Source organism: Centroberyx gerrardi, chromosome 19 (assembly GCF_048128805.1).
Source record: "Centroberyx gerrardi isolate f3 chromosome 19, fCenGer3.hap1.cur.20231027, whole genome shotgun sequence".
NCBI lineage: Eukaryota > Metazoa > Chordata > Actinopteri > Beryciformes > Berycidae > Centroberyx > Centroberyx gerrardi.
Genome location: NC_136015.1, coordinates 2773332 through 2843722, shown reverse-complemented (window position 1 = coordinate 2843722; position 70391 = coordinate 2773332). Strand labels below are relative to the sequence as shown.

At 40.6% G+C, this 70391-nt stretch overlaps 3 protein-coding genes across 3 annotated transcripts; 1 reads left to right on the top strand and 2 right to left on the bottom strand.

Annotated features, from left to right (window-relative positions):
• Positions 1 to 22184: 22184 nt before the first annotated feature.
• Positions 22185 to 23681, bottom strand: sostdc1b (sclerostin domain containing 1b). The gene is made up of 2 exons (XM_071919176.2): positions 23481 to 23681; positions 22185 to 22838 (listed from the first exon to the last, which is right to left on the bottom strand). Exons 1-2 carry the CDS (start codon positions 23671 to 23673, stop codon positions 22402 to 22404), a joined length of 630 nt encoding a protein of 209 aa, XP_071775277.1. The 5' UTR covers positions 23674 to 23681; the 3' UTR covers positions 22185 to 22401.
• A 14795-nt stretch (positions 23682 to 38476) lies between these two features.
• LOC139927154 (ankyrin repeat and MYND domain-containing protein 2) lies at positions 38477 to 50083 on the bottom strand. The gene is made up of 10 exons (XM_071919183.1): positions 50017 to 50083; positions 49255 to 49319; positions 47728 to 47866; positions 47183 to 47281; positions 46928 to 47088; positions 41130 to 41344; positions 40867 to 41002; positions 40179 to 40307; positions 39950 to 40073; positions 38477 to 39234 (listed from the first exon to the last, which is right to left on the bottom strand). Exons 1-10 carry the CDS (start codon positions 50081 to 50083, stop codon positions 39080 to 39082), a joined length of 1290 nt encoding a protein of 429 aa, XP_071775284.1. The 3' UTR covers positions 38477 to 39079.
• A 406-nt stretch (positions 50084 to 50489) lies between these two features.
• On the top strand, positions 50490 to 69721 carry bzw2 (basic leucine zipper and W2 domains 2). Its single transcript, XM_071919161.2, has 12 exons — positions 50490 to 50548; positions 57197 to 57267; positions 59865 to 60041; positions 62477 to 62580; positions 62675 to 62740; positions 63380 to 63515; positions 63949 to 64058; positions 65387 to 65557; positions 67176 to 67322; positions 68026 to 68164; positions 68363 to 68485; positions 69362 to 69721. Exons 2-12 carry the CDS (start codon positions 57204 to 57206, stop codon positions 69388 to 69390), a joined length of 1266 nt encoding a protein of 421 aa, XP_071775262.1. The 5' UTR covers positions 50490 to 50548; positions 57197 to 57203; the 3' UTR covers positions 69391 to 69721.
• Positions 69722 to 70391: the final 670 nt, after the last annotated feature.

Below are 70391 nucleotides of genomic sequence, written 5' to 3'. Positions count from 1 at the left end.
GCATGAAGTAGACTGAAGCCGATATTTCGTGCCGACATTGACTATCTTAAAAATTTGCCGTTTTCATGACAAAAGATTCTAAGGATTCCGTGTTTTCCCCCAGAATTGTATTCTTGTCAGGGTGGAAAAGCCTCTGAAACAGCATTTAGACCATCATGGGACACTAAAACTCTCGGATAATAATTAAACATTGATGAATACTTGTGTGGAATCTGATCTAAATGTCTCATTAGAATCAATTCAGGCAAAGGGCTTCCCATACTGGAGTATTGAGTGATTCTACAGTAGATATGTAATCAATCAAACTCAATATCAGAGGTGGACGACACTGACTGGAGATCAGATCAGATTTTTATTATGAGGCCAAATTTCAGCCCCATATATCGGCACGCTGATATATCGGTCTAATCAAACACATTGGGAAATTAAAAGGTATCACAGGATCACCTCTATACTTTTAATAATAAAAATATATTTTTGCTCTCCACAATCTTCACCACAAAAAACTCCCTTTATGATTTCAAAAGCTGAACATGAGTCACAGCAGTTTCAAAGTCCACAATTTCAAGTCATAATTTCAGCCCAGCATAGCATGGTGGGCCAGTTTTCATATTTCCCTTTAGCTATTGCCTTTATAAAGTATAAGCAGAGTGTTAAAAACTAATAACGGAAACTAACAATAGCATGCAATAGAACGAGAAAAAAAATAATTTCACTGCGACGAGGGTTATTTTGGGTAAAGTGATTCATTTGGCTCGTGTGTTTTAGGGTGAAATGTTTGAATTTGGAGGAGAAGCCTTTAGTATCGAGAGCGAAGAATATTCCAACCTCAGTGCCATTCGAGGGCAGTGACTTAGTTGTGGTGGAAATATGAGGAATATGGGTAAATTAAGAGCGACGAACAATTGGATCAAATGCTTGTTTCCATGTAAAAAATAAATATAAAAAGTCATTCCAGCGGCCTGTCAGTCTCGGTTTGTGTCCCTACTTTTAAAGCTCCTTTGGTTAGCGGCGTTTAAAGAAGTGGGGTTCGTTTAATCAAGACACTTACTGACAGTTCAGATTCAGATAATGAAGCTGAATGAGGATGTTACTCGTCTCTCAGCATCTACCTTTTGATTTGTTTCCCCCTCCGTCTCACATGTCAAAGAACTTCAGGAGCCTTTTATTCCGCGAAGATGTCGAGACTTTTAAGTGCTTTTAAACCTGTAGGCGACACAGCGGCGAATAAACCGCACATATGAAGCCGGGGCAAAGGAGGGAGGAAATTAGATTCATTTTGATGGAAATTGCTTTAACAGACCACCAGAAAAGCAAGCGGAGGGGGGATGTGTTAGGGGGGCTCCGCCGGTCCCGTACAGGCGCAGCACCACATCCGGTGGTCCCGGGTTTTAAAGGTCCCGCAGCAAAAACACTGTGTTTACCTAACAAATTAGGATAATTAGTAGCTCTGTAAAGTAATCCTTCAGCGAGGGGGGCCCCCACGGCGCGTATTAATGCTCATATGGTTTCGTTTTTGGAGCAGGGCCGGGCCCGTGGCGCGGCCGGGGGGGGGGGCCGGGAGGGGGGGGGGGGGTTTGGGGGTGAGGGGGTTGGGGGGGGGGGGGGGGGGGGGGGGGCTTTCGGGTGAGGGGGGGTGGGTTGGGGGGGGGGGGATGCGTTCTTCCTCCTCCTCGCTCCGTGTCAGCACAGCCCCCCCCCTCAAGGCTCCAATAATATCCCCGCCACTAATTTGACGGCTCTCGCGGGGGGGAAGACGTTTTCCACAGGTGAGTTACTTCACACTACAGTCATTAGGAGGCGGGTGTTGGTGTGTGCTGCTGTGTATTTATGGGATTTAAAAAAAGAAATTGTCAGGTTTACAGCGTAGTACGGCCTTGACCAATATAGGTGTTTGAAGGCCGGTACGGATATTTAGTGAAGCCGCTTACTTTTATTTTTATTGGTTTTCCATTTTGATGCCAAAAAAATCCCAAAACATACACGGATTCAGTGTTTCCCCCAGAATTGTGTTCTTGTCAGGGTGGAAAAGCCTCTGAAACAGCATTTAGACCATCATGGGACACTAAAACTCTCCACTGAAATAGGGTTAGCAGTTCTTTAAGGCAGGGAAACTGCCTTTATAATTAATAATTAATAATTCATTTACAAAAAAACATTATTAAATGTTTTAATTAATAAATAAAATGTGAAAAAGAAATTTAAATATCATGTCAGGTTTTGAGGACTGTTTTTCTGTAGCTGTATCAGGGAAGAACCTCCATCATATCAGATGTGGATGATATCTGATATTTAATAAAAGGCCAATATTGGCCTCATATATCAGTCTAACCCTACTTTGTATGCTGAGCTGAGCTGAGCATATCCTATCCGTTAATAATGCCCTAAATACAATTATTAATATAAGCAACATTGTCAAAATTAAATAAGGAATATTTTTGCCAAGTAATTTTGGAAAAATACATAAATGTTATATTTGATATTCTAATAAAGTTGTAGAGTACAATTAAAGAACATATGAATATCAATAAAAATGTATGAAGTGATTTCTTTATGCCTGTTAGATATTACATTTTTAACTTTCTGCTATTGAAGTTTTTGTAGTTTTTCATTGGAATAAGATTTCAGCAGCGCCTGTACGCTTTATGAAGTTTATTGTGGGCTTGTTGGTTTTTGTTTTATACATGGTTTGGTTATAAAGTGTGCTCTTTTATGGCTCTGCGCTCCTTTTTAATGACTTTTCAAATGTCATCTTTCCAAATGAAGAATAGTAATGAAAAGCTAACTCTGGTTCGTCTTTCCCCTTTGTTGTGGCGCTTTTTTACTGCGGAGCCTCGAACACGGTTTCCACTGATTATTTCGCACTTAATTTGAAATGAAGCCTGTTGCTCTGTGATAGAAGAAAAGCGGAGGACAGTCTGAGTGAACCGGGGCTCAACGCTATCAGATGGATCCAACAGCACCGAGTCGTCCTGTTCCACCGATCAGCTGCTGCTTTACTCTGATTAGTTAGGAGCAAATTAAGCCTTACAGACACTACACTTTACTAAAGAACTAAAGAATCATACTTACTACATAGCTACATACCATAATATAGTGGTATGTAGCTGTGTTATATACAGTGATGCAGTGTTAAATTAAAATGTGGGTAAACTCTGACCTCCAGTCTTATCATCATAAGGTTTTTTTTACTTGTTTACTTTCAGAAAAGCATTGATTTTGTCTGATTTTGTCTTTTTTCCCCAATCTCAATTACTTTCATACAAATTACTATGATATATACTATACATTTTCCTCATAAAAATTAATGTCAGCCTAAAAAAAGGTGTGTAAACTCTAATACATCCTTGCATGTTTGAATCACTGAGAGAAATGGTATTTATATATTTTCCTATGAGTTTTATTTTTTGATCTATATATCTTTAGATGGAAAAGGTTGTTGCTATATTAAAAAGTCTATCAATTTCAACCATATTATTAGCTCTAGGTGTAAATATTTGATGCATGTAATACAAGTTTGATACATGTTAATATAAATATTTAGTAGCTCCTGTTATGGATCTGAATTAATGCAAATAATAACTGAAGGATGCAATTTTGTCATAAACAGGTGCCGTCGAATGAGATAAGATTTATAGGAGAACAATTGATCGCAGATTGAGATTTAATAACTAGTCTGCACAGTCTCCTCTCTGCTATCAGGGCTGAAGTTTTCCAGCCGATACCTCCGCATGTCAGTCCCTTTTAAAGGTGAATTTCTTCCAAAAAAAAAAAAATCCAGCGGCCCGTGTCTGAAGTCGAGCTCGCAAATGCAAAGGAAAGAAAAAAAATCTCTTTGTCTCTATAAACTCACTTCACCTCCAGCACGCCATGTTGTTCTAATATTAGTAATATTTCAGAAAAGTGAAGTTGACATCTTAAGGTTTAATGGCTTCCTTCTCCTCTTAAGTTCCTCCGGCTCTGGCCAAAATAGTATTTCACTCTACCAATGCCTTTCTACTGGGCAAGTGTTACTACCCACATGGATCTAAGACTCATGACCGCTTCTGAAAACAACGTTGAACGTATTTACTGCTAATTTTGCTAGATAAATTCCTTTGTATTTCTTAAAATATCATTCATTTATACTGTGTTTACATTGTTGTTTCCCAAAATTTCAGCTTCACTCTAATGGACCACGATGCAGGATTTGTCCAAACATGAACCTGCTACTGTGGACTTACAATACGGATCTACACATCAATCCATAAGCAAAAAATCAAAAATCAAATGTGCTCTTCCACAACCCAATCCCTGTCAAACAATTCCCCTAAGGGAAGACTAGGGCAGGAGCGGCACTCCAACAGTGGGAAAAAAATCTCAATTGTCATTGACCTCAATTGTTCATTTTGCTGGTTTCTTTTCATTCTTTTTCTGTATTCTGACCATTTGGTTTTGATTTTGTTGACCTTCCTCAGAGCCCTGGCCACCAAAATCAGACTGAAACACGTCAGCATGGCTCCTATGAAAAGAAAAAAAAAGGTCAGAATTAAAAAAAGAACTAAAAAAAAACAGCTAAATTAGTCTTTTTTTCACATTTGTAGAAGACCTTCATTACACTCATCCTGCCGGGATAATTGAGTACTAAATGGACACACTGCCCTCTGCTGCTGTGGTTAATATACAGCACCAATGATAACATTACCACAGTACAGTAACAGTAATACTCCATTCTGTGTGGACTCGAAATTCCCCATAGGAATGAATGGGAGTGTCGGTCTAAAAAGTGTGATTCATCAGATGAACTTCTGCAGCCTGACATATGACTTTGTGAACTTCAAACTGTGTTAACAGTAGGTTGTGTTGGAGCATACGAGTGCAACCTGCGACCAGAGAAAGCTTCTAATTTTCTCATCCATTGTCCACAAAGCTTTCCCTCATGATTACACATGGGCTTTTTCAAATCCCTTCTTCCAAACATTGAAGCTAGGGTTCAACCAGATGGGGTTTTGAAGGCCAGCACCACTCTTTTTGTACTGAAGCATTCAGTATCTTTAAATCTGATGCTGCTTATTTGATGTCTATATATACTGTATGTATGTATGTATGTATGCATATCATTATTTTTGTTATAATTTATTATGTTTTCTTCTCTTTGTTCTTTTTTTTGGGGGGGTGGTATGGGTATGGTATGTGTTCTGTTTCATTATGTAAAATGTTTGTGTTCTAAGGTCTATCTGGAAATGAAATTGTGACAGAAAATGAAATACTAATCGTAAAAAAAAAAAAATCTTGAAATTTTTAAGTATTTCATATTTTATGTATTCAGTTTCTGCCAGAATTGTATTCTTGTCACAGTGCAAAAGCCTCTGAAACAGCATTTAGACCATCATGAAACTACCTAACTAACAGAACTACCTAACTAAAATCCGACATTCTTTTAGGGTTAACAGCTATATTGGTCTAACCCTAATTGAAACCAGTGAAGGCGAAGGGTTTAATTCGGCTCGTAAATCCGGGCCACATGTCGGGTCCGTGTTGTTCTGTAATCAAGACATCACTTTGTATTTTTTTGCGTTCGGAATAGTCATTCTGTAGGAGGATGTACTGTAAACACTAGCAGCAGACTGTGCCGTGCTGCCAGGCCTGCGGTGAGGCTTGTACACACTCACTTACAAAGATCTCACCATCGCATAGCCCAGAATGCGCCATTTTCTTTGCAAATGAGCCATGTCGTGTTTACATGGAACTAGATTGACCTCCTTGGGAAAGCTGATTAATCAAAAACTCGCTAATCAGGGAAAGCTTTAAAAGTAACACTCACTCTCCCGCCCTCAGTTGCAAGCACACACATACACACACGTACGCTAACACACAACTGCATCACCTTTGACACTGACCAGAGCTGGTACTGTCCTCTTGGATCGGTGCAAGAGCAAATACAATCTTTGGATACCTTCAGTTTGAATGTAAATAGAGGCCTTATTTCAGTCAGTATTGCCGTTTTCCAGCTTAACTGAGACAAAGCCAATAGTGCCAACAAAGCCAGTTCTGATCCTGGAAATTGGAAATAAGATCTTTGGACTGACCTATACAAGAGGAGGGGTGTCAGTTCACTAAAGCTAGGGCGAGGTCCCTGCATCTAACATCATTTACCACCAAAACTTCCAAACCCAGTTTCTGGGGACAAAGTGGGGCAATGACTGATGACTGACAAAATATTATCTGGTCACCAAACTATCAGCGTACTGGGAACAATGGTCCTGACTGCTCTGTGATGTGATTTTATTTTTTAGATGTCTTCAAAATAGATTTCTGGTGGTATTTGCTTGATTTCTCAAATACTAAGAAATACTAATAGAGGGCTTTCAGGTCACACACCTGGTCAATATGGCCTCTGGCGGCCATATTGGAGGTCCTCAACTCTTGAGCAACAGTGGCTGTGAACAGCTAATTGTGTTTCCAAATGTACAACTTGGCCGTCTCAACAGAATTGAATAGGTCATGGAAAATTTCTGTGCTGTTTTGGACTGGGAACTGCATCGCTGATACATCTGATTGATTGTGTTTAGATAACGTCAGCTTGTTAGCTAGCTAACTATCTGGTCCTGCTAAACGTCTTGTTGTTAACACATCTGATAAGCACACTAGCTATGTATCTAGTAGTAGCTAGTAGTCGCATGTTAACATTAACATCAGTTACTTTGCTAAATGAGTCTGCTGGCTAGTTAGCTAGCTAACAGTTTGTTCAGGTTAACTGAGCTGACTCTTCTCAAGCTACAACTCAGAGTGTTTTGGAGTAGAGACTAGGGCTAAAGACAAGACAGTTTACTGTGTCACAGTAACCTACATTTGGAAACAAACCCACCTTATCAGACTATTCACTTTTACTCTTAACATTACTGAATGGACCTGCAGCCACACCACAATTATCTTTTTCAGCTAGCTCTATTTTAGCCTGGTTGTTGTAAACATTAGCCAATTCTCCACCTCCATAATGGAGCCGGACCTGGTTGATAGGAGATTTGTGACTCCACTTACTGTATAATGCACAGTTTTAAAGTGCAGACACAATGGCCAGGTCACGTTCTCCTCAGTCTACATACTTCTCTCTCTCTCTCTCTCTCTCTCTCTCTCTCTCTCACCATGCACAGACATGAGTGGCCTCTCAGTTTGCGGTGGGCCGTTAGATGGGACTATAGATGGGAGCTCCACGTGTCCTTTCAGGGGCCTCTTTCATACATCTTTAATTAGAAAGGTTTGGGCCAACTGCTCTCCACTGCTGCTCCATACCCCCCAACCCCCTACACACACACACACACACACACACACACACATAGATCCACAATAATATCAGGGCCCTAAAAGCAGGAAATTACATCATCTGTGGTGAGATGGCATTCGGCTTCACCCGAAACAGCATGCTGACCAAACACTTGTGATGATGTAGACATGAACGAATGCAGGGGAAGTGGATTTACGGCGTGGCTCGCACACGACCAGCAGTCTGCAGCGCTACCGACATACTGGAACGCCACCGGAAAACCCCGGGCCGGTCGGTTTTTGCGGACAGCCAATCGCGAGCGGAGAAAGAGAGGCAATAGCCAATTGGAGACAGGAGTTATCAGCGTCTGAATCAGTCAGTGTCATGCCTATCACAGGGGTATAATAGGAAATTGGTAGTTTGGTTACTGATCTGCAGCAGTGGGGCATCAGGACTCCCGGAGTATGACAGACTTTGATCACTCTCTTGTAAATAATGGCTTTCTAAAGCACAAGAAGGCAAATGCTGTTAACTTTCCAACTGGCGGCTAAAAGTATAATTTATTCAGTAGCAGAATGGCAGACTAACATGACACGTTAGCCTTGTCTCCAATTAGTAACGCATGGGTTTATGGAGATCAGCCAGCCGTGGTTAACCCTCCTCGGTTTCCCATGGAAGCGGCTCCGTCTCTGATGTGAGCTGGACTGGACTTATCACTTTAGTTTAATTGTGTAGTATACTTTGGAAGAGCCAGTGGAGACTGATGTCATTTGACGATGGAGTGTTTCTGCGAGGCATTGGCTTTAGTTATTTTTTATCTATTCTAAGACTGCAGAGGTTTGGTGAATAGTTTAAAGGTAAGATATTCAGTTTGCATGATTTTGTTTTCATATACACTGTGGCTCAGGATAAGAATAATGTTCTTCATGATGTTCTACAAATCTTAAAAGAATGAGTTTATTGAATGAATTTGAAGTCCTCATAGGCAGAACAGTCACAATACTGGACCCTGATTGGCCAACAATACCAGCTCATGGTAAGTTCAAATGATGCAAACTGGCTTGATTGACATGATCTCAGTGAGGGGAGCCAATTGAGACCAAGTCCAGCTTGTGATGTGTTGGCTGAAGTTAGACCAAAAACCACCAGTAAATAAGGGTGGAGTTTTGAAAATGCAAGAACTTTAAATTGAACCGCTCAAACAAAATCAAATTTTAACAATGTCTTCAGAAAACAATTTCAGTCATATATGTATATAAATAGAGAAAAACTTGAACTCTTGTAATAGGTCCCCTTTAAACGTCCCCTTTCCTGACACCAGCAGGAAATGCAGTAAAAAAAAAACAATTTGACAGTAATTCCAAAGTAAAAAAGTAAAAAGAGGTGGGGACTCGAGTCACATGACTTGACTTGAGTCAGACTCCAGTTACAGTTTTAATTGCTTGAAACTTGACTTCTGGTGACTTGGGACTTGACTTTGACTTGTACTTTGATGACTTGAAAAGGTTTCTAAAGTCTCTAAAGTGTGTTTGTGTAAATGAGTTAGATTGAAAGTGATGAGATTTGTTCCACCAGACGACGTGGTGGTGTTTTGTATTCAGATGTTTTCTGAATTAGTATGGAATGATTGAATTTACTGAAGTTGAAACTGATTATAGAAATCAAACTCATGATGCTCTTACCAAGTTTTTATCCTATTAAAACCATATTGCATTGAAAAGTCCTAGATATTTCGTTTCCTTTAAGATATTAAATTGATACTGGACTCTTGATTTGTTCTGACTTGACTTGGTGTTCTACATTTAGACTTGAGACTTGACATTAATGACTTGGACTTGACTTGGTGTTCTACATTTAGACTTGGGACTTGACATTAAAGACATGGACTTGACTTGGACTTGACTTGTTAATCTACATTTAGACTTGGGACTTGACATTAATGACATGGACTTGACTTGGACTTGACTTGTTAATCTACATTTAGACTTGGGACTTGACTTGAGACTTGTGCCTCAAGACTTGAGACTTGGGACTTGAGCAAAGTTGACTTGGTCACACCTCTGGTAAAAACTCAAGACTACATGCAGGCAACTTCATAATGTAGCCTACAACTTGTCAGTATCATGTATGAGATGACATTACAATTCAAATATTAGAGAAATCTTTATCTACTGAGCTAGTTGCAGTGTTTCTAAAGCAGTGTATCAGGCCTAGTATAAGGAGTTTTGAGGAGTAATTCAAACTATGCGTCGTACCACCATGGCACAGCAGTCTGGAGAATGCCACAGTATGGCCTGGCCCAGATTCGCACACTGCAAATCCATTTTGCAGATATTGTGTTGACAAGGTTTTGATGACGTGTACATCTGGGAAACGTAAACCTCCGAATTTTCCATTCCAAGAGGACTATTTCTGTCATGGCAGGGAAAAGAACATTCACTTTCTATTTTCCCACTTAGCCTCAACGTATTTATCTTGACAAAGGCTGCGACCAAATCATCCAGTATATTGTTTCTTACCAGGCAAGGCTTCTTCTTAGAGTGAAATCACCTAAACATGTCATCATACAGGCCTGTGTGGTTTCCATCCTGCCTGATAATACATAATTCAATCAATATGGAATTGGTTATAGTCGGGGATGTAGTGGAGGGTAAACCCACCAAAAATCAGTTTCCCTACATATGTTTTTTTACGGAAGAGTTGACCCACCATTTTAGGCTGACATGAATTAGATAGAATTCATAGTATACATCTTAGTAAGTAGTATCAAACTGATGTAAGTTATATAAAGATATGGTCTTCTGAAAATAGAAGTTTTGTTAATATTGCCTCATGATGAACATTGACTGTTTACCCTCCTTTTTATTTCCCACTACATTACCATTTAGTCTGATCCAGTCAATATTTTGTATCATTCATATCATATCATATCATCATATTTTGTGCATCTATGGGTGATTCTGGGTTCCTCAGATAGTCAGCTATTCCCGTTCAACATACAATTAAGACTGCACACATATGATGAGAGAATCAGTTAATCATCATATTATCATGCATTCCATTACAAATAATGCAGTTGTATATGAACTGCATTTTCTTTGGCAACATGAAGTGCAATACAGACAGGAATATGCAATAGCCCATTTCACTTTACTGTGTATGTTTTCAGTTCGTATATTTTTAAGAGGTAAATAAAGAATCTGTGTTGGGAATGTTTCTTTCAGCACAATCGCATTTTCCTTGTGGTTGTATTTGTGTTTCTAACCAGACAGACCGGCCTGTTCTACACTCTATCTACATTTCTGTGGTTAAACTAGATGCTTTGACTGCTTGTGATATGGACTTGACCTCTGACCCCAGAGGCCTAGGGCCAAAGAGCTTACTTTCAATCACATAACAACACTGAACAGAGAAATTACTGTATGAGTCTCTGGCAAAGTAATGCTTTCACCCAAAAAACAACAGTTGTCAGCGGCGTAATTTGATATTTGTGTGTGTGTATTTTCCCTTTGTCTAATTGAGAGAAATGAGGAATGACTGCCAGTATAGTAGTAGTAGTGGTAGTAGCAGCAGTAGCAGTAGTAATAATAGTAGTAGTAGCAGTAGTGAACCTCAAGGGAATTTTACTCCTTAATCCCAGTCTTATACACATCTGATGTCCTGTTGCTGCAAGCCTGCCATAGAATAAAAGAGAGGAAGCGTCTCACAGTATGTGATGAAACATGACTGTTGCATTTATACCACCAGGTGTCACTGATACTTCATACAATATCATTTCCACTCGGACTGTGTTTGCACTTTCAGATCTATCTGTGCTAAAAATACAAAACTCCATTTCTTTATAATCATTCAACTCTCTGATGAGAGATGAGCAGTCACAGAGATGTAGTGTCAAGAAACCAAACCATCAGAGATTGTTGCTCATCTTGAGTCTCTGTGCCAACTGTGTTTCCACAATTACATACAAACCTGGAAAATGTAATAACTGGCCTCAGTGGGTGGTCATAGGGTTGACTGGAAAATTAATACATACAGTATTTGAGCAAAATAAATAGTGCTTTCAAGAAAATAGTTTGGAGCTTTTTATCATTGGGTTTATAGACTGCAATTTTGTTGGCCAAGGTACTTTACAACCATCACCCATAGAAAGGAAGTGACATTTTCAACATCATTTCATGGTCTGTGAGTGTAGTCACACATTTGTAACACACGTTTGTGTTACTTTTCAACACAAGATAGGTTGTATATCTTGAATTAATTATATGATATTATTAACAAAGGTGTGCTCCTGGTCAAGTTATTTGTTAAGTGATGAGAACATAGGGACCAAAATCATCCATGTGTCCCCAGTAGATCACTGGCTCCGGTGGACACTATGTTGAGTAATAATGTTTCCTGGAGACCCCATACAAAGCCCCAGATCAGCATTCACTCCAAAGTGGATAGAATCTAGTCTATCTGCAGTGTAGCAGTATAAGTTACCAGATATGAGTCAGATGGCTTCTCCTAATGCCTTCCCTGCCTCCTCCCCAGCTGCACCCTCCACTCGCCTGAATGGAGCACACGGTTTGAGATCATGCTAGTTAACAGTAGCTCTCCTCTTACTGAAACTGAACTGTTGGTGTGGTTGCTAGAAGAATGATTAGTGGTTAGTGGTATATATACTATATATATAGTGGTTTTAGTGGTATACTTTTACCCCTAAGGAAATGTTTAAATTCAGAATAGAATAACCGATAAGAACATTCATCTATGGACCTGGCCAAATATATCTGCCTATAAGGAGCTAGTCTCCTCAAAGGGAGAAAAACAGCAAACAGAAATATGCTATATGTGCAGGACTAAGATTTTGTTAGTTTAGCAAAAGCACAAAAACAACTGAGCAATTTCACAGTAATTTTAGGCTCCATACTAATATTAGCATACACATATATACATTAGCGTATAGTAGGCTCCATGCTAACACGTTAGCATACATAATGAGTGATAGTAGGCTCCATGCTAACAATTTAGCATACACTATGTTGAGTGACAGTAGGCTCCATGCTAACACTTTAGCATACACTATGTTGAGTGACAGTAGGCTCCATGCTAACACTTTAGCATACACTATGTTGAGTGACAGTAGGCTCCATGCTAACACTTTAGCATACACTATGTTGAGTGATAGTAGGCTCCATGCTAACACTTTAGCATACACTATGTTGAGTGATAGTAGGCTCCATGCTAACACTTTAGCATGCATTATGTTGAGTGATAGTAGGCAACTAGCATTACTTCAAAAATGAGAGAAATGAGAAGAATGATGTGAGAAAGTCTGGCAGTTTTATAGAGGAAATTGGTAAAATTTACATGAAATTATATAAAAGTAATGCACAACTTTTATTACTAAAAGGTCAGTCTAGGTCACACTAATGCTATCACTCAACATATGCTAAATGCTAATGTGTTAGCATGGAACACTGGAGCCAGTGATTTACCAGGGACACATGGATGAATTTGTTGTCTATGTTCTCATCACCTAACAGATAAGTTGACCAAGAGCACACCTTTGTTAATGACATCCCATATTACAAGATATGTTGTTGTGAACCTATCCGGTGTTGAAAAGTAACGGCTAAGTTGAGCCATGGGACAATCTCCCAAAAACTGAGTGTAGTCCTTTGAGGAGTGACAAAATTCAATATGTATGATATTTCTTGGCTGTAGGTCCTTATTAGAAGAATTACTGACATGAGTAAATGTTTTCCAGCGTTACCACAGAAAGAGGAGGAGACATCCCAGAAGCATATTAGTCTAGCATTTTATTAGAACTTCATAACCAGTCATTTGACAAATGACTCTGAGCATGTGCACACTTTGTCTGTATTTTGAGCGTTTCTAATTGGTATCTTATGCCTTTACCATCGAGGGCTCAGTGCTATTTGGCAGAGTAGCGCGTTCTGTAACTCAAAACAGATTTTAACACTATGGTCATATTTTGGCATGGGGGAAATATTCTCTCCTTGGTGTTCTTGTCCCTATACTCAACATTTAGTTTACAATTTCCCATTACCCTGAATGAAACCACTAATACTCATTTTCTAGTCTACGTAGAGCTTTGTCTGTTATATGACCAAAACATGAGATTCCTCTATGCATGCAGAACATAAATGAATTTTTGAAAACTTTTACAATGATTTTCCAAATAGTCTCACTAAACAAATAGGACTTTTCAGATTTACTGTGTATGTTGACAAGTTGCTAGTTTATGGGTCTCTCAAAAAAGGGACCATGGATTGTACAAAATCTCTTCTCTAACCTCTTCTTCTTCACAACATGATCTCATAGAAAACGGATGTTTCACCAATCCATCTATTGAATAGGACTTCTCTGCGCTATCAGTGCTTTTTACTGTAATTTAAGAGCATGATGGTGCAAATGCACCTTTCCAAAAGCATGAGATCACCAAGAAAGCAACAAGGATATCAGATGGTCTTAGAGCATTCTGTGTTGACATCTAATACCTGATGAGGAACAAACAGCATAGCTTTTATGTTATCCTGTCTTCAGGGAGTGTGCGTCCATCACAATAAGACAGTCTCGTGGATAGGAAACCTTGTATCCTTATTGTGTGCCGTAATGGACCATCGCAGTTTCATCATCACCGATTATCACTGCTGAGCTCATTCGTAAAGATCAGTGTTGTAGTGGTAAATATAAAAGTGGGTAAATTATCACACAAACAACCACCATAATAAGGAAAAATCAAATATATTTTCTGCAAAGCATTGATTTACTATATGCTTTTTGCCTTTAAAAACCCTATCCTCATATAACTTATATCAGTTTGGATATGTGGCTACTTAACTATGGTGTGTACTATGAATTTATGTCGTAAAGATTTATGTCAGCAAACGTGCTAAACCTTATTGTTGGGTAAACTGAATGCAGGTGGGTTTAACCTCCACTTCATCCCTGGTAAAGACCTTACTAACAATGACATTAATGGCTGAATTATCCCCTTTACTTTGTGCAGTATACAGATTACTGTTGCAGCTGAAGGCGACAGATTGAATGTATTTTGTTACACATTTTGTCATATTGTGATACTCACTGTTTGCATGCTGTTCCTCTATAAGTGCATTCTTTGTCCCAGGTGTACAGGGAACCAAACTGTTAGTCCCTGCAATGATTTGTCTTTATGAAACAAAACTTATGACAGAAATGCTTACATACAAACCCTTTGTTCATGTAACAATTCTCGTTCTCTCAGGTGTTTGCTGTACTGTATCTATCAACATGTTTTGTCTGTGGAACATTGTGATTCTCTTAAAGGTGCTACATGTAGCATTCTAACATCAATTAATCATTACCACATTCATTTTGAGACATTAGTGTAAACAAATGAGACCATCACCGAGAAGACTGGCAGCCTCTACCGGCCTCTACACTGCATTTTAGATTGTGAGCCACCAGGTCAGATTTGGCGGGAAATCTGCTGGATTGCTTTACGGCATAAAACAGGAAGAGGGCGCTGTTCTTCCAGAGCAAACAGAGCTAAAGCTTTCAGAGTTTATCACTTCCAACATGTTTATCCTCTTCAGTAAAGCCAAAGATGCCAGGGAGAGGGGGAGGGGGTGAGGAAGCAACAGGGTTTATGGGAAATGTAGTCTTAATTTTGAGAAACACTAGCACCAACAATACCACTGATATGAGATAGAGGCTGACAATTGTCTCCACCATGGTCTCATGTGTTTACAGTAATTATACCAAGGGGTTACAATTAATTTGACATTTGACTCATTACTTGTTACTGATTCCAAAGGTAATATTATTGTTTTACTCATAATTCCTTAGGAACGGTAATTTGTTTATTAGTTTGTCATTCCGACTTCAACTTCAAAGTCAACCTTTCTACCGTTTCTCATCACAGTTGGAATACTTCCAGACAGAGAAAGTCAACTTTTCTTTTATATTGGAGTATTTCAACTTTAATCTGATCAATAATCAATATCAGTGGGCAAAGTAAATGATACTCATTACCACCAGCGATTTAGTGTTAAATAAAATGGCCTGTGAACTCCAGTTGATGATCATCATAAGGTATAAACAATAATCAATTATATTTTCACAAAAGCATTAATTTATACCTATTTTCCCTGAAAACCCAATCCTCATTCAAATTACATGAGTTTGATACTACTTACTATGATGTATACTATGAATTAATGTCATGTCAAGATTCATGTCAGCCTAAAAAGATGGGTAAACTCTATTCCAAATATAGAAAGGTGGGAAAAGTGAGTTTGGGTGGGTTTACCCTGCACTACCACCCAGCTCTGCTCTCTACAGATGTCTGCTTCATCCGGCCCACCCAAGTAGAACTCCAGTGATCTCTAGTGCCGATGAGAGGTGATTTCATCAGACCACTAGCCATCCGGACAGAGGAAGACGCTTATTGGCATCCAACAAAGCAAAGTGACACAGTCTGTCTTCAGCAGCTGATGAGCAAGTTACTCTGACTCTCAAACACACCTGCAATAATACAACCTCTAGCCAGGCTGGAAATAAGACGGAGCATCAAGGACTTGTATAGCTGAATGATTCCTTCACGTTTCCACAGATAAGGTAAAAAGTGACATGCTGGTGATATGACTCAACTGATCAAAGAAAGTGTCTGTTTTATAGTACCTACAAAAGCAGTAGTGTATCAAGTGCCTATTCGGTGGAAAGAGACCTAAAATATACTACAAGAAGTAGCCTACTGTTAGCTTGCTGAAATTGTACTAGAACACAAATACTGGGTTAAATATTTACTTGGAAGCCAAATACTGTTGTAAATTTCTGCTTAAGTATAAGTAGACTTAAGTAAAAAATGTAGAGTAAAACTTATCAAGTTACTTAAGAAAAACAGACTGTTAAATATGATCTTTCCCATGCAATGCAAACAGGACGAGGACAGTTTCATGTGATAGGCTATTCCACGTTATAATTTAGACCATGTTGAGATTATCTCAAAATAATATTCTGAAATGCATGCCATTATTCCATCTGTCATTAAAATTCTGAAATTGTCCATCCTCATTATTCAATAATGTTACTACATTTTCCTATTAGCTATACTAGCTAGCAAGGCTAGCAAACTAGCTAGTGAACTAGCTAGCTAGACAAGCTAGACAACAACCAGCCAAACACAAACCAATAATACTGTAGTTGGATAGATGTTAACTAAGCAACTATTATGGATAAATGTGAGAATTTTTTGTTACCATTGACTAGTTTGATGCTTATGGAGAGCCTAAAATTTGAACTCTGCAATGGATGCAATTTAAAATGTGGTGAAATACAAGTCAATAGGCTATTCAGTGAAAATATGCTTCGGTAAAATTACTAATTGAAAAAAAATACTAACAAAAAGCTACTCAGTTACAGTAATTAGAGTAAATGTAATTTGTTATGTCAAGCAAAAGCCATATTGAAGTAAATGTAAGGTTCATGTGAATAGTAAAACAAGTAGGTACTTGATGAAATGACTGACAGTTAATGTTTCTACTCATATGACTATACCACTGCCTTTTTCAAGCCATCATGTCCAAATGTCAGGTATCTGACATTCATCATGTCAGCTCTGTGTGTGAAATGCAAACTAATGCCTATCTAGCTGTTGTTGATAACTCTGTCTGTGTCCTTAAGGGTTTAGCTGACAGAAATCCTCTGTTCTCTGTCAGGCAAGAGAAAGGATCTGTATGATATGAGCATGACTAGCTCAAATGCACAAGAGCTTCTCAAGCTACATTCACACTGTAGGCTTTTTTTTTTTACTGCTCATATCTGATTTTTTGGATGACTGTTTGTGTCTATTCTAGGATGTAATACATATCTGACACTAATATGAACTGACAGCAATGTCCACAATACACAGGTGTGGAGTAAAGATAACAAAAGATGCCACATCTGTTTTTTTGATTTTGTAGCACATCTGAAAAAACGGCGACTCTATGCAGCTTTTTGCTGTTCAAACTGATCAGAAAACCTCAGAATTAGGACACTTTCTGCTGCAGTGTGAACGGAGCCTCATTCACATGGTTCCATTTTCATTAATCAGTTGTGGACAAAATAACAAAATACCACCATTTGTCAACCATGGAACATTTATTCTCCTCAGAATCGCTGCCAGTTCCTTTGCCGTGTCATTCCTGAACAAGAATGCTCCATTTTTCAGATGAAGTGACAAAACCGACACTTCGCGCTAACGAGGAAAAACTCTGTGCGTGCCAGTTTAAAAAATACGACTTTAAATATATATTTTTAATAGATCCAAATTCGAGTCAAGTGTTGATGAGGCTTGCCAGACATAAGCTGCAAAGAATGATGAAAACAGAAATTCCATGGTAGTGGAGATCATACAGAATAATATATTTTGTTTTGAGTGTGTGTAATCCTTTAGGACCCCATGCAGAGAGAAAAGATGAAGCCAGAGAAAGATCGTGCTTGTCGATGATTTTCAAATAATCAGCATTATGTTCCGCAGATAATGTGCATGCAATTTTAGAGTTTCTAAACATGTGGAAAGAGTCATATCATTAAATGATAGAATTTATTCATTAATTTTAATGTCTTTCTGTAGTATTTTTTTATGGTTTGCTTGTTAAGAGTAATATGAGTGGAGGTTGTGACAAAGCATGAAACAAGTGCCAGAAATCTTAGATAATCACAGTAAAGTATTTAAACTTTTATTTTTGACTTTGATTGACACCTTACCTGACACTAACCCAGATTATTTTTAACATTAAGAATTGGAAAACAGATAGGAGGCTGGAATGCTTCATAGCTTCTAATGTTAAAGATTGTAGGGTTGGCTGCTCTTTGGATTAAAAAAATCTGTTAAAAAGCTTTTATTTGGTTAGTCAGAATTGTAAGTTTAATCAAAAACAAATACGTTTTGGCACATTTTTTTTAACTTACAATTCTTTTTTTCTCAATACTATTTGGCCTAGATCTACTCAGAACATATTCCCTTTATAGATACCAATAGGACATGGAAAAGTCAACTGCTAGCAAATTTAAACACTTGTTTCTCATATTTTCCTCCATTTTCTGACTGTGAAATTGCAGGAACAGCATCACAGTTGGACATAGCAGAGAGGAAAAGCACAGAGCGTCTTTGTCTGGCGAGGCTTCCTGAGCCGCACCACTTTGAGGGCATCCTTCAGTCACATCCCGCTTGAATGAGGAACAGGTGTGTCCTCACCGGAGAGATTAAACCCCCCTCTGTGAGCATAAAGCAGCGCTGCCTATTGACTCCAGAACACACATGTAGACAGACATCCATCCACAGACACCTTTCAGAGCTTCCAAGGCCTCGGGACACTCACGCAAAATGAACCTTTGTATCGTTCTAGCCGTGTTCCTCTGTCTGGTGACATGTTTGCGGAAGACGAATCTGCTGCTTTTTGATGTGGCTGCGATCCTCTCCCTTGATGTATCCAATAATGATTCATATGATTCACAATATAGGGAAGAGGAAGATTAGCACTTAAAAGTGGCGTGGCTTTTGTAAACTCCAGTTTGGCGGCGAGCCCAGTCGTGGCAGAATATTATCTCATGATTAATTGCCCCTTATTATGGTCCGGATCGTTACCGCATGGCTTCCCGGCTGTGTGAATCTCTTCACACCCACCTGCGAAGCTACATCCACGACCTTTAGAGGGTCAGCGGTATCAGTGACTCGGCTCTAATCCTCCTATTCAGGTATGTGTGAAGTCTGCAGGTAGAAACGTGCGTTACTATATGAAAGAATGTCGGCGCTCTATTAATGTGAGATACCAGGGTACGGCAGGATGTGGAGTCTGTTAAAATAAAGTATTACAAGCCTGTGCCTAAGTGGCGCTTCAATAAGCATGTAATTATGAGATTGTGGGGAGATTTCACGGCCCTGAACTAAGCCGAGGTTCAACAGAGAGGCATGGTGAATGTGCCGGTCGGGCAGATATCGCATGTTGGCAGACGCCGAGGTGTTGACTGGGTAAGTAACAAATTGCATGCTGCTGGAGGGACCGGGGCCGAACACAGCCATAGTTTAACAGCAGGGGTTGATCACTGAAATATGTCTAATGTCTTACAGAATTCAGAACTATGTTTCATTGCCTCCAGGAAAAGAAAAAAAAGCACCGTAAAGAGAATTTGGCTGACGTATGCTCTCATTAACGTTTTTTAACCTTTATTTATCCAGGGAAAGTCGACAGACCTCGTTGGTCTTTTCCAGCAACACCCTGCGTCACATTCATACAGTTCACCATGTTCACACTGGGAGCTGCCCAGTACAACCACAGGCTTACATTGCCAGCCACTGAGCAGCTCCACTGGAGCAGCTGGGGGTTCAGTGCCTTGCTCAAAGGCACTGAAAGTAGTCATTGAGGAAGGGCAGAGTGTTACTCATTCATTCTCTCCATCCACAGTTTCTTAGCCAGTCCTGGGTTGGGATTCATTCGGATTCGAACCGGCAACCTTCCAGTTACAAGCCTGCCTCTGACCCTCTGACCAAACATCAGCCAGATTGAGCTTCCTTACGCTACACAGTAAACACAACACAACTTCTATTTTTACGACAGTAGCCCTCTTCCCTCAAAAAGACACTACATTGGTAATGATGATGAAATAAAGCCTAGTGCTTAATGATAATGGGGCAGTAGAATCAGGAACCAAACACTGAATTATGCGTACTGTTTAAGTAAAAGGTAAGTGTAAAGTAAATTTACCTTCCTACATACAATGTGGGATCAACCATTTGTTCTAACTTTTTAGAAAAAGGTTGTTAGAAAGGGTTTCCCTTTGCCAGAATCTCCTGAACTTTGTATAATGAGATGTGTTTCCACCTGGGATATCCAAGCCAGAGTTTGGTTCATCACTGCAGCTTGAATTACCCTTCACCAAAGAGTCAGGTCAAACCAGAATACACGAAGTGGGTGAAATGAAAGACAGATAACCCATCCTTTGAATTAAGGATTGGCAAAATATAGGTGTAGGGGGAATTTTACCAGGTATTGTTTCTTGAACTATATAAAAAGTGGGAATGAAGGGGTTGAGAGGAGGGAGACTGACAGTTGTTGTTCTCATTAAGTGGTGTTGCCCCCTTTGTGTGTGTGTGTTGGGGTGCACCCAAAAGTCTACCTTGAAGTTTGCAGGTTAACCGAAGAGTGATGTGACAGTTCGCAGCCATTTCCCCTGTTATCTTTGGTGTCGAGGAGGGCTTATCTGTTCTAAATCTGCTCTAGCAATGACTTTCCAGCATGTAAGTAACTCAAAAGAAGGGGAGTGTTTCTTGGAGAGGATTTCATTCAGTGGTCCTAGGTGGTCCACAGATCACTGCTACCTTGTCAAAGATAATTACACAGGAGAATTTACAAGAGCTACGCAACGGTGCAGATCCTGTGCAAAGACAGTCAAACAGTTGCAATATGGTTTCCCTCCTTTCTGCTAATCAAAACCACTAGACTTCACCTTGTTATGATGCCCTATTACTGTAACTACAGGATATTATGTACAAAGGGACATCCATCCTTTTTATACTCCGATTTGATTCCTCTGTAGGTAACGCAGGTTAAACATCCTGTTGTCATTTAGCGCAGGTGACTCTATTCACTGTGTATCTTTAGCCCACAGCTTTCACTGTGAAAAAAAATGAAAGGATATATGATACAATAAAGCGTCTTAACATGTTGCCGCAGCTGGAACAAGCCCCGTTAGCCTGGAGGTGAAGGTATCCCTTCACAATAAAACAAAGTGAGGTGTCTGATGAAAGGAGAATTTCATCACCAACTAATGCCTCTGTTGTTAGTGAGTTCCTGTTTGCAGTGGGACTGTCTGCCCTGCCTGCAGCATCAGGCTAGGAACATGTCAGAAACAGAGCTGTGTCGACAATTTTCAATCAGCTATTTATTGATTCCCAAACAATTTCAGACAGTGGTTATGTTGACAAGAAAACATATAAAAAGAACTCCAGCTATTCTTAGTACAAAAATAAATTACATTGCTATAGAATTCACTCTGAAAAGTAACCCACAAAACTTTACCCACTTAATGTGCATTACATTCACACTATAATATATCTAATGGTTTTATATGATAGAAAAATCTTAACATTCAAAAACCTTTACAAACAACATGTGGTAGCATTTTCAATTTACATTTTCATGGTTCCAAAGTCTGACCTTTGAATGATATGGTAGTGGATTATTGTTTTCCATTATTTTGTATAGGAAGTTGCTCTATGGTAAAAGGACCTGCTCTCTGAGACACATGAAACCAAAACATAAACCTAACTAGGCATTTCATTCTGTGACACAAAGATGTCTTGTATCTTACATCAAATGTCAGTTTCTGACAAACCAGCTGCACTGAGAAATTATTGCATATTTCTACACAAGCATCAAAACGAGTCGGAGGGTACTTTGTATGAGTCCTTGTGTGCAGAGGGGATGCAACAGAGAGCTTTCAGGTGATGTAACACACCTTTTGGCGGCCATATTGGAGGTCCACAGCTCTTGGGCAACAATAGCTGAGAACAGTCGATTATGTTTCTAAATGTGCAACTTGTAGAATCCATAGAATTGAATAGACATGGTTATTTTCTGTGCTGTTTTTGAGCATGTTAGCTAGCTAACCATGTAGTGTCTGGTCAGCTATCCATCACTGTCTTATCTGATTTGTACACTAGCTAATATATAGAAGCTAGCATTAGTAGTGGCTAATAGTTGCATGTGAGCATTAACATCAGTTGGTTTCCTAAATGAGCCTGCTGGCTAGTTAGCTAGCTAACAGTTTGTTCAGGTTAACCGAGCTGACTCTTCTCAAGCTACAACTCAGAGTGTTTTGGAGTAGAGACTAGGGCTAAAGACAAGACAGTTTACTGTGTCACAGTAACCTACATTTGGAAACAAATCACACTATTACTGAACATTACTGAATTGACCTGCAGCCACGCCACAACAAGCTTTTTCAGGTAGGTCTCTGTTTCTATCCTGGTTGTTATAGCAGATATTTAGTCATTGTTTGCACACAGCTAATTCTCCAATGGACCTCTATGATGGAGCCAGCTGTTGCTGCTAGGAGATTTCTGACACAAATGAAAAGCCTCTATAGTCTTTTTGGGGAGTACACTGGGGACTACGTGGGGTTTAGTTGTCGGACTGCATCCCAGCTCGGTCCTCAGTCTTCCTCTGATTTTTCCTCCGTTTGGCACCGTGGGCAGTCTGATCTTTGCCCTGCGCCTCTGACTTGTGTCCCGAGTCGTTCTGCTGCCTGGAGTAGCGCTTGCACTTGCAGGATGTCACCACCGTTATCTTGTAGGTCCTGGAGCTGCCATCCTGGCACTGCAGCCGGATCCGCTGGGTTCGGGTCCGGTCGATGACGCAGCGCCACTCCTGGGCCTCTCGCCGGCTCCAGTACCTCCCCGTGTGGCCCCCGCCGCCGATCCAGTTGGGTAGCAGGTGGGCCGGCAGGCATTCCCCGGCACACACCAGCTCCTTGATGGGGTTGATGCTGGTACACTGGCCGTCAGAGATGTACTTGGTGGACCTCAGCTCCCTGCAGCCCACCTGGCTCTGCTCTGGGACTGAGACATCAACACTGAATTACACACTGCACTTCATTTGGCACTCCATGCATGCATTGTTAATTTGCAAATCTACATCGTGCACTACTGTTTTAATATTAATTTCCATCATGTGTCAAAACATTGCATGTCAATATTTTGCTATTGCTTATTTCTGACCCCTATTTAGGGACCTCAATTCACAAAACCTAAGCTATGGCAAAGTTCATGCATCTAATATCATTGATCCCACCAAAACTTTTAAATCTGCTTATATCCACTAAATTTCTGTGGACAAAGTGGAGCAATGATTGATGACTGACAAGATATTATTATTTGATCAATGTGATAAATTATTAGTTGTAGGTCACCAAACTATCAGCTTAGAGGGAACATTGGTCCTGAATGATGAGATTTTTTAATTTAGATATGGCTTCTAAATAGATTTCTGGTGACTTTTGCTTGATCTTTGCTCTCCATTATAATGATAAAAACTACAAAATGAAATGTGGATTCACTTATTCACTTATGGAGAGCGCCACACCTTGCCATACTCCATTGACGCCCATTCACAACATACATCATTGTTCAGCAATCAGCAGCTCATAGATTCAGATTGGTGAAACTCTGCTAAATTCACATTGGTAACCCGTTTGGACTCACCGTTGCGCGCAGCTTCACCCAAACGTCTCCCCCCGTTTCTCGCCTGGTTCACGGCTTCATTACGCGGCTCGTCCGGAGTCGTATCGATCGGCTGAGTATTGATGGTCTCCGTGGCGTCGTTTTGAACCGCTCTGCCGCTCATTATCAATAGCAGGAGCAACAGGAGCTGGTATCCGCAGGCAGGACGGGTCATGACTGTTGGACGGTAGTCGGTGTCTCGGTGTCGGTGACAGTCGGTGTGAAACCTACAGACACATGGATACTCTAGCTGCGCTTCAGCCGCTTATATATCCTCCACTTGTTGTGACAGCAGGGTTTATGAATGAACAAGACACACCCACCGAAACACCTCAACAACAGAGCCATGTGCACCTTTTCTTTTCTTTTTTTTCTGTCATTCTTTTTTTTTTTTTTCCATTTCCACAAAAATAAAGGTGACACTTTTCTTGAGGTGCTTTGTGTTGCATTGCAAGCAGATACAATCCCATTAAAAGTATTACAGTTGAGCTATAAAGTATTGAACCCCATAAAGTTTTTGCACATATTTATTTTGCACATTGTGTTTATTTTGCAGTGATTTTAATAATGCACTCATGTGCTTGTAATGTGCTTATAATGCCTTATGAGCACCATTTACAACAAAAAAAATAGTCAGCAATGTTTTTCAATCATAAAAACACTGGAAATACAACATAATACATTATAATATCAGACGAATGGGTGCTATAATACATTCTAAATGTGTTATCAAAGACTTTTATTTAATTTTTTATTTGTTTTAACCTTTATTAATCCAGGGAAAGTCAACTGAGAGTGTTCCTCATTTCACAAAAATAAAGAAAAAACAAGGAAAGAAAATGAAAATGTGAAAATTCAGCCTCTGTCTATGTGACAATAGTAATAAAAATGTGGATGTAAAATATGAAAATATTAACACATTTGATTCAAGAACTCCTCTTCCAGAGTAAAAGATCTCATGCAGAGAGCTGCGACCCATCATGCACTTGAATATTTTATTAATTTGCACAGTGCTTGCATAAAACATGATGTTGTGAATGCAGGATTCAACTGATAGCAACAGTGAAATGCTTCCAAGTCTGAGGAAGGATTTGGATCAAGGTTTGGGACTGAAATGAAATAAAGTTCTTCGTCCGACCGAGTTCTGCGGATGAGCTCACCAATATGATGCATTATCCGAATCATACAGTAGCCAGACAAAGCCTCCTCTCCCCCTTCATCCTGCCGAAACCTTGCCCCTAAGAATCCCAGGTGTCTTCTTACAAGCCTTTCCCAGGACTCTGACAATGACTTTACCCCGACTCTCCTCGGCTCTGCCTCCCCCTTTGATACCACTGAAAATAAATCCACTCCAAAACTGTCCAGCTCATGGCATTATTGTTAAAAAAAAAAAAGAGGCAAGGAGGGATATTTTTTTCCCTCCTTTTTTTCTCTCTCTCGCTGTCGAAATGATCTCCAATTACCCCAAAAAGCTGTGTTTGTCACATCACATCACAGAGGCGGAGGTATGGATGAGGGGAGGCGAAGAAGGAGAAGAAGAAGAACCTGGGGGGCTTTGAAAGGAGACGATCAAAGTTATTCGATCCGACGCGGCGGCGTTTTTGCTAATTTTTACATCTCGGAAAACCGGAAATTTGAGATCGACCTTTTATGCTCGCCTGCAGTCCGGAGCGAGTATGACATATAGGTGTGTGTGTGGGGGGGGGGGGGGGGATAATAGGTTGGAAATGGGAGGACAGGGCTTGAGTTATGACGCTATTGACAGGCATCGTGACAGCTGCCATGTTTACCGGTTTGTGCCTATGAGCGTTAGGCAGCACCCATAGTGGCAGGGGTCATGGTGCTCCCATGGGACCCCAAGGGGCTGTGGAAGACAGAGAACAATGCGCGCAGGAAGAGAGAGAGCGGTGTGGAAATCTAATGCATCGCCGAAGGATGTTCCTTATGTGTGAGAAAGTGAGGCAGAGGAGAAGCTCCTTTTCACTCCAGACTGGAAACCGTTCTTTGAAAATGTTACTTGAAAATCTGGGGATTTAATAAAAAACAAGCATCTTTTATCCATAATGTTACACACTTATATCAAAAGTAGACTACTTAAGAGGAAATGGAATTGTGTGCACAAACACAGCACACTTGTCTATGTGACAGCATGCCCCGTCATGTGTGACAGCATGCCCTGACGTGGGGTAAATTGTCAAGTTGTCAAGTGGTATTTCATCAGTAATACATTTTGCTTCCAGTATTCAGAATGTAAAAATGCCATTTTTTTAGATAAGACCTTAATCTAGTTAGAAAAATGTATATTGTATCTCAGTAGTAAGGCACTGCTGAGAAATACACCAATGAGTAAAAAGTGTGACAACATGCCCCGGTCTCCCCTACAGCCACACAAAGTTGGAGTGGGCTTTTCTTTGTCTGGTAGAAATTGAACCTCAGCTCTGCTCAGTACATAATATTTTCCAAATTAAGAGCTATTAAATAAATGGTCATGTGTCCTATGAAAAATATGGCAGTGGACAGTAAAGTTCAGTAAACCCCAAACTAAGATTTCGTCTAATTATAAGAAAAGGGAAAAGCTGCCATCTAGTGATATAACTGGAATCTGGAGAATGATTCCACAATGGAGATCATGTCAGACTGTTAATGCTATGAAATGGAGGACCCAAAGAGGGGAAATTTAAACGCTTAAAATGCTTTAAATGCTTCATTATTTACTATTATGCATGCATCATCCCATAATTCAATGTAAGTGTAAACAATTAATAATAAATTAATAAATAAAAATTAATAAATAGTCACAATTAAATAAATAAATATGTGTCAGTGAAATTAATAATTACATAAATACATACATAAATAAATTAATAATTGATTGTTTTCCTCCAATAAAAAAATATGAAATAATATTATTTCATAATTATTGTTTTCACCACTAACATGACTTTTATTTTCAATTACATGATGATATTGTGAATTACATTTTTCAAAGTGGTTCTTTTACTTCCCTTTTTCTTTTTTCATTGCTCCTCTTTTTATTTCATAATAACACTTTTCATTTCATAATGTCACTTTTCATAATGTCTCAGCCGCCTGTCAATCAAAGTGAATGGGGCTGGTCTTGCCCCATGGGCCAAATGACATTAAAAAATCATAATATTACGAGAATAAAGTGGTAATTTTGAGAAAAAAGTCGAAATATTACTTTAATATATTATCAGCACCTGGATAAGGACCTGACACCGCAGGAGCAGTTCACTTCCCCACAGAATCCCAACAGCTGCCAACAGCACCCAGCACTTCAGCTACACTCTGCTAACAGCTAACAGGTAATTGTAGGGAAATTGTTTGCTAACTCTAGCTATGTTTAGCATGCATTCCTACCTATGATTCCCACTATGGATGTCAATTTGGGGTAATTTTTCTTGGCCCAACATCTGTCATCGACCCTCATTATTAACAGTTAACTAGGGAGATTATTAGGCTACTTCCTGGCTCTTCTACCATGACAGACGTTACTGTCTTCTACTACGATTCCGTTCTATTATACTACAACTCTAGTATTTTTACTGTAGCTCTACTGTCTTAGTATGACTCTACCCCACTGATGTTGACCTGGTTTCTTCTGTGTGTGTGCGTGCAGTGAGCTAGAGGTTTTTTGTGAAACCTCCTGGAGATCTGTCCTCTCTGTCCTGTCTGTCTGAGGAGCCCAGACCCGGACCGAAGCCCCCAGTCTGAGCAGAGCAGAGTGCTGGGAGCTCCTGTTCTTCTCCAGCAGAACCTGATGGAGCAAGTAAGAAGAGGGACCAGAGCCCTGTGGGCTTTGTGGAACCAATTAATTCAACATTGATTTGTTAGGCTAACTCTAGTCAGGATCTTCATACGTAGTAATCCTCGGTTTTTTCAATGTGACCATGGCATCCCTCTCTGTGAAGTTCTCAAGGCTATTCTTGATGAAACTACCTGCTTAAGCCTTCGTTTGACATTTATTCACCTGAGAGTTGCCTGTCTGTTTTACCTTGCATCTCAAACCAATGAATGGAAATCACGATCAAAACAAAACATTTAATTCATGCATTGACTTACCTGCTATAGGTAAAATCAGTGATCTCCTGGTAAGTGAATGTCCACTGGCTGCAGCAAGGATCTTGTCCATGTGTGTGACTTCTAGCCTACTGCCTGGTGTACAAGCCAATCATGGGACATTTGGCATCTGTCAAATTCAGCTGAAACCACCTAGGTTTAGGCTAGTTGCAGTGGGTTGCTGAGTCTCGAAACATTTTGAAGCAGTTTACCTGATTGCTAGTTTGTTTACCTGGCCTCTGTCAAAAGTCCAGCTAGTTTAAACTTTTTTAACAGACTGATATTTTCATGCACTGATCTCTTTCAAGCCATGCCATCCAGCAATGCATAGGTCTCACCGAAGTACATTCATAACTAGTAATTTTTATGTAGTACAAACGTACTAATACCGTCATTAGGCACCGCAGTGCGCACTGGGCACAAACAGCCCGGTTGCCTCTGACTTGAGTCCACTTGGATCCATGGAGCTAGTGGATTTTCTAATAAACCATCTTCCATATTAAACTCTTAACTACCTGTGCTATATGTGCTGCCTTGGAGTGAGAGGACGTTAAAGTTTACTGTTACTTTAGTGTGCCACCTTTGGCTTAGGATCTTTTTAGAACTGCCTGGGGGATGAAACCTTTCTTAGCTTTCATGTGCGGACTGGGAGAAGAGCTTCATTTTTGTAGCAAAACACTGGGATCAGGTTACTGGTAAATAACACATTAAAGACTACACAACTTTTTGGGAGCCAATATATGAAAATCATCTCTGTGTTTCTGTCCATAAATCTACCTTGTGCGCTTGCTAACGCTTTAGCATACAGTATGTTAAAGGACAACTCCAGCGTGATTTGAGTTTTTGCTCATTTTTGACATTTTACATCCCTTTAATGTTGACTGTTTTTACATGCATGTGCCACAATTAAAGATATTTTAAAATCAGTTTTGCCATACCACTCAGGCTCATTCACTCCCATTCAATTCCAAACGGCATAGAAAACAACTCTGGAGACTTAATTCAGTCAGTAAAGGTAATCCATCACTGTGAATGAGAGGCTGCCAATCGCGTTTTGCAAAATTGCTTCAGAACGATAATATCAGGCTATAAACTTTTACATTCTTAAAGAAGTTCCGTTCACGGTTTCATATTAGTGTTCAGGAATACTGCAAGAGCTAAGACGAGACAGACTTACCACCGTTTTCTACTTGTAAACAAATATACCGCTTCTGGGTCATTACATGTCCGATTTCTGCATTTTACACTCCAAAATAAAACTTTTAACCACTAGAACACAACAACTATAACAACTTAAATCTGGAGTCAATCGGATTTAAGTTTTGGTCGGTCAGTCGGTCGCATGCAACACATGCAATGAGTCATATTTTGGGCTCAAACATATGGGAGAGTCGTACACTTTTATTTTAACACAATACATTCTTCAAACACAAAATGTTTTATGCTTTAGTACAATAGCCTCTTACTGTAATGTCTGACAAGGTTGGAGAACACTTTGGGAGGGACTGTGCCTCCATGCAGAACATTTCAAGATCCTTGATATTCTTAGGTTTGTGCTTGTGGACTGCCCTCTTCAATTTTTTCTCTTTGATTTTCACTAGGGTTCTGGAGACAAGATGGCCATTGCAAAACATCGATTTTGTGTTCCCGCGACCATTTCTGTGATGATTTTGATGTATGTTTGGGGTCGTTGTCTGGTTGAAAGGTCCTTCCACGGCCAAGTCTCAACCTCCTGGCTAGGGATGCACCGATACCGTTTTTTTACTGCCGATCCGATAACGATACCAGAATTTTGAGTATCAACCGATACCGAGTACCGATCCGATATTGACCCCTTTTTTTCTTCTGTAATTACACAGCTGCATACAACATGTAAATAACATGGGAACAATAATTTTATTGTTAAAAAAAAGAAAAGCAGCAGGGCAAAAGAACTGACCAAAATAGGAATGACAGTTCCTAGGATATATAAAAGATTGCTGCAATATAGGGATACAGTGCAAAAAAACTCACAAAAGTGCAAAAGAGCAATAAACTGACCAGTGCATACTGCTACAAAACAATATTGAAACAACCATACAGCCTTTGCTTATATTTTAGTGTGAATAACTGACAGAAAAAATACTGCTACACATAGGCTTTTTCTGGGCATAACATCCAGTGTGTGCCAAGTCTAGTCTAGTTTTAATCACTTAAGGACAAGGGGCAGGTTTTTCTTCAGAAACAGAAGCATCTCACCTCTCTCTGCTGTCAGCCTGTTCCTCCGTTCACTGACAGTGACGCACACACAGGTCGCATCAGCGTCATCAGCGCGGTAGCATTAGCTTTAGCCCCCATCTCCAAAAAGCTTCGTTTTGTGAAAACGGAAGACTTAATTGAAACCTTTATGGTGGCGTGTACATGATACTAAGCCCAAGGACACTCGATGTAAGTTTGAGCTAAGGAGCAGGCGTTTGGAAGGCGTCGCCAGATGACGTTCTTGGTAAAGTGAGTTGGATAAAGATCTTTGGGACGCTAGTAATGGCATAGCCATCTAGCATCCCTTTGTGGCTAAAATAATTCCCAACCGCTGACATGTTTACATCAGCACATTGCCTGCACGCTCGCTTTCTTTTTCCAACTTCTTCACTCACTCGTGTCGCGTCACGTGCAAACTCAGGCATGTTTTACGGCAGGCGACTACGCCCGTTTATTACTCTGGGGGCTCGAACTGATTGCTCTGGATCGGATCAGATTATAGCGTTAGCTGCCACTGATGTCCGATCCAGCATTTTAGGCCAATATTGGCCCGATACCGATGCCAAGTATCGGATCGGTGCATCCGTACTCCTGGCAGAGGCAACCAGGTTTTGGGCTAAAATATCCTGATACTTTGTGGAATTCATTATGCCATCGATCTTAACAAGATCTGGACCACTAGCAGTAAAACAGCCCCAAAGCATCAAAGATCCTCCACCATATTTCACCGTGGGCATCTGGTGCTTTTCCTTGTATGCAGTCGTCTTTTGTTGCCAAAAATGCCAGTTCCAGTGATGCTTGGCAAAGTTCAGGCGCTTCAGTTTATGGGTTGCACTCTGTAAGGGCTTCTTTCCTGTAACCCTTCCAAAGAGCTTGTTGACATGGAGGAGGCGTCTAACTGTTGATTTTGACACTTGATAACCTCAGCATTCCACTCAACTGTCCAGTTGTGAAACTGTGATCCTTGGTTTGTTTCCTCTTTGCCTCCCTCACCATCTTCCTCCTTGTTCATGGGGACAATATGTACATGTGTCCTCTTCCTGGTGAATTTGCAACTGTTCCAGATTTCTAAAACTTTTTCAGAATCAGAATCAGAATCAGAAATAAAAATATGTGCAAATAAAAATATGTAAAGTATGTGCATTATACTACAATATATAACAACAATAATATAGAAATAAGAAAAATAAGAATTTGTGGGTGGGTGTGGGGGAGGAGGAAATCCCTGACCTGGGCCTTTCACTCTTGCTTTTTTCCTTCCCCTTTGTTTTAAATTACTGCACAAAATTATTACCGGAATCAGTATTGCACAGTTAAAAATATAAGGGGGGGGGGGGTTACGGGGTTATTGAGCTGCTGACAGGGGTGAAATAAGTCCAAGGTCCAGTCTATTGAGTCTATTGACTCAATAGTTGAAAAGTTTGATGGCCACAGGCAGGAATGACTTCCTGTGCCGCTCTGTGGTGCATCTCGGTGAAATGAGTCTTGCACTGAATGTACTCCTGTGCTTGACCAGCACGTCATGGAGTGGGTGGGAGACACTGTCCAAGATGACACGTAACTTGACAGCATCCTCCTCTCTGACACTGCCGCCAGAGAGTCCAGCTCCACCCCCACAACGTCACTGGCCTTGCGGATCAGTTTGTTGAGTCTGTTGGCGTCCGCTACCCTCAACCTGCTGCCCCAGCACACAACAGCAAACAGGAGAGTACTGGTCACCACAGACTCATAAAACATCCTTAGCAGTGTCCGGCAGATGTTGAAGGACCTCAGCCTCCTCAGAAAGTAGAGACGGCTCCAGCCCTTCTTGTAGAGGGCTTCAGTGTTCTTAGCCCAGTCCAGTTTATTGTCAATGTACACTCCCAGGTACTTGTAGTCCTCCACAATGTCCACACTGACCCCCTGGATGGAAACAGGGTTCACCGGTGCCTTGGCCCTCCTCAGATCCACAACCAGCTCCTTTGTCTTTGCCACGTTGAGCTGCATATGGTTCTGCTCACACCATGTGACAAAGTTTCCCACCACAGCCCTATACTCAGCCTCCTCACCCTTGCTGATACATGCAACTATAGCAGAGTCATCAGAGAACTTTGTGTGGTAGTTGAAGTCCGTGGTGTAGATGGTGAAGAGGAAGGGAGACAGGACTGTCCCCTGCGGGGCCCCAGTGTTGCTGACCACTCTGTCTGTTGATTATTGCCCTGACTGTGCTTAGTGGTATTTTACTATCTGTCTCCTCTGTTGAAAGCTCTTTGATTTTCCACAAAGTGATGGATGACAAATGGATTTTACATGTGTGCAACCTCATATTTTGACCCCAGTGAAACAGGAAATGATGAAAGCAATACAGTTTCTGGATTCTGAGATCAATAAAAAAAAAAATAGAATTTTATTTATTTTATACAATAAATTTTGCTCATTTTCATAAAGGGTGACAATAATTCTGGAGTTGACTGTATATGTATATTCCTGTATGATAATTTCTGAATTTTATAATGCATCAATTCACAGTAAATGAAAAAAAAAATGGACTGACATGGACTGATTGCAATGCAACACTGAATTTATTTTTTGCAGTGGGATTTCAGTCCCTCTCTGTTTCCTCGGCTGTTTTCCTCAGTGTTTGGAACAGCCGACGGAAGAAGCGTCAGACTCTGTTCTTCTTCTTGGTCTTTTTGATCTCTGAAAAATAAAAGAGGACAATCAATGCCTCAGTTCATCTTGATGGAAGTAGACATGAGCTACAGTGTGAGCAGACCTGATGCCTTCCTGCCTTCCTGGACTGGAGTAATGGCAGGAGCTTCAGTAGGGATGGTCAGAGGAACCAGAGGGGCTTTAGTAGGGAGGCTCAGAGGAACCACAGGAGCTTTAGTAGGGAGGCTCAGAGGAACCACTCAACTCATCCACCACCGGTGTGTAGCACCCACCTGGGTGATGCACGGCAGCCAGTTTTGCGCCAGAACGCTCACCACACATCAGCTATCTCAGTGGAGAGTAGAGGACTGAAAGAGCCAATTAGGTAACGAGGGATGATTAGGTGGCCATGATGGAAGGAAGGCCTGTTTTTTGGGGGGAATTTTGCCAGGGCACCGGGGTTACACCCCTACTCTTGCGATAAGTGCCGATGGGATCTTTATTGACCACAGAGTCAGGACCTCGGTTTAACGTCTCATCCGAAGGACGGTGCTCACTCACAGGACAGAGTCCCTGTCTCTGTCTCTGCCCTGGGGCATTGGGGATATTATTCATGAGACCAGAGGGAAGAGCACCTCCTACTGGTCCTCCAACACCACTTCCAGCACCAGGTGGTCTCCCATCCAAGGACTAACCACAGCCAGCTCTGCTTAGCTTCCCAAGACAAGCTAGCGATGTGATGCAGGAGCTATGGTGCTGGCGCTATGGTGCTTTAATAGGGAGGCTCAGAGGAACCACAGGAGCTTCAGTAGGGAGGCTCAGAGGAACCACGGGGGCTTCAGTAGGGAAGGTCAGAGGAACCACAGGAGCTTCAGTAGGGAGGCTCAGAGGAACCAGAGGAGCTTCAGTGGCGCAGCTCAGAGGAACCAGAGGAGCTTCAGTAGGGAGGCTCATAGGAACCAGAGGAGCTTCAGTAGTGAGGCTCAGAGGAACCAACAGCAGAGTCCATTTCTGGGCTTGGTGTTGGGTCCTCTTCCAGGCCGGGCTCTTCGCTCAAATCTCCATCAAGGGGGGTGGAGTTCACGGCTCCATCCACTACAGCTGACTGGGTGGAATCATCTAGTTCCACCTAAAGAAGCTGTTTGAATTTTACTATACAGTATCTTATCCAGCTACTCAATCATACATCTGCGCAGGTCTTCTTACCTCTTTGGTGGTCAGCACTTCAGACATTTCCATGTGTTTCTGTGGCTCGAACATCACACAGATTTCCCCCACTGTGACATCAACGATCCTGGTCAGCAGCTCTGGCCCAAAGCGCTTCAGCTTCTCCAGCAGGACGTCTGGAGTGTACTTCTCTCTGACCTTGTTCTGGATAGAAAGGACCTTCTCATCCCGGATGGAGCGGGAGAAGGCGGCCTGACGGTCCGTGGAGGTCAGAGAGGCGGAGAGCTTATCCTCAACGGCCTTTGTGAGTCCGACGGCCAGGTCGCTGAGCTGCAGCGGGGGTACGGACGAGAGGATCGCCAGATTAATCCAGAAGCCCTGCAGCACTTTGGGCACAACCAGCATCACCACCTCCTGGGGGCCGAGGAGGCTGGAGCTGGGCTGCTGCTTCTCCATCAGGCTCCTGATGGCTTTGTTAGTCAGACGGATGATCTGAGGGTCTCTGTCGATGAGAGTCGCTCAAAATGAGTTGAAATACACATTTTCTGAAAGACACAATTTCCCCACGTGAATCATTCAAGTTTCACCTTATCTCATAAATGTGACTTACTGAAAACAAGGACTGTTGGCTTCAGGTGAGTTGAGCACAATTCGGCTAAAAACTCAATAACCATCATTTTCATGCTGATGTTCACCTCCCACATCTGAAACAAGAAATGGGATGCACCATTAAGATTTGACATTTTACAGGATCAATCTAGTGTTATGTGATAATTTACTCCAAACTGAGTCTTTTCATGATCTTGGTCTTACCAGCATGAGGAGAGGCTGGGCACTTTTATCAAAACTCTCGAGATCAAACCTCCACAATCTTCAAATGAAAAGAAAACAGAAGGTTCATCTTAACTGCTGCTCTATTTTCTTCTCATTAGTAACAGACTAGCTTAAAGGAATAGTTCACCCAAAAATGAAAATTCAGTCATTATCTACTCACCCCCATGCCAGTAGAAAATCAGATAAAGTTTGTTAGTCCATACAACAGATGGACAGAGAGACAGAGTTAAAAAATAATGGAAAATAATCCTAAAATGGCTCCATGCAGCTCTTACAGCATAATCCAAGTCTCTTAAAGCCAAAAGATCCCAAAGTGACTTGAAAAGACCGACATTTACACCATTGTTTAGCTCAAATCGCCACTCTAGCTGTTGATTTAAAAAAAACGTCACGTTTGCATGCACCCAGCCTCGATAGGTAAGACTAGCTTGAATTACCAGAAACAAGACTTCCGGTTTGGCCGTTTAGCCTTCCAAATAAAAGCGCAAGATTTTAAAATAGCAATACTGTTTTACAGCAATTACTTTGTATCTAATTGTCAAATTCAGTAAGTGAGCACCCATATTAATGTTTGATGTCTCTAATAATAATGAAAAATGCCATAAAATGTGCCATTTTTAACTATAAACACTGCATGTATTACACTGTGCAGAATACATACAGAACAGAGACTAAAGTGGACATCAAACATTAAACCGATTTTCTACTGGCATGGGGGTGAGTAGATAATGACTGAATTTTCATTTTTGGGTGAACTATTCCTTTAACATTAGCAGAGTTGATGATAGATTGAGTGGTGGACTGTCTGTATGTGTCTCAGTAAGTCTCACCACTCCCTGAGAGATTTCTTGCCCTGCTCCACCAGCCAGTCAGTCATGTCCTCAGCTGTCAGCTCAGATGGGACCTGCTTTTGTTGCTGAAGCCTCAAAAACTGCACCATCATTTTTTTCTACAAGACAATAGAAAACATCAAATGTTCTCATGTATAATCATAGGAGACACTTTACCAGAACTTGTCAGGTGTTTTATTTTGTGCGGGCCTGAAACAAAAGTGGTTCTTACTTGTACTTCATAGTACTTCCACTCCCAGCAGAGCTGTACAGTCTCTCTGTACACCGGTACATTGAACAATACCTTTGAAGGAAATGCGATAATTTCACTCAAAAGCCTCTTATGCTACATTTAATTACAGCTCAAAATCTTTACAATTTAACTGCAATAAACAATCCTCACATACCTTGATGGGTCTATAGATGACCCTTTCTCCTTCAATCCAGTCCATGGATGTTTTGTTACTGGATGACAAATCAACAGTGCAGAAACAACAACACAATAAAACCAGGGGTTAAAGTGGGCCGGAACGATCCGGAACAGCGTTCCGGCACCTTCGGTTAATAAGTAAATAAATCTGATTGGCAGTTTCATACATAATAATGTCAAGCGAGTTCACAGGGCTGCCAACTCTCACGCATTGACCGTGAGACTCATGCATTTCACACGCTCTCACGCCACAAGTCCATTTTCTCACGCAGTGAAAAACAAATTCATAACTGATAATGTCGCGGCGTGAAAAGAGACACTGACAGCGCACGGACAGACAAGACAGAGCAGCACCGTGCAGCAGCGAGTTATTCAGACCATCTGAATAGCGAGAAATATACACAAATCTATTATATTGTAATTTATTCCCATGCATGCTGCTCAGAGTAATCTCAGTCAGCGGCTCTTCTGCGTCTCTCCCTCTCCTCTCGCGCCGTGCGCACGCAGGCAGGAGGCTTGGTGCAGTTGGAGTGGCTGACCACAGGCAGGAGGCCTGTGGTCAGCCACTCCAACTGCACCAAGCCTGACTGGCCTGCTGCAGGATGTCAGCGATGGGACCTCCATCTGTGGAAAAGAACAGGGCATTCAAATTTAGCGCTGTAGTCAAGACCACCTTAATCGAGTCCAAGTCAATTCCAAGACCAGGTCCAGTTGAGTTCAAGTCAAGACCAGGTCCAAACGGCGTTGAGACCAAGTCAAAGCCAAGACCAAATAGGCAATAAACAGTGTACATGTCTTTCCAAATGTAAAAATAAAGCTTAAGGTGTTTCTTAAGGATCAACAGAGATGATAGCTCTGGACTATACCCTTCAACAGCCGACTAATTAATGTATTTTTTAACGTCATTTGGCCCATGGGGCAAGACCAGCCTCAGAGCCAGGAAAAATAATCAATTGCAAAGGATTACCCAATCAGCAAATAGATCCCGCCCCATTCACTTTGATTGACAGACGGCTGAGACATTATGAAAAGTGACATCATGAAATGAAGAGGAGCAATGAAAAAATAAAAAGGGAAATAAAAGAACCACTTTGAAAAATGTAATTCTGAATAATATCATCATGTAATTGAAAATAAAAGCCATTTGAAAAATAAAAAAGTTTTTATAAAATAAAAATACAACTAAATATAGTCATGTTATTATGAAAACAATTATTATGAAATAATATTGTTTTTAAAAAAAATTTAATTAAAGAATAAAATCAATCAATTATTAATTTATTATTATTATATGATATTATATATTTCTGTATTTATTTATGTAATTATTTATTTTACTGACACATATTTATTTATTTAATTATGGCTAATATGGTCCTCCATAAAAAATGAAATTTAATAGGGAAATAGAGAAAATGAAACTGCAATTTGAAATTGAAGTTAAAGCTGAACAGTGAAACAGAAAATCGAAACTGTAAGAAAAGAATAGAATGGAAGATTTCTGTATATATTATATAATAATATAATATATGTAAATAAATGAACAGCAAATATAAAATATAAAAAACAGTAACTATAAAAATAAAAGGCTAAAAAAAGGTTTTATCAAGTCATTTTTTAGTTTTATCAAGTAGTTTAATTACATTTTTTTCTATTGATGATTACTGCATGGAAAACTATGTATCTATGTATGTGGCTATAAAAATAACTTAGTCAAGCCAACAGAGATGCTTATTTAGGCACGCTTTATTAATATTAACAGATAAGACAGGTGATGGGTCTGGTAACCAGTAACCAGAGCATTATCAGGTTAAACAACTAGCAATGACAGATCCATCAGTACCATGATTCTGTTAGATGGATGGATGTGGATACTTAACAAAAACACAACACATATGTCAAAAAGAATTACATACAGTATTTCAAAAAAGCCAATAAAACAACTTCACAGCTTTACAAACACCACACACAGAGCACAGTTAAGCTCACACACACCGCACATGACTGCATTTTTACATTTCAGAGGAAACAGTGAAATATTTTACCATAAATACAGAATTCTTAGTTTGTAGGTTGGCCACTGCCCTTGGACCAGTCTGTGCATGATCCTTATGCAAAATAACATAAATACAGAATTGAAATGCAATGGCTATACGGTGTGTTTTCTTGGACATGACCAGATAAAACAGGCCCTCAATAGGCAACTAAACAAGCAACATGGAGCTAACCACACTAAATCAAAGTTTCTATCTACACCATGATACATTCAGGGATGTAGTGGAGGGTAAACCCACCAGGTCAGAGTTTACCCACCTTTTTATTTACCACTGCATCACTGGATATATTATATATTTATTGCACACTTACTGTATGCCTCAGCCTCTTTAAAATGGCACTCATGAGTTGTAAACATTAATTCCACTTTAGATCTTTTCCAAGTGATGCTCGGCCTTGATTTAAACAAGTAAATACTTGGCCCATGCTGTTCCTTCAGCTGCAAAACACATCAGACCTCCATCGCCCATTACACATTTAACATCTCAACACACTGACTTCTGCCGCTGAGGTTTACAATAGATACACATGGGCCATCCTGGTATTTGTAGGGTGCACCTTACTCACGAACAATGTTACCATGTCTCTTTATGCCGGTTACCATTACAAAATCATTAATTCTTACCATTTTACAGCCTGTTGACAGTGGAGAGGACCAAATAAAAATAATACCAATTAAAGCTGCACTAGGCAAGATTTTCATGTAAAAATACACCTGTCTTAATCAGCCTAAGTCACAAATTGGGGCTGCAACAGAGAAGAGCGTTCCATCTCCACTAATGAAGACCTGGAGATTCACCCTACTTGCCCAAATACACAGAAGGTGACCAATCAAAACTTAAGAGTGAAATCTAATCTGTCTTCTAAACAGCAGTGAGCAGCGCTCCGTCCAGAGAAAACTGGACTCACCAACATTAGATCTTTTGCCTCTCTCTTCTCTTTGGTATCATTTGGTATAAAGCATCACAGACAAACAGGCAAACATGAGCGTGCTGTGTGCAGTTTACTGACGTCACCTTACAGGATTTCTGAAATAAAGTTCAAACAGTTCTCAAACAGTTACCTCTCTCTGTCATTTGGAGCCGCCAATATGTGAAGTTACCTTGTGCAGCTTTAAATGTTTAAATTTGGTTTACTGATGATCTAAAACTACATGGCTTGGATTGGAATATAAAAGCGGGGGACAGGTGTGTACCCTGCTAGCATGTTTGCAGCTTGTTTTTGCTGCTTAGCCACGCCTCTCCATGTGTATCTTTTGCAACGAGATCACAAGGTCCACATTAGTTTCGTTCGGGGCCGTGGCTGGTTCTCCTTCTTCATTCCCGGGTGCAGGAGGGTCCTTCAGCGGAGGTGGACGGGCAGCCCAGCAGCTCTGCGGGACAGCCTCCAGCAGCAGCCACCTTCTCCTCCGCCCTCAGACACAGCTCCTGCAGGAAGTTGGCCGTCTCCTTCACCAAGTCACTCTCATCGTCTGACAGGGAGCAGAGAAACACAGAGCAATTGCCTTTACTGAACACTGGAGGGCATCCTAAACTGTGGATCCCACTGCACTGTGTCCCACTCTTAGGAGTTACTATTCTGCTGCTGACCTGATACTGTTAAAGGAGAACATTACTGCCTAAGTAACTCCACACTTAACTGTTTTTTTGAGTTTAAACATGTATTTAGGACAATTTTGTTATGAAATACACAAATGCAGTCAAGCCATATGTCATATTGTCAACATTTTAGCACTTATGTGCCATGTTTATCTCACTAAACCTGGTTCAGTTCACCCTCCAGTGGTTAAAAATGTTACCACCCCCAGTCTAAAGGTAGATTTGAGACACTCCATCCCATTCCTCTTCTCACCAACCCAGCCCAACCCCAAATCCCCCTCCTCTACCCCCAATCTTCACGCTCACTTTCCTGCATTTTCCAAAATCACGCAGTAGGTGGAGAAAAGCTCAAACTAGGCGCAAAATTACAGAAAAGCTGTGGTCAGGGAGGAACCCCCATCATATCAGAGGTGAATGACACTGGCTGATATCTGATATTTAATAAAAGCCCACTATTGTGCCAATATACCAACACATCAATGTAACCCTAGCCTGAAATAACACCCATCCCCAGACCCCTCTTTGAGAACCATTGGTGTAAGGTACATAACTGTACAGCACAGATGAAAGGGATAACCTGATGAGCACCTTTCAGTTCTTTCAACCTCGGAGTGTCCTTCTCCTGGTCCACGCCCTGCTCCTGAGGAGATCTGCACATCTTTTTATGGGTGAACCAGTGGAGCCTTTGGCACGTCAAGCTACAATAAGTCACCTCCAAGACAAACATAAACAAGGTAGATGACCAGGTGATCATTCAAAATGGAAATTTGATGAACTTATATTAAATGTTAGTGGCTTTTATGAGACGCCCACTTACTGTTTTGCAAAGGGAGCATCTCTTCTCTGCTCCCCTCTCCCCACATGTAGCACAGTAGTCGGCATCCACAAAGGCCATCTGACCTGTCAGGGCCTGGGTTAATACTGAGAACGCTGTTGGGTCATTGCCCTGAAAACAAGACACAATGGTATGTTAAAATGACATAAACTATAGTTATTAAAGGGGCATTAAATCTATGATTTCTGTCAGCCTCTATCAGTGACTAGTAGGAATTTGAACAACATTGGGAATATCTTAGAACTCCAATGGGTGGGGAGTTTTTGCTCTAAATCACAGTACAGGCCAGAAAGCCAGAAATCTCAACAGCTGGCCAGGTAATTGTTGAGTCATTGGTGTTAATCAACAACCCTATCAACCTCCACAGATATATTATTGTCATTTTGTGCACAGTAAATTTTGTGGACAGTAAAAATCTTACTTATTGCTCCTTTAAAATGAAATGTACAGAGACCAAAAACTGTCTAGACCAAAAACGGGGCAAATCATCTAAAGAAAATCTTTGTTCTGTAAAACCTCCATTGGATTTTCTTGAAAAATCAAGACTGGTTGGTTTGAGAGACATCAGGTTTTATAAGATATTGGGAATGATGCATATAAAAACAAAATGTGCATAGTCTCAGCTAGATTTCAGAAAGCTTTGAAATTTAACTATATTAACTTCACTTACAATCTCCACTGGTGCAATACTCTTCACCAGCTGTTGAAGGAGTGTGGCCTCGCAGTAAGGAAACTTCCTGATGCAGTCGCGGATGAACTTCTCCTGGTATTGTGGAAAGCCATCGCTGTCCCGTCCTTTCAGCAGGCTTTGACATAAGAGCAAATAACCAAGTGGAGGACAATAAAAGCGGAAATCTGTACAATATAACATTCCAATAATAAGAGATAGAATTTTTAGGATGGATGGAGCAACACTACACTCGGAAGCCTCACCTCCTGACAAGTGCATCTAGCTTGTCGTCACGCTCCTGAAGGAAGACCAGGCATTTCTGCAGCACGCAGCTGATGTAGTGTATCTTCATGGCCAGGACCTCATTCATGTCCTGCTGCTTCACGCACTGCTCGCACAGCAGGTCCATCACCCGGTAACACTTCTCCAGAGCCGCCACGTCCACCAGCAGAGGGTTCTCCTTCACCAGCATGACCATCTGACAGTTTGGAGTTTTACAATCATTTCTTGGAGGCAGAGCTGCTCCGGAGGCAGAAATAATCTCATTGAAACCTCAATGGGTGGAGCCAAAGAACAACAGTTTCTCTGGCTAATATCGGAAGAAGCAGAAGAACGCAATGACATCTTGTTGCTACAAGGGTTCACATGTTTAGCACCCACATCCAAAATTATCCCAGTTAAAAGGCGAGAGGTAAGAGAGGAGGAAGCTAATATTATGAAGCCTAGTGCTATAGATATTATTATATAATATAGCCATACTAAGTTATCTATGTTAGCTAGTTAGCTTAGCTGACCTTCCAAGTTCAAACTAACCATACTAGCCTATAGCTATCTAGGTAAACTAGTTAGCTAGCTGCTGACCTTCCAACATCATCAATGCCATAGTCATGAATGAATAAAAAAGAAGCCATTTATGTTTCTATTTCTATTTTGACTAGAGCTCCTCCTTTGCCATCCAGCTTTACCAGTTAGCTAACTTGCGCTTGGAAAAACTGGTTCTTTGAGGTTTTACTCAACCAGTGAGATTATTTCAGCCTCCAGAGCAGCTCTGCCTCTGAGAAATGTTTGCATATAACTTAAACTATAATCTGCAGCCATCTGACAGAGGGCCCCTCAGTACAAAGTTAGTATATACAGTAAATGTCTTTATAATCTACTTTAAATTCTGAAAAGGGAGCAGAGAGGGAGCAAAGAGTCTATCCAGAAGTTTTTCATTTCATATTGTGTTATTCATAGCTTATTCATAGTAAGCTGTTAACACTGCATTGCTTACATGTGGCACACTGTAGGCAATAGTGAAAGAAACCAGATACTAATCTCATATTTTGGAATGGAGCCCTGTAGAGGTCAAATAAAGGAATGTAAAGAACTTTCCCACTGTCATTGCTGTCAAGCGTAGTTCAGTATATAAGCAAAAATAATATAAATGTATTTATGTACGGACAAACCATAATATGAAGTAATGGTTAAAATCACAATAATTTACCCTAAAGAAAACACAGCAGAATCCACAATGAAACACTAAAGAGTCTCATATACAAATTTGCTCTAACGCAAAGACTTGTAAAACTGAGACTTTGGCTACGTTCACACTGCAGGCCTTCATGCTCAATTTCAAATTGCTGCTTATATTTGTTTTTTTTGGATGACTGTTCATATCTATTCTGGGATGTAGCCCATATCTGATACCAATATGAACTGACAGCGATGTCAAAAAGACGTGTGTGCAAAGTAACAATAATAAGACACACCCGTGACAAAGTCACATCTGTTTTTGTGCCAGGGACTTCAATATTCAATATTCATTTTAATCAAAATTGTTCTTAACACATTTTGACCACAGTATGCATCTTTGAGTTTTGACTGAATTGAGGCATCTCTCCCAAATACCAATCAAGTCGCTATTTGTCTTCCTTTCCATTGTTGTGTCTACTTGTTCCAATCCGAGTGTTCAAATACTTTTAACACATGTAGGTCGCATGCCTCAGGACCAGATGTTGTAGCACATATCCATGTAGTTCAGATCAGAATTGGAAAAAATGTGACTCTGTGCTGCTTTTTGCTGTTCACACCGGTTAGAAAACATCAGATCTGAATCAGAATTGGGACACTTTCAGCTGCAGTGGGAACGTAGAACGTACCTGAAAGACCTTCACACTGTCTGTTCTGACTCATTAACCTTCATTAATGGGCTAATGTGACTCCTAAGGTGTCCTTATATGCATATACCTAGAAGCTTAAAAGCAAATTCCATTGTTGTGGTTTTTATTGTTACAAACACGATCTACATACACCGACTGCTGCTAATACTCACTAATGCTTATTCATGTTAGGGATTCTGCTGTCAAGGGGACATGAGCTGTGTTCCCACTGTGTCCTGCCTTCACTCCCAGTCAGTCAGATATATTTAGATGAAGCTAAAGAGGGAAGGGTGCCACAGTGGTCGCTGTGGACTGAAGCGGAGCCAACGCCGGTCACGTGGACCTCGCGGAATTCAAAGGGCACTAGGCTATCCAAGCCCTACTGTGAAATGAAGATGCTTCTTTAGCACTCCCATTATATCTCACCATCATGCTCCACGAGCAAGAGTACACCACAGCATCCATGAATTTGTCATTCATACTGTTGAGCTCTTAAATACTGGCAAAATAAACATGATGCCAGGAAGTAAAATAGTAGGAAGTAAAATAGTAGGAATTGTGTGATTTAGCTTAGATTTTGTTTTCACTTCTCTTTTCAATCTAACTACAACATGGGTCTCAAGCTCGCGGCCCGCGGGCCAATTGCGGCCCGCGAGACGATATTTTGTGGCCCCCACCTTAATATGAAAGTTTAATGTTAGTGCGGCCCGCGAGTTTTATATGGATGGCACTTTACAGTATTGTGTGCGGAGCTGAACGAACCTACCAATCACGGTGGGGTATATGGCTCTCGGGGGTGGGACATCAACCGGGCTTGATGCAAGCAGAGAAACATTTCTCAATGAGTGAAAGTTACAGCAGCGTTGCCATGGAGAGTTTTCTTCCGTGCCTGGCTGGCTGCCTCGTTTCTATTGGGCACACGCGGACATTCGTCCCAGCTCGCTGCGTTCACAACACTTCCAAAAAAAAGTTTTTTAAGTTGCTGCCCAGCGGGACATTATACGTATATATGTCTCTCTCTGACAAAATAAATCAAAGTGATGCGTACGCGGCGGGATAAAAGAAAAGTAAGGAACTCAATGTAGCCTAATGTAGTCTGCAGTCACATAGCGACACCTGTCCGTCGGCGATAACAGTCCCCGGTAAACCGGACCAATTATAGGGTCGCACCGTTATTTGTGGGTCATTATTTTTTATTTGCATCGCGCTATTTGCATTGCCTCACACGATGAACACTACTAGGTGAGTGGAAAAGCAGACAAGCTTGGGCAATTTTTGAGAGAATTGACCCCCAGCTTCCCTGAGCTTTCCCGAATGTTCAAGCGGACCATGTGCCTTTTTGGGAGCACATACTTGTGCGAAAAGCTCTTCTCCACCTTGAACTTCAATAAGTCCAAGTACAGGTCCAGACTTACTGATAATCATCTTCAAGCCATACTGAGGGTCTCAACTGCTTCCTCCCTCAAGCCAAATGTGGCTCAGCTATGCGAGAGGAAGCGCTGCCAGGTCTCTAGCAGCAAGGAGTAGGCAAGAGAAGCCATGTTCAGAACAGTTCATGTTCTTCAATGTTCCATTCATGTTCAGGACAATTCATATTCAGAAGAACCCATTGAGGTTAAAGAGCTGTTAATAAAGACGTTTAAATCTTATTTTGTGTTAAAAAATAAAAATAAAGACATTTGAGAAGATTGGAATTTTTTTAACAAAGCTTTTCTTGTGGAATACCTGATGCGGCCCAGCCTCACCCAGACTCTGCCTCCAGCGGCCCCCAGGTAAATTGAGTTTGAGACCCCTGAACTACAAAAATGGCTCCCATAGGTATTGAAGGTTTATTCTCTTCATCATTTATTTGACTTTTACTTGTCCGGGGAAAGTTGACAGAACTCGTGTTGTTTTCCAGCAACACCCTGCTTCACATTCAAAGCGTTCCGCACATTCACACTGACTAGTACAACCAGTCTTCCCCACCCACATTTTCCCAGCCAGTTTGGGAATTCGAAGCAGTCACCTTGTCACAAGCCTTCTTCTCTAAGCTCTAGGCTACCACTGCCCCAACAAATGATACACTTATCAAAGGAAATACTGTAGAGATGGGACAATAAGCTTTTCTCACGATACGATACGCAAAATGGGGTTCACAATTCGATACAAACATGATAAGATGTAATAAATAAAAGTTACGTGACGACAAAGTCTGACTGTGCAGAATTATGTTTATTTCTGGTCCACAAATCTTTCTAGCAATGGAATTGGCTCGCTAGAATGTAAACAATAATTTAAAAATGTTGTTACAAAGTGACAATAATATAATTTGGATGGAGAGCTTGTGAAATTGTGATGGTCAAGAGTCTCATTTGTGATTACTACAGCAGAATAAAATGGAGCTAATATCACCATTCATTTTTCTGCCCCACGATACGTATTGTCACATTTTCGTATTGCGCTATATTGAATTTCGATATATTGTCCCATCACTTAAATAATGCACTCCTTCTTTCTCCTGCAGTTCGACGATGCATTCAGTAACTATCCTCAGTTGATTTTGTATTGGTGACCTAGAGTACCAACCAAGAGTTTAATGCATAACTTTCTTACCTATAGAGCTGAAACATCAGGTTCCAGAAGTAAATTTCCCATCCATTTATTTCTATAGGGAATTTGATTATGAGCTGTAACGTTTTAACAGTGTAAGGTCGACTTATCATGAGCTGTCAGAGTGGGGAACTCTATGTTCCTGTAGAAGCTGTCAGTTAAGGTGATTTCTACTTTATTGTTAAGTAATGTTTTGCGTTTGTTGTGAGTTCCTGGTGAAATTGTACACTGCTCACAAGCCTTAGAAAGTTCCCACCAATCGGAGAGGTCGCTTTTACCATAGAAAAATTACCTGCTTTAAAGTTGTGCGTGGTTATTGAGGGAAAACTCTTAGTTAATGGCCTATTATTGTAGAATATGGCAATGCAGAATAAACCATTAATAAGTGCTTTATAATGAATAATAATAAAGAGCCAATGTGCTACTAATATGCATGCTAATAAGCAACTAGTTAATGGTGAATATGTGTACCTTAATATAAAGTGTTACCATATTATATTTTATTATATTATATTAACTAGTATCACTGTTGAAAAATAAAAAGATAACGTCACTAACAATGCTGTACGGGATGATGTATACCCTTGCCTTTTTTCATTTTTCATATCAGATATTTTTTCTGAATCTGTTCTTATAAGCTCTTGATTCATCTGGTAGCTGGCTGGTTCGGTTCAAAGCTAAAAACTGTATATATTGGGATTTTCTGAAATGTCTATGGAGAAAATAAATGGGATATTTACCTCTGGAACCAGGGCCACTGAAAGCCAGAGGTGGAAAGTAACTAAGTACATTTACTCAAGTAACTCAAGTGACTTAAGTACAATTTTGAGGTACTGACACTTTACTTGAGTATTTGTAGTGAGACTTTATACTTTTACTCCACTACATTTCAGAGGGAAATATTGTACATTTTACTACATTTATTTTATTTACTACATTTATCTGACTGTTGTAGTTACCGATTATTTTGCAGAATAAAGTTTTACATGCAATAAGCTCATAAAATATGTTGCATTGTTTGAGTTTAAACTCCCCAACAGTATGGAGTAGTTTGACCTACAACATTAAAATACTTCTTACAGGTTAATGCATGGATAATTTAACACTCTGTTCTTCAGAATGAGTACTTTTCCTTTTGATCCTTAAGTACATTTTACTGCTAATAATTCTATACTAATACTTAAGTAAACTTTTGAATACAGGACTTTTACTTTTAATGAAGTATTTTTCCATTGTGGTATTGCTACTTTTACTTAAGGATTTGAGGACTTTTTCCACCACTGCTGAAAGCCGGAGCGCGCCTGTTTCAGCTCTATAGCGGGCCTCACCTTGACAGGGTTGAGGTTGGTCGTCATGATGATCTTGTGCAGCGGTCCTGCCAGTTTGGGAGGCAGCTTGGGCTCCCTCTCCAGCCCCTGGGGTTTGGTGTAGTACTCCAGCCTCGCCCGAGAGAAGAAGTTGTTGATCACCTTGACGCAGTCGTGCTGGCCTGGAGAGAGGGAAACGAAACCGTGGTCGGCCCTGACTGTCGCCAACCAACTAACAGCGTCAGTCCGCTGATGATCACGCTCGGTGTGTCTCACCCACAAAAGCCGCCATCTGAGCCGCAGTGCGACCCACAGAGTTCACCAGGTCCCTCTCCGCTCCCGCGTCCAGCATCATAGTGGTGATGTCTGTCTTCCCTGGTGGTAAAATCAGACAAATACTACTGATTACTCATTGCAATCTGCATCCTATCTCTTAATATGGCTCCTTTGTTATCAGTTTAGCCATGGCAGTTAAGGTATGGAGTGAATTTTGGTTCAATATTCAGAAATACATGTTTCAAAACTAGGTGTACAATTTTTAACAATAATAATGAAAAACAAAGCTGTATAATTTTAGTCATTTTAACTTATCTAGTCATTTTAACCAAATAAATCACCAGTCCAGAGTACATAGTAGGTATACCTGGAATCAGGAACAATATTTAATAATACAAAATCATATCTAACAATACAAATATTCTCACATTTGGGTGCGAGAGACAAAATCTCATCAAATGGGGTCTGTGGCTCTAATGTGAACTAAATTAGTGGTTCTCTAGGCTGTACATGTACATACACTACACAGAGACACACAGTGGTACCTGACAGGCCGGCGAACATGAGGGCAGTGTATCCATATTCATGCTGGTTGCAGTTGACGTCCGCCCCGTGCTGCAGCAGCAGCCAACACATATCTGCCTTGCCCTTATAAGCTGCGTGCATCAGCGGAGTCATGCCATACTAGATAAAGGGGAGAGAGGCAACATTTGAGAGCGAAGGTTCATTTCATATTTGCATTGTAAATATGAAGTAAGTTAAAAAAAAACGGGTTCAAGTCCCAACTCATGACATGAAGTTTTCTAGTGAGTGAAGTTTTCATTTTCAGAGAACATTTTTCATATTTAACTTTACTTTAACCAGAACCTAACCCTAACCTTAACAAAATTGTTTTAGTTTCCTAACCTCAACCAAAGTTGTTTACTTGCCAAAAATGAACCAATAGCTAACCTTTTTACATGACACACAGGTGTGTCCAATTTGTGTTATTGTCACATAATCCTTTTATAGTGGAGGAACCTAATCTTCACAGAATTCATGTCCACAACATGTAATCTGCATTTCAGAGTTCGTGCTCATTTCACAAAATTTGATGAGACTGTGTTGAAAATGTATCCTTTTCCCCAGAATAGGCACAAATAATGCTATCAGAAGATTACAAATAATAATGAATGAAATTCATCAGACATTTCCTGTATTTGTAAGTTTTCATGATTTTGTTTTCAAATCTATTATGGCTCAGGATGAGAATAATGTTCTTCATGATGTTTTGCAAATAAATGCAGTTTAGTTAAAAGTTGAATTGAATTAGTTTAATTGAATGAATGTGAAGACTAAGTCGTCACAATACTAGACTCTGATTGGCCGACAGCATCAGCTCCTCTAACTCAGATGCTGCAAACAGGCCTGATTGGACGGATTTCAGTCATTATTTAGTGAGGAGTTTTGAAAATGCAACTTTTAACTTTAACCATTCAAACAAAATCCAATTTTAACAATGTCTTCATGAAACATCTTTGACCATCTATGTATATAAATAGAGGAAAAATGGAATTCCTATAATACGGGACCTTTAAACCTTACACACACAAAACATTGTTACAAAACAGTGTTACTGTGTGAGTAGTGATGTCAAGCTGTGTCCACACACCTGATCTTGACAGCAGACTCTTGTGAAGCAGGCCGCCTGAAGGAGCCTGTGTGTTACATCTAGTGGCACGACGCTATTATCAAATACCTTGAAGGACTGCATCCGCCTCTCGAGAGTCGCCTCCATATGTCTCCGTAACAATGGACAACATATGCTACAGTTCCATAACTGCTGCTTTATGGAGCAATTGTGGGGGGGGGGGGGGGGGGGCAACGTCGTTTTCATTACGCAACACAACCCCTGTACATGTAATTATCGAGATATTATCGTATATCGCGATAATTTTGACCAAGATAATCGTACTATGACATTTTCATATGGGCACAGGTCTAAACAATACTGACAATCATTTATACTCAACTACTAAAACAACTAAAACTAAAGCAGCATTCCACTTTTTTTCCCTCTGAGACCTTCCTACCTCATCCAAACAGTTCACTCGTATGTCTTTGCTTGCAAGCATCTGGGCCACCTCCTGTACATTACCTGCACAAAACAAAAAAATTACAATTACAGTTCAGACTAAAGTGGGGAATGACATAATGATATATTCTCTGCATTGTGTTGTTTGGGGTTTGGACATTAGAGCAAGAAACAGCAACAACAGGAGATGGGAAATTGAATAAAAGCAAATGTATAATTGAAAGGATAATTTTCTTGTTTATTTATATGATATTTAGGTGTTTTATGCCTGACTGTGGTAGAGAAGATGGTTTAGTTCACTGGTAATTGCTCATTTACAGTAGCCTTCTTAATGCAAAATGAATGTATTTCAAAATTCTTGTTCAAATCACTGTAAATGAATATAAACACTGATGATTTTGCCCTAAATCTCAAACATGTTGCACTGGCTTTTCAATACTCCTCTGTCATTTCTCAGTTACTTGTGAAGACTGTGTGACTATTATCAGACAATCAAACTATGCATATGCATTATTAGTTTGTCTTGGTAAAAAGAGAAACCAGAATGCATCAAAACAAGAATTATTCTTTACCATATAAAGTGAATGGCTGTATATCATTAAAACCAAGGGGTGATTTGAATAAATGTAATCAAAAATGTATATCCATCCATCATCATAGATCATCATAGCAATGATAAGAGAAAATCAGACAGATTGAAGAAAGCTAAAATCATGTTTTTGTTTTTTTATCACAAAACTTTCCAGTCATCAATACTTACCAGCAGCAATAACTTGTAGGATTTTCCTCTCGGATGCTGACAGATCACCCTTCATAGGCGCAGCCATCCTCTGCTCTGAGCTCTGTTCTGTTGTCAAAGTGTTAAATCTTTGCTGCTGGCACTGTGATAGTAAAGGTGTGCTGATAAACCAGGGAGGACACTCAGCCAATTTAGACAACGGGCACCGCGGGGAGAGGAGCCAGCCTCGGAACATACCACTATGGAAAACAAAGGGGGAGCCACGTGTATTCCGCCAAATAGAAACTGCTCAAACGGTTCTCTAACCATTATACATCTTCCTCGATTCCATGTTGGTAGTTATATGGGAAGACGTTTGAATTTCCAGCTGTGAAATCTCATCGTGGGCGCTGTGTTAAACTTCTCAGTAACTCCACACTCCCCTACATTGAAGTGCTGCGGCTCGTCCTGACTGCTTTTCAGCAGACTGCCGTTCCTCCGCCTGGTAGAGAGTTCAGAGGGAATAGTGCGCACCGCCGGTATCCCAACTTACTATAGAGTCAACCACAGTCAGGTAAGACAGCCTTTATGATAGACTACTGTCAGTAAATACAATTAAATTAATTAAACAATTGAAATATAGGTCTAGAAGTAAATTGTGCGCGCGGCTTTATTTCAAAGTCAGTCCTCTTCTAACATTGTAACTCTCTTAAAGCCTGGACGTTATTTTGAATTGTTCACACTTATGCTACATGTGTTGTTCACATAACGACTTAATGGTGTCTGCATCGTGTGTTAATGTGTGGGGAAATATCGGGCTGCATAGACAGAGTGACTTTGCGCTACAGGTGCTCAGGGTGGATGTGAAGGAGACGCGCTCCTGACTGGTTTCCAGTGGGAGACAGGGAGAGCTCAGCCCCAGATTATAGTTAAATCCAGTAAAGACGCAGGGGCTTTCTGGCAGTGGGATAAAGGCGAAACCTTTCGAGAACATGCGTTAAACCTGCAATAAGCGATATCAGACCTTCTAACCAATCCTGAAACTAATGTGTGCAGTGTGGAGATTCCATTGAGACATAATGATATATACCAATATCCACACAGGAGGACCAGCTATCACTTCTTAGCATGTTGTCAAATTCTGGTCCGGAAGAAGCTCCTCCCGCTCCCTCCTGTGGCTTTCCAATTTATTTATTTTTATAACTAGCTTATCTCCTCCCTCGCTGTTTAAAAGCGGCCCTCACCTCCTCCCATTCCTGAAAAGTTTCGCATAATGGCGGAATTGATTAAGCGAAGGAGTAACTATAGTAAACTAGTTAACTTGCTACCTACCTGTTGACTTGTCATTGTTTGTACAACACGTAACCTTCAGCAGGAGAAAGTTCTAACAAAGCCAGACTGGTAACTGGTGACACTTCTCTGTAGGTAAATTTAGCTTAGCTATTAGCCGTTATGCACGGTGCTTTGCAATGTTTGTCCTTGGCAGTGGCGGGAGCAAGGGAGAAGTAGTTTTTCTGTGAATGCATTTACAAATATGTTGCTGTTTTTGTCACCCTCTAGTGGTCAGAAAATGTTGCTTATTGCAGCTTTCGTGTTTTGATTGCTGTCCTGATATCTAGGTTTTGACCATCAATACTTGGGATAATTAAGTGGGTAGGCTTGATGTACCTTCCTGCTGTATCTGTGAGTGTGATGCGCCTCGGGTCAATTCTGTGCTTTAAAAGGCGCGCCTGGCCTGATTTAGCTTTACCCAGAGTCAAGGGTGCTTGTGGTGGGGAAAGGAGGGGTATTTTTGTGGGGCCCTGCTGGAGGGGCCCTTCAGAGAGGAGAGGTGATCTTGTACTAATGCCGCGTTCATATCATACCGGATTTACCGTAAATATAAGTTGCCAATTGGGAAAAACCGTTCATGTCAGCCTCCTACTGGTGACTACAAGTAGGACGTAGGATTTTTTTGTAAGCTCCAATATCTCCCTCTTGGCGTCACAAATTGTGAAAGTGTGTCAACACAGGCAGTACACATGATACCGAATCCATCAAGGTAATAAAAATAAAATGTATTAGTTATATTCACACTAATTACTACTTAAGAAAAGCGAGTAATATCTGCAACAGTTCGTTTATGGCATTTTTTAAAGTAACTTAATAACAACAAGTCTTGACCTTACAATCGGCATCTTGAATGTGGGCGTTCCAACAAGTTTAAACACGTGAACGCTTCCAAGTTGCAGCAACGAGACGTCATCCCGTTCATCCCGTTCTTCCACTTCTTCCGATGTACAGTAACACAGCATAAGTTACATGTCTTGGGGGTGGGGAGGGCGGTCTGACATCTTGCCAGGGGGCCCAGAACTTTCTAGCAGCACCCCTGCCCATTACACCATTCATTCTGGTCAAGACAAAGAATGTGGGAGCAATGTTAGCCCAGCCACGTGGTCCTCAAAGTCAGGGACAGGGACCTCCCACAGTCAGGTGGATTGGAGACTAAATTGCCCATAGGTATGAATGGGAGTGTCTGTCTATCTGTGTTAGCCCTGTGATAGACTAAGCAGGTAAAGAATCTGAATGAATGAATTCACCAGAAATGATTACAATTAGAGAATGCCTGTTGTGATCATAGATTTCACTCTCACCACTATTCTCTCCCCTCTGACAGTGTAGACAGTTATAGAATTCATTACTAAATCAAGAACAATAGTTTTCTTGGCAAAAAAAAGAACATATCTTATTATATGGGACCCAGGGACAAAATCTGATAATTTGGAGGTCCAATATGGTTTCAGTGGCCCTGCCTTAGCCTGGCAATGACACCTTCCCCTAATTATCCTCTTCAGGAAGCACAAACTTCACTGCTTTGACTGACGCCCCGGCTGATTGACTGGATTTACTTCCTAGAATTTAATAATGGGGACGTTATTTTGGGCGAGGGGCTGAAATCCCCCACCCCGCCGCCACCCCCCACACACACACACACACACTGTCACTGTGGCACGTCGTCTCCTTGCCATCTCTCTCACTCTGTTATCTCATTCACTCACTCACTCACACACATGCAGTTGAGTAGGACTTCTGTCCTCTTGGGTAAATCCAGACTACAAGCCACAGGCCAGCTGTGCGCTCTTGTTGGGCAAAGGGGTAAACAAGTGTTCATTTGAGACCTTCTCGGTACATGGTGTACAGGATTGCTGATCGGCAACAAACAGAAGCAGGGGCGTTCTGGGACATGAAGACACATGGGTCATTAATACTTTTAATTTGATCTGCTTGTGTTTGCTTAGGCATTGGGATTGCTGACGTTATGGTATACTACTCAAACCTGTCTGTCTTTGAGAGAAGACACTGCCAGGGTACCATTCAAATAGGTATTGCGATTTGCATAATGCTTCTGATCGTTGCAGTTGCCAGGACATTACAATGTTGTGTGGGTGATGGGCATCATGATACATGCCTCAGGTACATGCACTGGTAGGGTTCAACATGGGATAGAAGGATTTTGTTATTCATTTCCAGCCAAAAAATCTTTGGAACAGATGAATCATTTATATGCGTGTTTCAATTGTTTGGTATCTATGGTAATATAGACATGCCTCAGTTGTACTAACTGTGCAGAAGTTAAAACATGACCTAGTTCTAATGTAAGCAGGGCTTTGTAACGTTGCAAAACTTCAGTACTGATACTGGCTCTTAGGCCTCAAATTCAATACCGTTTCTTGTATTGTACATACTGGATATTTGGTGTGTGTGTGTGTGTGTGACTGATACCTCGCAAACTGAATAAAAGCATGTTTTATCTTGCAATAAAACACGGAAACAGACTTTGCTAAAATGTTTTTTTCAATAGCCATTTGCTGCTGGAAAACGTACAGAGATTTGATTGTAAGAATTGACTGTCTTGAATCCTTTCATTACATTTTAATTAATCAAAATCACTATAATTATGAAGAGTCACAGGGCTACCAGTCGGCATCCTGTTTTGATAGCCAGCCAAGTATGGCTTGATTTCTACATAACTAAAATAGGAGCATTGCACCACATAAATTAGTTACCACATAACCCTAAATGATTCTGCATGGCTTTATGCTGTCCAAGGTGTAGATGATATCGCATAGAAAATATCTCAAAAACAATAAAGCATGAGTTTTACTTTTGCATGCAATTCCATACCAATTTGCACACAATAATAAATTATAGACATTGCTGGCAAATTTGTAATTATGGTGTACGACTATTTGGTAACACCTTCATATCCAACTAGTTAGGAGGTCTTAATAAGTCTTAATAAATGAAAGGGGCAGACATAATGTTGTAATAATGCAGTAGTGTTAAATATTGGTTAATCTGGTTTAGTTAAGTTAAATGCAGGGACTGAGGGCGGGGGTATTGTTAGTGCTAGTGTTTCTCAAAATGAAGACCACATTTCCCATAAACCCCATTGCTTCCTGTTCCCCCTTGCCCTCTTCCTGTTTTGTGCTGTAAAGCAATCCAGCAGATTTCCCACCAAATCCAACCCAGTGCCACACAATGTAAAATGTAGTGTAGAGACTGCCAATCTGAGGAAATGAGGAACATTATTATTTCATTCACTAGAAGTTAGTACAATGAAAGATTGCATAAGGATGACTGTTTGGATCACAGGTTTCCCTTCCCTGCTGCTGTTATCAAGCCAGCTAGTGTATAGACAGTTATATAACTCTGTACTAAGCCGTATCTAACAACAAAATCTTCTCAGATGGGGTTCTTTGGGATGCAGCCTCATCAAACGGAGTCCATAGTCCTTGACATGAAATAGTTTGGGATGCCCTGATCTAATGTACTTTATGCTCAATTTCTTCCATTCATCATTAAAGTTTCACCTTATCTTCCCTATGTTCCCTATGTCCTCATATGATCTCAACTCTTTCAGCCAGTCAGCATACTTTGAGTCGAGTCTTGTCCAGCTTTGTTTCTTAATCTGTTTTGTGTGTGACTGACGTGACGGCAGCGCCAGCGGTGAACGGACGCAGACTGCCGCTCCTGAGATCCAGACAACTGGGATTGATGTTGTGGATTAGAAAGTGCTGTAATCCCTGACCCAGCCAAGAGCACTGAACCCTGTCTGCTCGGGCAAAATGAACATGTTGCTCAAAGCCCTGCCGCAGAAATCGGTGTTTCTCAGTAGAATAGTTTAAAGCAGTTGTTGGAAAAATACAATCTGACAGGTGTGTGTGTGTGTGTGTACATGCGTGTTTTTTATTGTAGCATCAAGAGTACAATTTGTCAGTATTAACAGAAGGCACAGATAACAGAGCATATTTAAATTTGAACATTTTAATACAAGAAAAACAACAAAAACTAGCTTAATGCTAGTTACAGGCTTGACAGGGACAGTGGATGACATACCATGTTAAACAATACAATGAACATGTATACATTCAACATTAGGTCCTGAGAACCTTGCTACTACGGTGGCATAATCTGTAGCTAGTGAAATCAATTCACCATGGAAGTTCATTTATCATCTATTTATTAAGTAAAATGTAGCTAGGTGTTAGTTGTAATTACTGTCTTAATGCATTATACAGGATAATACAGTATAAAGTGCTGTAATGAAATGGGAGGTTTTATGTGTTCTAGCAGACATAGCTTCATAAATTCCACTGGATTTGGTTCAGGCAAACATGATCAACAATGTTTAATAAATAATTGATTTATTAAGTGAATAAATACATGTTGAGCTGATTTGTTTATGTGGAAGTATGTAATTGGAGTTGTAAGAGTGGGTTCTGGTTCTTGCATGTTGACACGGTGTCAGTTTGAGTGCCAGTGTCAAAATGAGTTGTGTGAAAGTGTTGGTGATATGTTGAGTTTGATCTGTAGATAAAAAAATGTCTGTAGTTCCAAGTTCATCTTGTGGACTAGTAAACATCATTAAAGTTTTGTGTTAAAAATGTATTGTGCGTGCAAGCTGAAGTATAGGTTGTAGTGTAGTTGTGTTGTGTTTGAGGTTTCGTTTGTAATATGTGTGTGAAATAATCATGCTATTGTACTTACTCATCAGTATTGTGATGATGATGTTGTCCTATGAAGGTATTATAGTAGCAAAACACCTGAGACTTTACACTCTCAGAAATATTGAGGCACCTGTGCCGTAAATTTGAATTCACAGAAAAGATTTACAAATGTGCAAGTGAATTTGAATGAATGTAATAGGAGCTGCAAAGTTGTACAATTGATATACTTCGGATTGTAGAATGAGAAAAATTATAACTAGCCCTGCAGCAGAGAGAGAGAGAGAGAGCTAGACATACCTTTTCAGTAATATGACACGTGTTCCAGGCCTGAGAGTAAGAGGCAGGTTTGCACAGCAGGGATGAGCCCACTATATATAGATCAGAGCACAAGGACGACATTCAGGCAGACACTTACTAGTCAATTCATTCTAACTCACTGGTAGTACGAGGAGCTCACCGCTGGTAAGCATGGACTTTTCAACTGGGTGACAGGACTTTTGGGGTGTTTTGTGCAGGTTGGACTTTTAATACAAACATTCCTCAGAGGCAGAGCTGCTCTGGAGGCAGAAATACATTCATTGGTTGAATTAAACTTCAATGGGCGGAGTCAAACAGCCGCAATTTTTCTGGCTAGGTAACGTTAGACTGAAGCCCAGTGTAAAAGGTAAGAGGTAAGAGAAGAGGAAGCTAATATTATGAAGCCTAGTACTCTTGCTACTATCTGGAAAAATGCAGTCTAGCCACACTAGCATAATAGGTTAGCTTGTTAGCCTAGCTGACCTTCCAAATTCAAATTATACTAGCCTAGCTATCTTAGTAAGCTAGTTAGCTAGTCTGCTTACCTTCCAACATCATGAATGCCATGGTCAAGAATGAATGAAAAATGAAGTCATTGCCATTTATATGGGTTTTTTTGTTTCTTGTTTGCCATTCAAGTTTGCCAATTAGTTAACTTGTCAGTAGAAAAACTGGTTCTTTGGCTCCACCCACCCCAATGAGGTCTAACTCAACCAAAGAGATTGTTTCTGCCTCTGAGAAATGTTTGTAGAACTAAAACCGCAATCTGCATATTTTGCTCATGACTCAGATCTGGGCTTGTGACAAAGGCTGTAGTGTGCAAATACAGTGTCTTAGTATGTTGATTGGTAATGAATCATTCATGCACATATATGTCACAGTAAAACATAGTAGATTGAATGAGAAACATATTCTGTTGTGTGTGTTGCTTTCAGAACTTGTATGAATACCGGTAAGCAGCAGAAGCCAGTGCTTACAGGCCAGCGGTTCAAGACCAGGAAAAGGGGTGAGTACCAAAGACATCTACTCACTAAGGTTAGACCCATACATTGGTTTGATGATACCCATACCAATATTGGGCTTCTATTAAATATGGAATATCAGCCAGTCAGTGTCACTTCTGATATGATGGAGGTTGCTCCCTGACCACAGCTACGTAAAAACAGTAATCCTGCAATAACATTTTATTTTCTGTGCACATTTTGTTTACTCATTAGACTTGATTTCAATGGAGGCTAAGGGATTTTACTACATTTACAATTACAAGAAGGTTTACATTTTTGAAATGTAAGCCATTTGCAGTGAAAAAAATGTATTACATTATTGGTAGGTAAATTTGATTACATGAAAGGAAAATGTATTACGTTAAAAAGAGTATTACACCAATAACTACAAATTGTTATAGCATTAATGGTTTATTATGTTAATGGTAAGTTATTACATTAATTGAAACAGCATATCTTCCAAAATAGCCAGTTGTGTCAAACTCAACATGTTTAGTTTTCTGTTTTTTACATGATTAAAATCGCTCATAGAAATGTCTATACCTAGTATATTTCTATGCCTTATAGTAATAGATAATAGCATAATAGAGGAAATGTAACCACATGGATGAGATACACATGAATTCTAAGTTCTAAAGACCATATTTATCAGAAAAATAAGTTGTCTAAAGTTATTTTGTGGTGTGTCTGTTAAAAAAGGGTCAGGGGACAGTGAACACGCAAACAGCATGTTCTGACACAGACCATTAACGCTCCCTTCCATCAGCCCAGCTGGTCTGCAGTCCTCTGTGGTGTTAACAGGTTGTTTTTGTCCAATAGTGTTCACTGGCCGGCTATTACACAAGGCCTGTCAGACGCTCCCACTGCCCACCAGACATTATGATCTTCCTAGAATGTCACAGTCACACTGGCAGAGTGCTGGTGGAAGTGTGTCACGCTGGTGCAACAGCAGCAGGCGTCTATGGGCTTCAGTCACTCATGCATTTCCCTCAAGTAGGAGAGCCATGCTATTCGCTAACCGTGTGCAATGAGTGGAAAGCTGCCTAATAGTGCTGGTCTTTGTGTCCGTCACGGTCATGCATGTGTAAATTATATGTAAATGTCATTATTTTGCCTACATAATATTAATTCGTAGGTGAGGCCATGCAAATCAAAATTGTGTCCAATTCACTAAAACTTCGCAACACCAACTCCCCCAAATTATTGTAGCACATACAGGATCCTGTGAAATGTGGAGTAAGGACTTTGCAGCAAGTGTCTGTCCATTCATTGCTGCAAGACTGATCTAACATGGGCCAGACATGACCATCAAACAGACCAGGGGGTCCGGCACCGTGCCGTTCCTAGAGCAGAGCAAAGAACACTCCAATGACAAAGGGTCTCTTACAGCTGAAGCAACTTGTGCTTGTAATTGATGATGAAGGAGCTATTTACCTGCACAGTGCTGTTTTCGAGGGCTTGTTTGAACCACAATTTGATTTACAGAAATTTCTTAGTGACTAAGACAAAAACACTGCAGCACAAAAAATGCACAGGTTGCCCTTGCACTGTAATCTTAATGAATCTGGACCTAAGTGTCAACTAAAGGATTCTGCATGCCTTTATGCTTTACTCTCAATAATAAATGATAGACATTTTTTGTAAATCTGTAATCATGGTGGAAGACTGATCACCTATGATGCCAAGTGGCTCCTAATATCTAGTCAGTGAACCGGTAAGCAGTGCTAGAAAACCTTTATTACTGACTGGCTACCTTGGTAGGGTAATACCTTTTATATCAAATTCGTTAGGAGCTGTTGTCATAGTGAAATCACATTTCTTTTCCACTATTAACAAATGTAATAGTAACTGCAAATATACTGCAAACATATAGATACTGGCACAACTACATGATACCACTCACATAGGAGGAGGAGACCAGTTGGTTTCATTTACACTCTTATACAAAGACAATTGCCTATCAAAAGGAATTACCAATGTGGGCTTTGTGAGGGAAAAATCCCCATTGGATTAAGCAGAGAGGCTTAATCCTCTGCCAAGCAAACAGTGTTCTGGGTTACAGGAAAGAATCAGGAGACAAGGGTCTATGGCCTGCTAAATATACACTTGATTATCAACAGTAGAGTGTCGTGTTGTAAGTGGACGCTGTAGTCCCTGTTGGAGCATTTCTGTTTTTTATAGCATTGTACACCGTTTGCCCCAACGTATTTCTGCTATACAGTTTTGTAAAAGATTAGATTAACATAATAATAATAATAGGATACATCAAAGAAAATGGGAGTTGTATAAACATATGCAGTGGACAATTTCCACACTAGAACGTGTTAGACTGAAATGTATTCATGAAAGTATTGGGAAAAGTACGGATTACAGCATTAAATAACAGCAGTACAAGTTGCTGAGACAAAGAGAAAAATATATGAGACAATTGCTACTTTGTAGGAAATGTCACAGGAGCAACATGAATGCCTTCTATCTTCTGTATTCCCAAAGCCATGTTTAAAATGGAAGGGAGATCATTAGTTTGGAAAAAAAGTGTTTTAAGTATGATGTATTTTTCTATTTCCCAAATCAAATCAAATCAAATGCTCTCCCCTAGATGAAAAGGAGAAGTTTGAGCCAACAGTTTTCCGAGACACGATCGTTGTGGGCCTCAATGAAGCCGGCGGCGACCTGGACGCTGTAGCCAAGTTTCTAGATGTCACAGGCTCGCGACTGGACTACCGCCGCTATGCCGACACTCTGTTCGACATCCTTATCGCAGGGAGCATGCTCGGTGAGTGTGTTTATGACTATGGTTTATGACTGTGGTTGAGTTCATCATTGGTGGCTGTTAATCAGAATATCTGTCTGGATGACTGCATGTACTAGGGTTGGACTGATATATATCGGGTCGATATTGACCCTTAACTTGAATTGATTCTAATGTAACATCCTAGTAACGGATTTTTAGCTGCGACCAGCAGCTCTATAGCTCGCTCTGTCAGTCGGTCGGTTGGTTGGTCCACAAAAATTTCCCCACGCGTGTATGCATGCGCATACGTGGTCGCAGCTATTGCGAATTCGCGCTTGTTTATATATATCCATGAGCCGAGCCTGCTGGACTGAATAGTTTTGCTTGCAACAGACCATCCTGCACAATCTATTTTGTTTTGCGTAGTCATATTTCCAAACCACGCTACAATACAAAAGGTGAAAACTGATTCGATAAAGAATTCTATAAAAGTCATTATAGTCGTATTTACTTTAAAAGAATTCCACGCTTTTCTACCCTGACAAGAATAAAATTCTCGAGAAACACTGAATACTTGGAATTTAGGGGAATTTTCAATGAAAAAATGATCGGTGCATATTGGTCAAACCCTAATAGGTACCATACCTTACTATTTACTATAACATCCATGCTCTTCAGTGAAGCATCAGTAACTAGTCAGTTCTGTCGTGGCTAGTGTGACACACCAGCTCGGTCCAGGGTTGTGCTGTTCACTCAGACAAGGACAAAGAGATCACTGCTGGCTTTATCAGATTAACTCGCTAATTCCCCATAATCAAAGAGATTCTCTCCTCACTGCTCACTGGAGAGCGTCTGTCTGCGGCTTGGCACGTTTTACTATATTTGGCATTTGTTTCTTGCCAGGGCGCTATTTTAGTTGGACAGAAAATGAAGAGATAAACCAGTGAAATCCATATCTATCTGGTTTGTTATGACAGTTATTCTGTGTCTTACCCTGAAGGCCATAAAAGCTTAGGAGGGGTTAGGGGACATCCTTGGTATTTGAGAAGCCAATACTGTGACTGCAAGTACATCCACTTCCCCCTCTGTTTCCTGTCCCGTCTTCATTGAATATTATCAAAATTGAAAGCATCGAAAAGAGAGTACTGCCTAATCTCATTTTTTTTTAAAACAACACTGTAATAATAAATGCAAAAATAAAAGCTATAAATAAATATTTTGAGGAGGATTTGTCTCTGAGTGGCAACCAGGGTGATGTGTTTTAACTTAACTTTTAACCCCTGTTATAACAGTGTAAGCTGCTGAACTTCAGTGACTTATGGCCTTAAGCTGATAGATTTCCAAAATCAGTCTGGCTTTTTCTCCTGTTTACATGTCTGAATGCCTATAGACTGTCTCTCTTATACACTAATACGCACGCACACTCACTCATTCACATCCTGTCCTTTAATCTGTATAGAACTAGTACATTTTGCGACTGCCAGGCCTGGATCCAGGATGGCTGTCTCTCTGTCAAACCAATTAAAGTTAAAAGGTTTACACTCAACCTAAATTAGGAGTCCATAGAGCAACGCTAGCCAAGCGCTGGGCACTCAAGAGACACCGGCCACTAGGAAATCAAACCATTCTTAGCATGAGTGTGTATTAGTGAAGACACATGGCAGCTGGTGAATTACTAAAAATAATGGGGATTTTATCTCCATTTTAATGCAGAAAGTAAGTGGTTTTTTAACTGTGGGAGGGGCTGAGTATTTGCTGCAGACCTACTTATGGTGGCTTGCCGCATTACAAGAGTATTAGTGTGTTTTTAGGAGGCAGGAGGAAAAAAGCTTAGAGAACAACAGCAGTAAAGTAATATTTATAACTAGGTGTACAGTATGTTTAAAATGTTGCCTGTATATGGTGGCTTTAAAGTGTTCGGGCAGCAGGTCGGATCGCAATCCCTCATATTGTTATTTAACTGAAACTGGAAGAGACTAAAAGCCCAAATGTGCTGTAGATAAGTTGAGATAAGATGAAACTTAATCGATCGAATTAGGTCAGTGCAGCAGCAAAAGTAATGGGACAGGATGGGATGCAGCATGGAAAAACAAGAGCACAAAATAGAATATAATATAAACAATAAAAGCAGTAATAACAATAAAGACAATAAAAGCAATAAAATAGAATATAAACAATTGCAGGCTTGGATAAACATATGCAGCTGACAATTCCAACACGTGGGTAGACTGTATAAGCGGCAAGTATGGGGAAGACTTGCATGTATGGATTTACTTCTAATGGACTTATAATCTACTTGTAATACACAATTTGTGTAAATGAATAGTAATTGTATAAACTTAGTAATGCCTCGCTGCACTGTCTTGTATAGAAGTAAAAAGCTTCATCGCTCGTCCAGTGAGCTTCACAGAGTCAGGTCACACTCTTACTCACCGGTTAAAGAGCTTTAACCTTTGACCTCACGTTCGCACCCTCAGCTCCCGGAGGGACTCGCATTGACGAGGGCGACAAGGCCAAGGTGACGGCACACTGCGTCTTCACCACCGAGGAAAGCCACGCCGCCCTCCGCCGCTATGCTCAGGTAGGCCGTGGTCCCCCCCCCCTCCTCTTCATTGAAGTAAAGCTTCTACATGTCACTTGACTAATTGTGTCGCTGTTCTAATTTGCGACTGCAGGTTTTCAACAAGCTCATCAGGAGATACAAATATCTCGAGAAGGCCTTCGAGGAGGAAATCAAAAAGGTAAAGTCTGCATTATAGGTCACATTGTCCTCAGTCAATCAGTGGATATGCAGTAGATTCAGAGAAAGAACTAGAAATTTGATCTTACTATTTAAGCAAAAACAATGGCAATTTGGTATATTTTGCTCATTTCCAGGAAAATGGGATGGATGACTGTGGAAAAGGGAACCCACTGGAAATAAATTGACATATTATTCAGTGCAACTATGATTATTTTTGTTTTTTACTCTCCTACCACTAGTACATTATAGGTTTATCAGTTTAATTAGTTTATCAGTGTATCCACCTTTTTAGGCTGACATGAGTCTTTCTAACATGAATTCATGGTATGCATCATAGTAAGTAGGGTAGAGACTGATTTGTGCCGATATTCAGTATCTCTCTTTTCTATCTTAATATTTTTTTCATTTTCATGCCAAAAAATCCCAAGAATTCAGTGTTTCCCCCAGAATTGTATTCTTGTCAAGGTGGAAAAGCATTGTTGTTGTTGTTTTTTTTTTATATTGGTGGTTTGCCTTATGATGATCACCAGTTATAGTTTATAGTCCACCCTCCCTTTTTATTTCCCATGACATCACTGCTCCAGTCATGACATCACGCTCCCACCGTCCTCACAGTCTCCTGTCATTTCCTGTGCAGCTGCTGCTCTTCCTGAAGGCCTTCAGCGAGTCGGAGCAGACCAAGCTGGCCATGCTGACCGGCATCCTGCTGGCCAACGGCACGCTGCCGCCCCCCATCCTCACCAGCCTCTTCAGCGACAATGTGGTCAAGGAAGGTACGCAAGATAAAACGGAAAAGAATAAAACCCCTGCTGTATTCTAAAGCAGTAATTAATGGAATAGATAGCAGGTCTAACTAGGAAGGATGGAGGTTGGAGGTGTGTCAATGTGGAAAGGGTAAAGCGGGATTATAAAGGAATCTAGCTCAGAAACTATGATGGATAACAAATTGTCTGTGTGAAACTCATGCATGAGAGTATTTCAGTTTAAGGAATCTACAAATTGATATTACTCCAAAAACGAATCACCAGATCCTAAAGAACACATTTTAGGAAATATAGTATGTCTATAAAAGACTCTTCATCTCATCAAACATGTATTTCATTTACAGATGTATATAGAATATATGCATAATGTGCACAAATGAGAGCATGTTTGTCAGAGAAATATGTAAATTAGGTCATGCAAATTCACTTTTTCATTTTGCAGGTATCTCTGCATCGTTTGCAGTGAAGATGTTCAAGGCATGGATAGCAGAGAAAGATGCCAATTCAGTAACCTCCGCCTTGAGGAAGGCAAACCTGGACAAAAGACTTCTGGTAAGAAAAAAAATCCTTTCCAGGAGGTTGAACAGCATTTCCATGATGCCCCACGTGAGATTCTTCTTCTCTTTCTCTAGAAATAAGTTCCTGGAGAAACTATGTAACCATGGAGTGCATCAGCACTGGACTGAATGCAGAGTATTAGTATCAGGAGAGCGTTTCCATGGTGATGGTGCGTTCACCTGTCAACCCTTGTGCTTGATGTTTCTAAATATGCACCACGCTGCTCAACATGATGTACAATTATGAACGGGAGGAAGTCCCTCAGGCTTTTCCATGATAAATCCCTGTTCAGCTGATGACTATAGTGGTGCTCTATCTCAGCTCCGTTCAACAACGCTGTGCTGCATCTTTCTGAAATACTTAAAGTGGTAATCCACATGATCCTCATTTTGTTTTATTTAGTCTGCATCTTTGTTTCTCAGCGCTCATTGCTGTGATGTTTCTGCACTGCACTTCCCAGAGATCACCTGTCAATCAAATAGTGTGTCCAGTACTGTGACGTCTTTTTCCTTGGATTTTCTGTTGATGCAGTTTGACTTTCTGTAGGTGGCGCTCTTTTCTTTGTCTGTTCAGCCATGGTGGTTATCGCTGCTCATGCTAACTACCCTACAGTTCTTCTTCTGTTGATTCCAAACAAACTGGAAACGTAAAACGCATCACTTCCTGTGCGGCAGAGGATTTTTCCCAGGAAAGACCTACCAGACACCGGCTGTTTAGAACAGCAAATATGAAAACCTTTCATGAACTGGATATAGGTTGAATCATTACTGTGTTATAGCAATCAGTGATAGAGAGTAGCAAAACAGACATTTATTTATACTAGTCCGTACCCGGGGACGCCACAACTCTGCACAGACTTGCCAAAAAGGCGCATGAAGAGTGTAAATTTGGGAAAATGGAAAAATCAGCTCCGTCAGTCCCTGCCTATGCCAATGCTCAATGCCCATGTGCAGTTTGAGATTGATTGGCCAAGCCGTTGAGGAGCAAAATGGATGCGGACAGACGAACGGACAGAGTGTTCCTCATTCTATAGTGCGATGTAAATGTCACAGATTATTACTCTACTTGTTTGTGACAGGTTTTAATGTGTTTGTAGACCTTTGCATCCATAAGAGGGAGTTGTGTGGTTGAATTTACTGGACAGATGCTCACTTTGTAGTTACACTAAGCAGACTGTGTGCAGGTTTTCTCAAAAGCTTCCAAACACTTGTTTGATCTGTGGTCCAGAGGATGAGGTCTGGATTATTATTATTAACATCTCTACAGGCTGTTAAATGGATTTGCAGTGTGACACACTGTTGTTATCTACTCAATGATTTCAGGAGCTGTTTCCTGCCAACAAGCAGAATGTGGAGCATTTCTCCAAGTACTTCAACGAGGCCGGGTTGAAAGAGCTGTCCGACTTCTTGCGTGTGCAGCAAACCCTGGGAACCCGCAAGGAGCTGCAGAAAGAGCTGCAGGAGCGCCTGTCGCAGGAGTGTCCCATCAGAGAGGTACTGTCAACCAGGGCCAATATTGTCCCTCTATTAAAAATGAGCTATGGGAAGGCCTTAACCTGAATTGATTTTCCACCCTGACAACAATAGAAGGAAATTCTGAATACTTATTATTATTATTATTATTAGTAGTAGTAGTAGTAGTAGTAGTAGCAGTAGTAGTAGCAGCAGCAGCAGCAGCAGTTGTAGTAGTAGTACTAGCAGTGGTTGCGTTAGACTTTCTCGTTGTCCGTCATTTTGACGGACAGGGTCGTAAAAATTCTGTCATAATCTATTATTACCCGTCATTTTCATTTTCATTTTTTTAATGATAATGAGACATAGCCTATTTAATAGCAATTTATTTTTCAAAAACAATCGATCACAATAATATTTAATATACAGAAGAACAAACTTAGATTATGCATTTATCATAGGCTACTATAAAGCAAGGAATCTCTGTCTGTCTGTCTGTCTGTCTGTCCTTCGCATATCTCGAGAACCGTTCGTCGGATCTACTTCACACTTGGCGGGTGTATTGCTGGGGACCCAAGGACGTGCAGTGTCGGATTTGGTGTAATTTGGACACGTGACACGTTCAATAATAATAAACTTTGAATAAACAAGCGAACAGCGCTATGTGCAGCAGCGGCGCGAACGGGCACTGCACTAGTAAGAGAGAAAAGATGAACAAACGGAGACACCGACCATCCTAAACAGGCAAATATGAACGATGCAATTTTACAGAATTAGACAATTATAATTCAAATATGAACAAACCATTTACAAGAAATTAAATTGAACTCAATTGACCTGCTGTAGCCTAGCCTGAACTCAAACCTTCCTCCTGGTCCGCATGGATTTAAACTGGGTGCTCGCTTGAGCGTAATCAAACGCATCAAGGGAGATTGCTGCAGAGGCGATTGTCATTAGGTTCTGCGTCTTTGCCTCGGACAGACGGCTTGTCATGGCCGTTTTAATTTTGTTCTGAAGGCTGAACCCGCGCTCTGCTGCCACACTGGAGACTGGAATTACCAGCGCCACTTCAGCCAGAGTTTTGAAGTCGGGGAACATTTCTCCCAGGGGAGTGATCAGAAGTCGGCAAGACTCTCTGAACGTGGGATTTCCCGATCCTGCAAGCACTCGCTTCACCGGGAGGAAATCCCGCAGCATGCGCTCCTTCTACACCAGGGGCGCGGCTGCTGCACCCCTCTGTGACCCGTAGTGGTCACAGACGCGCTCCAAGGAGAGTGAGATCAAAGACAAGATGAGTAAACAATAGCTAATTAATATGCACACTCGCCACCAACTGGACAGGGGGGTCTACTACAGGTGGTCTACATGTGGTTATTGATAGTGTTGCGTGTGAATTACTTAACGTTAGGGTAGATCGCCCTCAGTGTAATCTGTCAAAATGACAGATGGCCTTCAGATTTTTCTGTCATTGTTAAAAAAATTCCGTCAATGACGGAAAATATTTGGTTAACGCGACCCGCGAGTACTAGTTGTATCATCATCATCTTGGTTTTCAATGGAGAAAATGAGTTTGAGTCATGTAGATTTTTGAGGTTTATTATGATACTTAAAGTTGTCAAAAGCCCAGTCCTTAGTGTGTTTGTGTGTGTTGTTGCTTCAGATGGTGGTGTATGTGAAGGAGGAGATGAAGAGGAACGATCTGCAGGAGCAGGCTGTGATTGGCCTGCTGTGGACCTGCCTGATGAACGCCGTAGAGTGGAACAAGAAAGAGGAGCTCGTCACCGAACAGGCACTCAAACACCTCAAAGTAGGTCACTCCACAGCCATGCGCTGCCTTCAAGCGCTCCTCTTAAACTCCTACTTCCATATAAATACCACTCGTCATTGCATTCAAGTTCTTTTGGAAATAATAACAAAATGGAGCCTTTAACAGAAGTAGTTTTCTGGTGGCTGACGTTTTACTTTAGAAATCAAGTGGTACAGAGTTACTTTGTTCTGCAGCGGCAGAACAAAGGAATTGAGAAAATCCATATTGGTTAATGTGATTAATGTTTTAAAGTTGCAATAATTACGATTATACTGCATTCAACTCACTTTCCAGCCTGTACTCTGTTTTGGAACAAAAACCCCACCCATTGTAGTTAGCATTGGTATTAGCATTCGCACTGGTATTGGTATTGGTATTGGTATTAGCATTGGTATTGACATTAGTTTTAGTGTTGGCATTGGCATTAATTTTGGTATTAGCAATGGTATTGACATTAGTTTTGGTGTTGTCATTGACATTAATTTTGGTATTAGCATTGCTATTAGTACTGGTATTGACATTAATTTGGGTGTTGGCATTGGTATTAGCATTAGTATTAGCATTAGTATTAGCGTTGGTTTTAGTATTAGCAATGGTTTTGATATTGGTATTGAAGCCTGGGAAAGGTACTCAACCTTTATGTATGTATGTATGTATGTGTGTGTGTGTGTGTGTGTGTGTGTGTGTGTGCCCTCTCTCCCAGTACTATGCTCCACTGCTGGCAGTGTTCAGCACCCAGGGCCAGTCAGAGTTGGTGCTGCTGCTGAAGATCCAGGAGTACTGCTACGACAACATCCACTTCATGAAGTCCTTCTCCAAGATAGTGGTGCTCTTCTACAAAGGTTGGTCGTGTGTCAGTTAACATACGCACACTGCACTGACAGTATTATCACGAACATACAGAGGCTGTTTGGAGCGCTACACCATCCATATTTAGCTTTATTTATCCTCACAATGTTTTTTTCCAGTTCTCTTGTCTTCTGTGTCCAAGAGTTGAGAGTTGAAGCTCACAGGACTGAATCCTCTTTCTCTCTTCCCAGCTGATGTCCTGAGTGAGGAGGCTATCCTGAAGTGGTACAAAGATTCCCATGCTGCCAAAGGGAAGAGTGTCTTCTTGGAACAGATGAAGAAATTTGTCGAGTGGCTGCAGAATGCTGAAGAAGGCAATACCTTAATTACTTACTTTATATCAGCCCTCCAGGATTTTGCAGAGTTTTTGTGATTATTCCGCCCGAAAACACTTGATGTTGCGGCGTCTTTCGCAAAAAAAGTGGCACTAATGAGATCCCAAAAAAATGTGATGTTTATAACTACACCCCATTAATAAGGAGTCCTTCCTGTGATAATGAGCCTGCTGCATATCACAGAAAGTACTGGAAATAAAGTTCTCATCCTTGTTTTATTTTCTGAACACAAACACGGGCTCAAAGTTTCAACAAAATAAAATACTGTGATAAATGGAAACTATAATAATGCATGACTCAAAGTGACTAAACATAGTTTGTTCATGTATTGTTTGATTGGAACATTTTATGCAAATGAAGTGCCAAAACATATATTGATTTGGCCTTTTCATGCAGAACAATTGCGGTAATTTTGGCAAAATTACAAGTTCTCACAAATATTGTGGGGATTGGTTGAATTTGCATTAGTTACTGCAAACACAAAATCACAAATTCCTGGAGGGATTCCCCCATTTGGCAACATTTTGTCTTAAGAAAGCCCATCTGCAAGGATATTTTGCTGTTAGATATGACTTGGTACAGAACTCTATACTATGTGTATAATACAGGATGGAAGGTGACAGTGTGAACAGTGAAAACTATAAAGAAAACAGTCATCCTTACATTATTCTCTCACTGGACTAACCTTGAGCGAGTGAAATAATCGTGAATCTATTTCTCATTTTGCCAGGATCACCCAAAGGTCCCCCGCACCCTATTTTGGGAAGCGGCGATTATACCCAAATGAATTGTAATTCTCACTATAACCAGCAGTCGGAGCTGTCAACTCATGTTTTCCTTTCTCCTTGTCCACAGAGTCGGAGTCTGAGGGGGAGGAAGGCTAGAGGAAGAGCAGCCAGGAGTTGGCCTTCCTGCATCTTGTGGCCTGATTTGTCAGTGCAGCAGTTAGTTTCCATGGTGTGTAGTGTCCATCTGGTTTGGGGGGTTTTGGGGGCGGGGGGGGCACTACAAGTACGACACCATATAGACCCACTTCCCACCCCGAGGCAACCAAGCACAGTGAAATAGTCACAACGCTGGACAAGGAGTCCAACCTCTTCAGCACAGACTCCCTTCACTACCGCTGTCCAGGAATAGTAACGTGACCTCATCCTCTGCAGTAGATTGTCACACTTTTTAGTACGCAGGTGACTTTTCTGAAGCTCACTTGTGTATGTAACTTTTTATGAATAAAGTGTTTTTATATGTATGCACGTGCTCTTCTTTTTTTCTTTTTTTTTCTATGCGCAATACAAAACCAGTCAGAGTTGTTGTGAGGGATCTTTTCATTGTCACTGATATGACATTGATGATTAATTTAAGAAATGTACATATTGCTGTTGTCATGTGAAAACTGTAATTCCAGTTTTGGTGATTTTCATGTATTAACTTCAGATGAAGGATTATGTGGGTTGATAAAATTCTGCGAGTTTATGACATTCTTTCAAAATCCATTGGATAAACTCAAAAGTGCATGGTGGTCAAGCTATAAAATAAACTGTTTTTCTTAGTTCTTGAAAAGTTTTGAAGATTTGAGGTTTTCACCTGACAGCGGCAACATGTTATCCAGTCAGCATACAACAATCAGCTCAAACAGCGTTAGCTTACATCAACTTTCTCCCAAAGCTAGAAGCAACAAAACCAAGCCTGATAAAAACTGATTTACGACCTACCTAGAGCTGCATCATGCTTCACTGATAAGTACTGGTAGAAAGACTTTGTGAACTCAGAGTTTTCTCAGTTTGCACTTTCAAATCAGCTTCTATTCAGTGTATAACAGAAAATCATCTTGGGTACTGTCCATCCCATTTTCCATCTTCTCCAATTTATTTTCTATGGAGCTGTG

Coding starts and splice junctions, on each gene's coding strand:
- sostdc1b (XM_071919176.2), bottom strand. CDS start 23,673: ATGACCCGTCCTGCCTGCGGATACCAGCTCCTGTTGCTCCTGCTATTG. Junction 22,839..23,480: donor GGGTGAAGCTGCGCGCAACG/GTGAGTCCAAAC, acceptor TTGATGTCTCAG/TCCCAGAGCAGAGCCAGGTG.
- LOC139927154 (XM_071919183.1), bottom strand. CDS start 50,083: ATGGCTGCGCCTATGAAGGGTGATCTGTCAGCATCCGAGAGGAAAATC. Junction 47,089..47,182: donor TCAGATGGCGGCTTTTGTGG/GTGAGACACACC, acceptor CCCTCTCTCCAG/GCCAGCACGACTGCGTCAAG. Junction 40,308..40,866: donor GTATTGCACCAGTGGAGATT/GTAAGTGAAGTT, acceptor TCTTGTTTTCAG/GGCAATGACCCAACAGCGTT.
- bzw2 (XM_071919161.2), top strand. CDS start 57,204: ATGAATACCGGTAAGCAGCAGAAGCCAGTGCTTACAGGCCAGCGGTTC. Junction 60,042..62,476: donor TATCGCAGGGAGCATGCTCG/GTGAGTGTGTTT, acceptor TCGCACCCTCAG/CTCCCGGAGGGACTCGCATT. Junction 67,323..68,025: donor AGGCACTCAAACACCTCAAA/GTAGGTCACTCC, acceptor CCTCTCTCCCAG/TACTATGCTCCACTGCTGGC.